The sequence below is a fragment of the Salmo salar genome, chromosome ssa20, assembly GCF_905237065.1.
Source record: "Salmo salar chromosome ssa20, Ssal_v3.1, whole genome shotgun sequence".
In the NCBI taxonomy this organism is placed as follows: domain Eukaryota; kingdom Metazoa; phylum Chordata; class Actinopteri; order Salmoniformes; family Salmonidae; genus Salmo; species Salmo salar.
Window position 1 is genome coordinate 25961491 of NC_059461.1, and position 72089 is coordinate 26033579.

Sequence of the window (72089 nt, forward strand, 5' to 3'; positions counted from 1 at the left end):
ACTCACAAACAGAGTGCATTTGGCAGGCTTTGAAGTTCTCGGAAATAATGCTCCTTAAAAGCATCCTCGGCATTACAGAGAACACGAACGGGTATTTCAATCAAAGGCTCGGGCACTTGTAGGCAGCTATGTAAACCGTAAACCCACAATGGAAGATGCACTGATACATGTTTCATATTTTTCCTCGACAGTGTTTTGCATATAAAGTACAACTGTATACAGTATGACAGGATTATTCAGTATGAAAAATGTAATTGTGCTCATATGAGCTTTAAAACTGTTTAAATTGGGATTATATCCAGTGTTAAGATTCACTGAATTTAGACAGAGATAATGTGAAATGTGTGTGTGAGAATTAACACCTGTGGATACTGTAACTTGAAAAATACAGCTTTTTGCAAATGAATACTTTAAGTGAAATACAACCCTAAAGAGAAACAGAAGGAGGAATAGTATGCTAAAACACTTTTTTTATTTTCTCTTCTCTGCATAGTTTAGTGTTTCAGTTACACCCTCTGGGCCGTAAAAACTGTCATCTAATATAGTGTCCTCATGCAGTCTTAAATAGCACGTACGCCCCACCAGCTTGAAAATAGGTCTTTCTTTTGAGAAAAACGGATATGGTGTAATTTAATAAAATGCATGATTGCATGAGGCACTCTCACTAAAAGTCCGAGTGATGTGTGTGGAGGAGAGATAGGAGGGGGAGAGAGACAACTATATAAACATGGGGACATGGCAGTAGGATTGTGGGTAGCCCTGTCAATCAACAAAACATCAGAAAACATTCTCAATGAAGTTGGAAAAAGTCTGTGGTTGCCTCTGAATAACAGAGAGAAGATTATACATTTTGTGCCTGAGTAACTTCCGGCAACAACTGTCCTAAACAAGTCCTTTGAATAACAATAAAGATATTATGGAAAAATCCCACTTAAGGAGAGAATTTATATGTTTTGAAGTAGATCAAATCAATGATCAGTGTGACAGAAAATATAAACGTATTCTTCTTCCACCTGTGAAACCAGTTATCAGTTAAATCTGCTTTATTTCCACAGTTAACTGGCTTTATTGTTAAATTTGTGACACTGAATGGGCCTGAGGGTAATAAAACAGGCACATGTGTCATGTGTGGATCAAGCTTTTAAGTTGTGGACAGTGGCGTAAGACTTGAACCTGTAAGGATTAACTGTGATAGAAGGGGACAGCCAGTGTGGAGTCTGACATGTCTCTATCCAGCAACACATACATGACACAGTGAGTAGATGGGCTCTGCATGCCATGTGTTCAACATAGCAATGCAGAGCAGAGCACAGAAAATAGCACCTCTAACACCTAGACAACAGTGAGGAAAATTCGTGACTAGGAGGCTGGAATTAGCTCTGAATTAAGCATTACTTTGATGGGAAACTGATTGAGCGAAGCTTGGCAAAACATGAAAGAATGACCTTGAGTATCCCTCTCTCTCCCGCTCTCTCTTTCTTTCTCCCTCTCTCTCTCAGCCAGAGTTGAGAGAGCCACTTCAAAGTAAGGCAGATGCAGGGACAGCACCCTCTGAATACATTTTCTGGCCCCTAGTCGATCTGCCCTCAGGCTAAGATTGTGGTGGTTCGCATCTCTCCTGACCCCTCATCAGCTCCCGGTTAAAATGAATCCCTATCAACAAGGGAGACATGGAGAAAATGATAGAATGATATGATAGGAGGAGAGTGGATATTTAGAAGAGATAGAGATCCTGTAATCAACTGTAGAAGTGCTATAATGGGTAAAACAGACTGCAATTGTCTTCAAGAAAAATACGTATTGACGAAACACTACTGTATCAGTAATTAATTTGCTGTATACTCCCTTGAGTTTTCAATTCATCATATAAGTGTCATGTTGCAGTGTGCTGCTGTTGGTTCTTAAGTGTACGGCAGCAGTAGTACACCATAGCACAGTGACATTGATGCATGCATGAGACGTGTGAGTGTGTTGGAGATTTTTGGTTCAGGAAGACCTAAGACCTAAAATATATGTAATTGTAATACATTCTCTAAGGTTGTCATCTAATATTTGATTGAGTAAATTATTTTTAAGTGTGTGGTGTGTGAATTAAGTTAATTATGTATATTTGGACACGCACAAACACACACCACTGGAAGGACTAATATGTAATGTGATGCAAGGTGCCCTTCAATGATTAGAAATTGAAATCCTTTAAAATAATTGTTTGAAACAAAGAAAATGATAATTTGTCCTGTAAGTATCTTCATGATAATGGACTTGTGTAAGGTAATTAACACATGAAAAGTTGTGTAAGCACCAACAATCGTGGGAGTATCTATTGCGGTTATGGTTAGGTTATCCATTTGGAAATACAATAGTGCAAGAGTTTTCTATGCATCATGAGGAAAAGGTTTTGTATTATGTGCTGGGCATGCAGCAGTAGGTTAAGACACTGAGATGTAGGCATTGGGGCAAAAATGCACCATTGTGAGGAACTCTAAGCTGGGTCTATTGTTCATGATCCACATACATGCACTTCATAGTGATATGGTATGCACTTGCAAAACACATACACAATCTCCCAAACTATATCTCTTGCTCGATCACACACACATGTGCATGGACACACACACACACACACACACACACACACATACACACACACACACACACACAAGGGGAGTGGGACTCTAATGAGGCCCTTGGAGACCCTGCTGGATTGTCAATCAAACCTCTGCTAGCCGACACACGGTCGACAAGTTCAATAAGATTTTTCTCAAACAGAGAGAAGCCTGTCAGATTGCATTAGAAGAGAAGGGAATCGGAAGTTTCAGTGAGAAAGATGAAGAGGGAAGTTTGAGAGGACATGAGGAAAGAAGAGTAAAAGCAAAGGGAAAGAGGGGTAGAGTAAAAATATATAGTATTTTCTGTTGTGCCACTCCTCTAGAATAATATTGTCGATCTGTTTACTATGAATCATTCATTATGTGCATCAGATCAGGGCAAATTACTTCTGACTTCAACTAAATGATCATGACAGTTGTTGTAATCGTTGTAACATTTATACCAATCCTCACTGACACTTCACAATTTATGTTTTCAGTACAGATCAATAGATAGACAGATTCCATGCAGGGAAAAAATGGCTTGAATATTTAAAGTTTTCCTTGGTAAGCTTTAGTTTCACAGTTGTACATTTGTTGTTATCGATATAACAGAATTGATCAGCTGTGCATTTTCATGCAGTAGGCCACACCAATATGGCATGCCCAGCCGAGAAAGATGCACAATTTCCAGGGCTGTATTTTTTGTCACAGAACAATGTGGGTTAGGTAAAGATTGCCTGTGGCAGGTAGATGCTATAACATTCATGCATAGTGACAGGTATCCCCCTAATAGCAATCATTTGACTATTTTTCTTCTTTGCCACATTCTCTGAACTGATCTCATGTACAAGTGACAGTGACAGCTATTCCTGATTCATAATAGATGATGATCGAAGGGGGGTGCATTTTTATCTCGAATTACAATTAAAAAACATATTTATCTTGGATCTTTGGGAATATAGCACAACTCGCTGGAAATATATAAGATTAGTAGAATCATTTCGGTAAAAATGTATTTGGTTCCAGAGTGGCGCAGCGGTCTAAGGCACTGCATCAGTGCAAGAGGCATCACTGCAGTCCCTGGTTCAAATTCAGGCTGCATCACATCCGGCTATGATTGGGAGTCCCATAGGGCGGTGCACAATTGGCCCAGCGCCGTCTGGGTTTGGCCGGGGTAGGCCGTCATTGTAAATAAGAATTTGTTCTTAACTGACTTGCCTAGTTAAATAAAAAAAAAAAAATGTATTGCTACTACTTATATTAGCTACAGTGGGCAAAATCCCTCTTTATTTTTTTATTTTATTTAACTAGGCAAGTCAGTTAAGAACAAATTCTTATTTACAATGACGGCCTACAAAAAGGCCTTGTGGGGATGGGGGCTAGGATTAAAAATATAAAATATAAATATAGGACAAAACACACATCATGACAAGAGAGACAACACAACACTGCATAATAAAGAGACCTAAGACAACAACATAGCAAGGCAGCAACACATGACAACACAGCATGGTAGCAACACAACATTGTAGCAACACAACATGGTAGCAGCACAAAACATGGTACAAACATTATTGGGCACAGACAACAGCACAAAGGGCAAGAAGGTAGAGACAACAATACATCACGCAAAGCAGCCACAACTGTCAGTAAGAGTGTCCATGATTGAGTCTTTGAATGAAGAGATTGAGATAAAACTGTCCAGTTTGAGTGTTTGTTACAGCTTGTTCCCGTCTTTAGCTGCGTCTTCATTAGTCAACATCACAAAACACATGTAGATTCCGCTCAATGGACATTCAAAAGCCCTAACTCAATGCAGAGGGCATCAAGCAGGCATGGTTAGTGATATGGCCAGGACAGTCCTGTCTGGGTGGGAGTGCTGGGGATCCAACCTCATATAGTGAGAGGATTTTATTACCAAGCCAAACCTAAAGCCCTGCAAACAGACCATGCTTATCCCCATGATGCTGGGCCTTGCCTTTCCAAGTGCATTGTTCCAGGAACACACACCAACACACATTTAGCATGGCAGCGTGTAATTAAGACTCTTTTACTGAGCCTGTCATTATCACATGGCTGTAGGCAGCATGGGTGCTGCTGCTGCTGGGTTCACAGCTTGGACAGGAGATAGGACTGCATGGGAACACACAAGGATGAAAGACAGTGCTGCTGCTTCTGGACACAGCAGCACAAAGAAAATAAATACACTGTTGTTGGAGGGTGAAGTATTTCTATACTGTATAGGCTATTATAATAGGAGTTATTATACCTTCCTAGAGAAATTCATAATATTTGGTTTGCTTGATAGAAAGTCCAACTTCACTCTCTCTGCCAAATTCTGTCAGTAAGTGCACCCTAGAACAAACGTTTATGAATATTACTTTATTTATTTCATAGAATAATTCGCCTAATAAATAAGATACAACTAAATGGATTGTAGGCACGTAGCTAGGACTACTAAGCTGTCATTTTAAAGGTCTACATTAAAGTGAAATACCTATGACATTGTCATAGATCTTGGAAGAATTGTTAGTCACATAACCATCGATATCTTACCGATGTTGAAACAACAGGATACTATTTCAATATGAATGGTAACTTTGTAATGTTCCTTTAAGCATACCCCGTTTACATGGTAAATGAAGTGTCGTTTTTCTCTGCTAACTCCTCCTCTGCATTCTGAACAGGCTGCGCTTTTACTTCCACTTGAACAACCAAGTAGTTTTTGAGCGCATTCCTCGTCAGCTAATGTGGAGGGAAAGACCTCGGTCGACCTACCCGAAAATATCGATTTTGCCTCGGATATAATTTCAGTTCATGTTTTGAACATACGAAGGACAGTTATAAAAAGGTAAACTTCCTCGAACTAAATATAGTTTTGGTCGAAACTATATTTACTAACGAGAGAGTGCTCTGAGAAAGAAAGCAATAGATGCGGTTCTATTTTCCATTCTTATAATAAGACATATTTGGTCTGTCGAATTGTAACTCACGTATGGATGGATTTTAGGAGGTGAAATTGGATGTCAGCCTTCAATTTCAATTGGTTCGTACCCAGTTTGTTTGCCTGTGTGCGTCTTAGGAAGAATATCGAAGTTGCATTCTTTAGCACCCATACAGAGGGAGAGCGGGCTACAGGTAACAGACTGGGAAGAGTGAAGAAGATACTTTGCGGATTTCTTTATCCGGATATTGACGCCGAAATTAAAACAGTTGTATTTGGTGGATTATTGGAGCTCATCATCATGGAAAAGTGGGAGATTCAGTATATCAAAATGGAGATGTGAAAACGTGGCATTTGTTTTGACACAGTCAGTGTTGTTTATACTACTAAGCAAACTGGACTTTTCTTCTTTGCAAATAAACTATTTATTTCGGATTGTTGGAGCGATCGCGCCTTCTTGACAACTTTATCAGGTAGAAACTTTTTTATCAACAAAATGCCACAACTTAACGGAGGCGGGGGCGATGATTTAGGGGCGAATGATGAAATGATATCATTCAAAGATGAAGGGGAGCAAGAGGAAAAAATATCCGAAAATGTATCAGCCGAGAGGGATTTGGATGATCTGAAGTCTTCTTTAGTAAACGAATCGGAAAACAACAGTAGCTCATCAGACTCCGAGGTAAGGACGTTGCACTGAAGGGTGATCTACTGAAAAGCTTGTCCTAAATAGGCCATATACATCCCATTTCAATATTTTTCTGGTATGAACCTATTGCTGAAATAGACTAGCCTACAATAACATGTTTTCCCTTCTTGTTCTGTGTGTGCCTCTGTCCTTGTCAGCAAGCAGAGAGGCGCCCTCAACCAAGACCAGTCTTGGACAGTTACGAGAAAACCAGGGATTACTTTAGTGAAGGTAAAAAGTACCTCTTGCAATGCTGTTGCTTAATATATTTTTCATGCATTTCATATTACAGTGATGTTCCATTTATTTACTGACTTCCATGCTCTGTCCCTACAGCATTCAGAAGACAGCAAGATGGTGGCTTTTTCAAGAGTCCCCATTATCCTGGGTACCCGTTTTTCATGATCCCAGATCTTACCAACCCCTACCTATCCAATGGGGCCCTGTCCCCTAGCGCAAGAACGGTGAGTGGCCATAACAAAGTTCAGCAAAAGTTACTCTTCAGTGTTGCCACTAATCTGCATCTGCTGTCCACTGAAGGCATGCGTAAAAGTTAATTCTGCATAACCAGACCGCCATATTCTCTTAGTGTGGCCTCTCAAGGAGTAACTAGTTCTTTGTTCTTTGGGGATTTTCCCCGTCAGCCTTCTGTAGGATACTAACTGCCAATTTAGACTCAATCTCCAATTCTCATCAAGTCCATGATTAATCAAGACGCTGATCTATTTATTTCGAGGCAGAAGTGTGTATATATGGTATGATAAATATGAGCAGTATCGTCATTTTGTAAATGTGATTCTTCAACTGAAGCTGTGGCACTGGCCTGGTTAGCAACAACTTGTTACATTTTAGTCATTGAGCAGACGTTCTTATCCAGAGTGACTTACAGATTGTGCGTTCATCTGAAGATAGGTGGGACAACCACATATCGCAGGCATAGTAATTACACTTTTCCTCAATAAAGTAGTTATCAGCAAAAACTCATCAGACTCCAGTACTAAGTACATACTACATTGAGATCCATAAGTTTCAAGCCCATTCAATCTTCCCTAGAGCCCAAATTCAACAATTTGCATAAAGCAAACCTTGGCAATAATTTCTGGGTGCATGATACCTGTACTCTTAGACACTTGATGCACATGGCATCAGATGTTGTAGTTTAAAGACCTGATCAAAACAAGATGCAGTAGGTTACAGTAGTGTCCCACAACCTATCTTGCTTAATGCCCTTGTTTTCTTGAATTAACTGTCATGTCAGCATTAGTTTTAGACCAGTTATTTACCCAAAGTCATATGCCCATGATTTAGAAAGTGTCATCCCCCCCCCCCCCCAAAAAGAATTAGGCCTACTGTAATGACATTATTTCCTACAAAATCTATTTTCCATATACCACAATGTATAGCAAGTTGTGTGGCATATTATGGAAAAACAGTGTGCACTAATCTAATACACTATTACGAGGCCTGCTTGTAGAGAAAAAACATGTACACACTTCAGATTTCTGTATGCATTTCATGTAGATGTTGTATATAATTAACAGTTAAAGAAAATATCCTTTCTGTGTATCAAATCAACTAAAAACAATGTGGCTAGCATAAACTTCCTTGAAAAACCACCTAATGAAATACTGTTGTTGTTAAGAACATTTCCATCCCACAATCCTTCTCTCAGCCTCAAAAGTGAGTGATTTGGATGGGACCAGTGAAGCATTTCACTGAAAAGCAATAACCCCCTTCCTTTATCTGCTTTTTTCTGTCTCCTTTTCACTGTTTCAAACCAACTCTCCCTGCCTCCCTGTACCTTCCATTCAATTAGTGAGGCGTTAGTTGACCATTGTTATTCTGAGTAGGCGCTTGATGGCTTCATTGGAGGTCTCCATTGGGGCTCATTAACTAAATGGCTTCTCTCTACACACAAGGTTCATACCACTGTGGAGATGTTTGTTCCTCAAGTCATTACATTTTTGTTGTTGTTGGAATAGTCAAAAGAAAATACTAGTTTAAGTAGAAGGCCTGTGTTTTCTGTTTATACTTTTCACTCTCATATGGCCCTTTGACATTTTTCTGGATGCATTCGGATTTTTGCCTTAATTTCGGTTCCTTCGATCTAAGATTAGAATTGTTATTATTTTTGTGGATTCATATCCAGAATTTGGCAATGAGATGAAAAGTTGTTTAAATTAAGACCATTTTGTATGATCCATCTTTTTGCAAGCAATCCATGCACCTCACATCACAATAATATTAATTGTATGGACAAATATACAATATTTCCCCTCTTGTTGCTTCCTTCTGGATATTTTTCCTTCCTTTCTCCTCCCTTTGTCTTTTGTGTGCAAGTTTACCAAAATGTTAAACATATCCAAGGCCAGTGAAATAGTTTTTTCTGGGTGTTTTTTTTGCTAATGTGCCAGACCCCATATACTAATAATGTTATTTACAATGAAAATGTACTTAGTATTTTAGCAGAAATATCCTATTTATTATGTTGAGTGAGGGAAATGATAACATTTTGGTAAACCCTGTCTTGACCTCATGTTGTTCCTCCATGACCCCTCACAAAGCATGCTGGGACCCAGAGCTCTACCTCCCACCATGGTTTTGATTTTGTTCAGAAAAAGAAAGAAAAACTCCTAAACAAAAAGTGAGTCAGGAGGGCTGTCGGTTTTCTTTCTCCATTTCAGTTGCTTTAGGGAGGGATCCACATTCCCTCTAAGTGTACCAATGCTGGAGCTACAGTGAGCTCCAAAAGGATTTGGCCAGTCACACTTGTTGTTGTTTTGGCTCTGTACACCAGCACTTTGGATTTGAAGTTATGCTATGACTATGGGGTCATGAGGTGCACTTTTTGCACATAGTCTACCCATTTTAGGGGACCAAAAGTATTGGGAAAAAATTCACTAATGTCTATTCAAGTAGTCAAAAGTTTAGTATTTGGTCCCATATTTCTAGCTTGCAATGATTACATCAAGCTTGTGACTCTACACACTTGTTGGATGCATTTGTTGCTTGTTTTGGTTGTGTTTCAGATTATTTTGTGCCCAGTAGAAATGAATGCTAAATAACGTATTGTGTCATTTTGGAGTCAATTCTATTGTAAATAAGAATAGAGAGTGTTTCTGAACACTTCTACATAAATGTGGATGCTACTATGATTATGGATAGTCCTGAATGAATCATAAATAATGATGAGTAAGAAAGATACAGACAAATATTATATGCCCAAGACATGCTAACCTCTCACCGTTACAATAACGGGTGAGGTTAGCATTTTGATATGTGTGCATCTGTAGCATCCACATGAATGTAGAAGTGTTTAAAAACATATTCAGTTCTTATTTACAATGAAAGTGACTCCAAAAAGACACAATATATTATTTACCATTCATTTCCATTGGGCACAAAATAATCTGAAACCAAAACAAACAGCAAATGTATCCAAGAAGTTTTTTAGTCACAAGCCTGATGTAATCATTGCTTGGTAGGAGTATGGGACCACATACTAAACTTTTGAATACTTTAATACACATACTGTATAAGTAAATGAGGTCCCAATACGTTTGATCCCCTAAAATGGGGGGACTATGTACAACAAGTGGTGTAATTTCTCAACCTGATTTGGATGAAAATACCTTCAAATTAAAGCTGACAGTCTGCACTGTGTCATTTCAAAATCCAAAGTGTTGGAGTACAGGGCCAAAACAGCAACAAATGTGTCACTGTCCCAATACTTTTGGAGCTCCCCCAAACTATAGGGGGAGGAAAGAATCAGGTTAATGGGCCATGTTGAGCCCGCTCTGTCAAAGAGCACCACCATGGTAGAGAAGCCACAGTGAGACAATGGCTGGCTGGAATACTCTGGATATTTACTGAACAAGTAGTCCTAAACTGTGACTGCACATTTACTGGTATTGCCATATGGAGCTGAATAAAACTCACTGCCTGGGACTTAGTAGAAAATGCTCTGACTTTGAATAATCTGATGTTGAATTTCTAATCTTTTTAGCCTACAATGATAGTTTTTTAAATTGGTATCGCCGAGTTGGATACAGCTGCATTTAATCGAGAATACTTAGTTATTGGTCTCTGCTCAAACGTTGGGTACACAAGTTTGTTAAACTAATGAGTTCCACAGTAACATTTGCTCTGTGTACATACCTGCAAGGTCTCCTAATTGGTTGAAAATATGTTGTTCTCCAGCTGTGAACAGTTACTACATAAAACATAAACAACAACAACAATGGATTTGGCCTGCAGTGTCTGTTTTTAAAGATGTACATATCAGGAATAAGAATAAAACAGAGTTCAGAATACCTGTGGATCAGAAAAAGGAACGTAAACACAGACATAGGAGCAGTAGAGGTGCTTCAACAACTCTGCCTTGCCAATTTTTCATACCTCTCACTTTTAGGTGAGACTGTTAGGGAAGTCTTACTTTTTCTCCCCCAAGGTACATTCTCTCTCTCGAACAATACAACTCCCCCTTCTGGCCTCCCAGTAACTGGATTAAATAATTGCAAGCTATGTGATAGAATTAATTTAGAAATAAATATTTGAGTAATTTAAAGACTATAACAATAGATGGGTATTTTCAATCAATTGATATTCCATGTTTTTAGAAGTAATGTAATATCCAGACGAAGAGAACAGTAACAGCTGAATAAGCATTATTCTTAGGCTTTTCTCAAGAGACCAGCATGCTTTTTGTAGAATACGCCTAGTTTTTACACCCGAGTCCAGTGTTTCTGGTTTAATCTAGTATGGTATGTCTATTGTTTTGAGGCACAATTTGAGAATGTGCATATGACAACCCTATCATGAGCAATGTAAGACACTTTGGCTCAGCATAACACAAATCTCTAGAGGGTGAAGCGTAACTGATTTAGTGGCTGTTCTGAGCTGAAATTCCGCTGTAATCCGCTGAGAGTTCAGGAGGAACTTTGCTTTTGGAAAGATGTTTCACCAGACTTTTGTCATGGGTAAGGGCCAAGGAGGCTTTCCCCTGTGAGGTAGACTGTCAGATAGTGTTGTTTTTTAGGCCTATTGTAGATGGATGTGATTAGGAACTCTCAGTGAAGAGTGCTGGAGGAATTGTTCAAAACGCTAATGTTTATTGGCCCTATTATATTTCAGTCAAGATTTCTTTCTTTTTTTAAAGGGACTCCCTTTTTACAATGTTGTATCAGTAAACAGTGAATTATCTCTTGTGTGTGTCAGGTAGGCTAAAGTCACCTCGATACAACTGAATCAAATGCATGTGTGCTAGTCAATCAGGGCGTGAATGTGCTGCTACATTGTCTGAACATGTCAGTACTACAATTGCATGCCTCTCTGACGTCTTCCTTTTTCCAGTCTTTTTGGTGCTTAAAAATATGTAGACAAAGAAAAGTAAACAGTGACATTGTCTTGTTGAATAAAAGGGCCTCACCTTGTATAAGCAAACAGTGTTCTGGCGCATTTCCACTGAAGATTTACGTCAGTGTTTTACCCAAAAGGCTCAGACTTTTCTGTTTCCATCTACGGGGGCTGGCACCCGTGTTTCACTGGGCCATGGTCCGGCGGACCAGTTTTTCACCTGGGGCCAAAGCCAGACAGGCCACTGGTACTTTTCAGCCACCATTTACATAACAATGTTGAACTATGAACTTTAACACCTTCTCACAAAGCAACTGATTTGATTATGCAGAGGATGTTGATTCTGCTCTTCACAAGTTTCACTGTCAGGCCTAGCTATGGAAACACAATTACACTAGAGTCAACATAAACATAAAACACTGGCAACAAACTGGTGTGGGGATAAGTCGGAAGTGAGTTATTTGTGTGGAGCTATCTTTTAATCAGGTAGAACACTGCCTTTTCCACTCACCTTGCAGTCCCAATGGTGGAGGTGGAGGGGTGTGGTGAGGAGATCAGCAGGGTAGGTTCTGTCTGTGCTCTGCTACAGAGGGAACAGTGTCCAGAGCTCTCATTCTGACAAGCCTCGATGCTGTGTGCGACTGCTGAAAGTAATCTCGATGTAAGCTTGCAAATATTTTTTTAACCAAGGACTGTGTAAACAGAGCAACATTTTGGACTAGGTTTATGTTTTGGAAAGGATTTTTTTCTTCAAAGGCAAACAAATCTACATCAATTTAGTGGCAGCATTTCGATTTAAAAAAGATTGCATGCGCCCTCAGGAACGTCAAGGCCTGCAAACATCTCACCTCTAAAATGGTTTACAGTATTTGTCATAAGTGGGCTTATTGTTTGCAATTGGCTAAACTAAAGAAAAATAAGGTTCTGTTTAACCGTGTTCTACTAACACTTTTTAATATCCAGCTGTAACCCAGATTAAAGTTCTGATACAGGTCCTTCAGAAAGTATTCATACCCCTTGACTTATTCCACATTTACAGTCTGAATTCAAAATGGATGAAATATATTTATTTTTCACCCATCTACCCCATAATGACGAAGTCAACAAGTTTTAGACATTTTTTTTCAAATGTATTGAAAATGAAATACAGAAATATCAAATTTACATAAGTATTCACACCCCTGAGTCAATACTTTGTTGAAACACCTTTGGCAGCGATTACAGCTGTGAGTCTTTCTGGGTAAGACTCTAAGGGCTTTTCACACCTGGATTGTGTGGAAAGCTCAATTAGGTTAGTGTTGTGGAGTAACTTCACAGCCATTCAACTCTATCTGTTTTAAAGTCACCGTCACCATTGGCCTCGTGGTGAAATCCCTGAGCAGTTTCCTATTTTTTTCTATATATTTTTTTTAAATATAATCAGTTAAGAACACATTCTTATTTACAATGACAGCCTACCGGGGAACAGTGGATTAACCGCCTTGTTCAGAGACGGAACAACATATTTTTATCTTGTCAGCTCGGGGATTCGATCCAGCAACCTTTCGGTTACTGGCCCAACACTAACCACTAGGCTACCTGCAGCCCTCTCCTTCCTCTCCGGCAACAGAGTAAGGAAGGACACCTGTATCTTTGTAGTGACTGGGTGTATTGAAACACCATCCAAAGTGTTATTAATAACTTCATCATGCTCAAAGGGATATTGAATGTCTGTGCTTTTATTTGTACCTATATACCAATATGTGCCCTTGGCGAGATGTTGGATAGCCTCTCTTGTCTTTGGTTGAATCTGTGCTTGAATTTCACTTACAGATAATTGTATGTGTGGGGTACAGAGATGAGGTAGTCATTAAAAAATCATGTTAAACACTATTGCACACAGTGAGTCCATGCAACTTATTATGTGACTTGTTAAGCAAAGTTTTACTCCTGAACTTACTTAGGCTTGCCATAACGAAAGAGTTGAGTACTTATTGACTCAAGACATTTCAGCCTTTCATTTGTAATTAATTTGTAAAAATGTCTAAAAACATAATTCCACTTTGACATGTAGGCCAGTGACACCAAATCTCAATGTAATCCATTTTCAAATCAGGCTGAAACACAACAAAATGTAAAAAGTCAAGGGATGCGAATACTTTCTGAAGTCACTGCATGTCCTAAAGTCTGTATGAAAACCCTTCTCTGGTAGACGTACCCACCCCTTCTATAGTAATTGAATGAAAAGAGTACAAACCACTTAACACTATAGGAACTTGGTTTTACACTTATAGAGATGAGGCATTTGTTTTGGCATTAACATTTCTACTGATTACTTCATGAAGTGGTGAAGATGCTACTTAGGTCATTGCTCTAGAATCTCAGCCTACCTCTTTTCCGGTGTCTCTGGGAGGAGGGATATTTCTCTGTATTTCATCTTTCAGACTCAGGGTTGTTCATGTACAGTTCATAACAGCACTTGTATTGAAGTGTGTGTGAAATGGTGCCAGTCCTGGTTTCTATTCCTCCCTCTTTGGTCTCTGTGGAAAAGCATGAGCTGGCGTCAATTCCACCCGCCACCCCTCTCCTGCTAGCTCACCACCTACCCACCAACCCTCCCGCCTGCCATTAGAAATTCTGTTTATAGCACTCGCTGGCTTCTCAAGAGCAGGGCCCATCAGGAGCATCTCGGCACCCTTTGAGGAAAGGATAACCACCCCCTCCCCCCTCAGCCACAGACTCCCTACGTTCTGTGACATCAATGAATCCCTTTGAAGTGCCAAGATGAATATGTGTGCAAATGTGTTTTTATCAATTTATTTATCCCAGATATGTGTTTTTCACATCCATTAGGTCTGGCCAGAACTACTTCAGAGTTTCAGATGTGGTACAGTACTTTTCTTCATGAAAAAAATCGGCATTACTTTTTGTTGAACTTGATAGATCATCTGCCAGCCAAAGCATGAATACCTTTCAAATCCACATTGATAGCGTCTGTTTTACTTGATACAGTATGTAGAAATAACACGTTTGTAAAAATAAATAAAAATAATTATATATATATATAACAACAAAAATCACTGTGCCTACTTTTACAGGTGTAAGTAAGGAGCTGGTTCACAGGCACCTTAGATCATAGCACATTACGTGCATGTCGTTTTTCATCACAAAATGGGCGGCCTCTTGTAGTACGTACACCTGCATACGGCGCTTGTTACGCAGATTTTCTCCACTCAAATTTGGAAAAGCATTGCATTATTCCTTCCTTCGGGTAGGGGCAGTGTTGTGTAGATAATGAGGCTGAACCAACTTGCTTGGTTCATTGATCTGATCTATATACATCAAATTGGCAGTCTATTTTGCATTGATAACCAAATTATAATCTCAGCGACTGTTTTAAACAATAAACCAAGCAACATTATAGCCTTAATAGAATCCCCCCCAAATGCATTTTGTTTACAAGTAATAACTACATGATTGTAGGCTATTTTGAAAGGGTAACAGCTGTAACCATGTGCTGTATTTTTATCTGATGCATTCAAGCAGCATATCAGGGCCGGCAGGTAGCCTAGTGGTTAGAGCGTTGGGCCAGTAATCGAAGGTTGCTAGATTGAATCCCTGAGCTGACAAGGTAAAAATCGGTCATTATTCTACTGAACAAGGCAGTTAACCCACTGTTCCCAGGTAGGCCGTCATTGTAAATAAGAATTTGTTCTTAACTGACATGCCTAGTTAAATAAAAAAAATATCAAACTGGGATAATGTAGGTTATTGTCGTAGGTTACACTGGCAAGTATAATAATATTTTCCAGGGCATATTATTTATAAATCTGATTATTTCACATGGGGGAGATGTGCTAAGATAAAAGGCTAGCTTGCTTGCTGTTTTTAGCCAGCTAGCTAGCAAGCTGCTAGCAGAGTAGCAAGGTAATGTTAAAAAAAGCTACACTTTCATTACATGTAGCTATTATTTAAATATGCAGTAGGTTTTCTTTCAAATAAGCGTACAGTGCTGGTAATCTTTCCAACGTGAGAAGACAACAACAAGAATCTCTGCTATCGCCCCTTTTGTGAATTTTGCTATTTGGGAGTCTAGAAATGCATGGACCGTTGAAGTAACGTGTTAACCAAAAGATGTGCATTGCTCCAAACAGACCACCCAAGCGCACACATGGTAAATGACGGTGTGGTCTGTGGATCGACTGAATAAGTGTAGCGAGTAAGTGTTTATCACATTTAAAAAGTGAGATGAGTCAATGGCTTGAGTCAATGTAATGTTGCGAAACATTAAAGGGATAGTTTGGGATTTTGACTCTGAAGCCCTTTATCTACTGCCCCAGAGTCAGCTGAACTCCTCTGTCCAGTATGAACCAAGTTTGAGGTAGTTTTGCGAGCAAATGTTAACTAGCGTTAGTGCAATGACTGGAAGTCTACAGGAACAGCTTCCCATAAACTTCCATTTTATTGCGCTAACGCAAGTTGGGAACTTTCTTCACACTGAATGCAGAGACAAATGGTATCCACAAGTTTATCTAAGTTTGGGGAAGTAGATAAAGTAGATACAAATCCCGAACTATCAATTTAAACCCCAGCAGCAGGTTTCAGGACACCAGAGTGTGGATCATGTATACCTGTTTGCCACTCATTCCACATAATATAACTTCAACACTGTCACTGTGAAGGCAGTTTCCTGACCTCCCCCATGCCTAAAGGGAAAAGAGCTCTCAGCGTACTGTGTGGTGTACATGGACAGCCCTCTGTTAGCAGATGCTCTTATTTTTCTAGCGTATTCGGGATGGGCCGTCATGGGGCTCAGAGAGCCAGATGAGCTAAGGTAGAAGCAATGCAATTTGAGTCTCAGAGACAAACTCGTCAACTTCGGCATGGAGGTAAGGGCTAAGCCATGACACCACCATCGTGATATGTGGAATCCTCCCCTAAACAATGGAGCTCCTAGCAAGGCCATACAGCTGTTAATTGTATTGAAAATAAAACGGTTGTCATGACATGAGCAGGAGGTTGTGGAGGCTGGATAATATATCATGTTAATGCCAGCATGTCTCATGCTCACTAATGTCTATGTTCTACGGTATTAGGAGTAAGCCTCCATTTAGGAGGGAGTTTGGCTCCCTGGTTTTATCAAGGGGTCTGGGTAATCAATCTGCTTCCCAGGTGATTGGGCCCTGGCTGATGGATGGGACACAGTGACGGCACCACTACTCAGGGCTTTGGGATTCCTTCTGTATGTGGTCCTCATATCGTGGAGCCCCGTTTTATAGCACATTAAGTAACGTTAGCTCTCTTAAAGTGTACACTAAAGTCCTCACTCCACGCTATAAAACCTGATTGTACAGCAGGAAGAAAAAAATCTAAATAGGTTTTCATCAGTCTGGTATTCCAAACAGCTGGTTTTAATTTAAGCTCTGCAGGCAGCAGGAGACAGAGGGAGCTGAGAAGGGAAGAAGAGAGATTGTTGATGAGATGTGGTGGGAGCATAAACTGGGGTAGATATGGGCCTTGCTATTCTTTTGGTTGTTATCCTGAGGTCGGCCAGCTTCCAGACCTTGAGGCTCTCTTATCTGAGGGATTCTCTCCTCCACAGAGCGATACTCTGCTGTGGACCAGAATGCATTGCCCTTCCCTTGCAGGCCAATCAGACAGCTGCATGATACTATCAGATCATACAGTTCTAGATTCCTTGGTACTTAGATATTAATCTGGTTTCACCTAAGTTCATATGAAGGCCATGGAAATGCTTTCTCTAGGTCTACTCTGCAATCTTTACTTCCAAGAACGCAGGATACAGTAAGTATAGTAACTACAGGTAGGTTACCGTAGGTAAAAAATAATAATTCTTAAGTATATACTAGTATGGCCAGAGTAGACTCTCCAACCTGTACTATACTAAAGATATAATGCCCAAAGGGGAGTGGTATATGGCCAATATACCACAGCTATGGGCTGCTCTTAGGCACAACCCAACGCGTGCCTTATTGCTATTATAAACTGATTACCAATGTAATGAGAGCAGTAAAAATATATATTTTATCATACCTGTGGCATATGATCTGATATCCCACGACTTTCAGCCAATCAGCATCCAGGACTTGAACCACCCAGTTTATAAAAAGACATGAATGGGTATCTTTCCATGATGAGTTTAGTGAGCGGAGCAGCTGCTCTTCTTGTTGAAGTTGTAAATCAGTTTGTCTCCTTCCAGAAAAGCAAATCCCCATAACGGTGCTGTGGCTTTGCACTGCTCGTCCCGGCTCAAGTCTCCTGGTAAGGGATGTCGAGACCGCACATAGCACCTGCATTCATTCTACAGAAAGGTCCTAGATGCCACATTAACACAGGTGGATGAAAATGTGTTTTCTTGGACATACATAAGTGTTCCTCGGTTATAAGTCGTACATACCTTGGTGATTACATGACACTTCAAAACATTTGTCAGAAATATGAGTGTTCATGAGTCAATACAATGTGTAACAAGTTCACTGAAGTGTGAACTGGCGTGCTACTTCCATTTCAACTCCTATTACAATTTCATACATATTTACAGTGTAATAACGCTTGTGTTTATAGTATATGCACTGTAAGCTTGAATACATTTAAAAGCAGCAGATGAATGTATCTTGGAAGAGTGTATCTGCTTTATTTACCCAATTTACAAACTTTCACTCAAATTATACATTTTTTGAGGAAGATGTCTGGGGAAGATGCAACACTTTCAAACAAGGGTCTTAGGATAAGGCAGGGGTAGGTAACCCTGTTCCTGGAGTGTCGCAGGTACTGCAGGATTTTGGTCCAACTAGGCACCACACCTGACCAGCTGCGCTAATTGATCAGTTCAGTGATTGCCTGAATTCAACACACCTGGTCTTCCAGGTGGGTCAAATCAAAAACCAAGGTTGCTCTGGGATAAGGCATATAGGTGGAACAGCAGTTTTGGACCGCCAGCTCTGCATATTGTGACAGTCAGTCCTAGGAGCACAGCTGATGGACGCTGACAGAGCTTTCAGTGTAATGCCATAACGGAAATGGTTATTTAGTTATCATTCAGCTTGTTGATGTGGATGATGTCCTAACATATACAATTCTATATTGCCCCTGGGTGCCCTTAGCTACCTCCACATAACCCCTGTAAACCAATTGTACTTGTTAAGGAGTCACAATGTTCTACAGAGCGTCAAATTTGATTAAAGCCAAAGCGAAGACTCGAGTAATCTGAAATGTGTAGCTTCGTTGTCTCCACCTAGACTTGTGGATCCAGTTAGACAGATGAGATGTGTGTGTATATTGTATGTATGTATATATTCTTTTAATTTATAATTATTTATTTTTTTACAGCTTTTCATAGTTTGATTTGTAGTTTTATGGCCTTTCATGGCATATTTAAAACCATGATGCAATGTTCTACACACTGATGAATTCCAGCTGAGATCATAAAACATCGGTTTCAAGTGATATTGGGATTCTTCCTTCTGCCTTGGATTGTCCTTGTGATTCCTTCATTTGACACTTCCACATTTGTCTTCAAATATGTTTTCAGAATTTTGAAATGGTTGTCCACTAGCATGATTGATCAATGGTATACTAAAGAATAAGACTTGAAATTTATTCTGAAAAAATGTCCACACAAAAAATAGTGTGGGGTCTCTATGTGCAGTTGCAATATGGCGACTCTTTGGGATGCACACTCCTCTACACCTTCCACTGGCATAATCCCTCATCCATTTACATGGTTTGATACAAAATCCTTACAAATGTGAATGATTTATTTGCTGCATAGTCAGACCAGCTAGCTACATTAAAAACAGCTCTAATCAAGCCTATATGACATGGAATAGTCCAAGGAGTCCTTTTGTTTGATTTGTACATGGGCTGGAAAGGCCTGCTATTGGAAATCCCTGAAGCAGGCTTTGGGGGCAAGTCTGATTCTCGTGTGAAATGGAAAGGCTCTATAGCTGTGGGCTGAGTTGACTGGGGCTGTATGGGTGTTGGCAGGGGGAGCGCTGTTCATGAATAGGGTCTTTGACTACCTCAGACCTGCCCTGAAAGGCAGGACAAAGACCCTAGGGCAACGGCTTAGAGCCTCACAGCTGAGCTACAGAATGCTGCCTTCACCCAGTCTTCCTCCCTCCTTGCCTGATTTAAATACTACAGTGGCTTTAAGCATTCTGGAGACCAAGGCTCACATCACTTCTATATGCCACATTTTCCATCAACTTTCTCCAGTGTTTTTGTTTACAACATGCTAATGCTAGAAGGCTATTTACATGAGCTATTGTGTTGAAACGTTTTGGAAGAGTGGTGAATCATTTTCAGTGAGCTCCTAATAAACAGACTGGGAATTGTTTGTTTCATCTTTATTGTATTTTTCAGTAATGTGTTTTGCCATGTTATTCTGTTCTCCCTCCTCCTTTGCTATAATTCATATTAGTCTGGGCTTAGCAAAGCCCCTCGTTAAACATGTATTAACACTAGCTCCATGGAACCCCCCTCCTGCTTGTTGTTGGTAATCACAGCTAAGCTTGGCGTCAGGCGGGTGAAGTCGTTCATTAGGGAACAGTTTTTGTTTGTTTTCGTATAATATGGAGGCGTTGGCAAATAAATGAGATGAAGACTTTAACCTCAAATGAGTTGCTTGCTTCGTTATTTTGATTGAGCTGTGTGCTACCCCATGGTTTAAGACACGAAACAACAAAAAAAGGCACTAAATCTTATCAGCAGAGTTAATGGGTCAGTTCAGCCCTGTTCCAGACACTCTCTCCCCATAGGGTCTCCTGTTTCAGATGTCACTCAGAGCTTTGTTTGCCCCCCAGGGTGAAGGGTGAGAGGTCAAGGTTCAGGGCCAGTTGGCTGAGTGGTCACCAAAGCCCCGGGTTCACTGAGCACATCCGTTCCCTTTTTCACACCAGCCCTAAGATACGAAAAGAGAGGGAAAAAGCCACACTATTCTTGTTTTTTCCCCCCCATCACAATCTAAAATTCATTTTCGGTCTAATTCATTGATTTGATTATGGTGGCTAAATACTTTCACATGGGTGTAATGACATTGGCTTAGAACTTGTGCCTGAGACATGGATATAGCGTCTTATTGCAAGCTAGGCTAGTGCCATTGTATAAATATGATTTGTTCAAAGACAAGATTAGTATTTTTACTAGAGGCCTGCTTTGCTGCTCTCCTTCAATTACCTTTCACCGCAATACAAAATGGCATTTTGATTTACTGAGCTTTTTATAAACGTCTGACTTATTATTTGCATGTGAAAAGTCATATTGTGAGGTTTACGCAAGAACACTTCGTCTCGAGCATCTGTCAAGATCAACAATCCTGTTTTGCACCTCAGCAAAACTTCCCACCCAACATATAAGACTCCCAGCATTTTTGTCCAAAACACCTCCAGAGTTTGCGAGCCAAAGACCTCACCCTCGTTAGCCCCCACCCACAACTCCAGTCTCTCTCCGCCCCACCACCACCCAACAAATGACCTCCAGTCAGGTTTATTATGCAGTTTCACACAGACCAAAATTGCAGCTGCATGGCGAGCAATCTGGATCACATTAGCTCAGGCGCTGTGATTTATAAATTGTTTCTCAGGCCATAAATCCCTGCTGTAATTGTGCACAAGCTCCCCTCTCCCTTCTCTCCCCCTTCGTTCCTCCATCAGCTCCTTCTCCCCCTCTCTATCTGACACACAGCTTACAGTGCTCAGGTCATCTCTAATTGTTTGCAGGAGTGAGCACTTTGGATTTGGAAGAAGTTTGTTGCATTGTGAAGTGGGAGAGAATTGTTTTTTTTTAGGAAAGAATATATCAAGATATTTTTCTCCAATCTCAACAAAACTACTTTGCGAGCTGAACAGTATACGCAGTATTTCTAGTGGTGATTTGTGGAGAGTGGTTGGTGTTCAGGTAGGTCTGTGGCAGCATGGTCTTGGCTCTACTTTCCTGAACACTCAGTGTAATTGGTAGGGGCCTCCCCTTAGCTCTGCCCCTGCCTGGGAATCTGATATTTGCTGCAGCCCCTGGTCATAATCACCTTTCCCCTCTCATAAGAATGTATTCAGATTGAATGATAGTAATATGCAAAGACTGGAATATTTTTTGAAATTGGCAAGGTTAGCCATGAGTTGGTGTAGTTACATTTTTATGGATTTCTATCAGGGTTGCGGTCAATTATTATCTTGGCCAGGTCACAGTTGCAAATGAGTACTTGTTCTCAACTAGCCTACCTGGTTAAATAAAGGTGAAATGAATTTTTTTAAATTCATTTAACTTCAGTCAATTCCGGAAGTACACTGAAATGTATTTTTTTTTTAAATTAAAAAGCATTGAAGAGAATTGGAATTTTAGTTGGAGTTTGGTTCACTTTCTGAATTGACTGCAATGTAAATGGAATTGACCCCAAACCTGATTCAATATCATTCCATTGACATTTAGTGGCCCTCATTTCTCCCTGATATCATGAAAATCTCCACGATATCATTGGCATTCATCAGGACTGTTGGCTAGCATTGTGCCTTTTGGTACTTCCTATAATCCCTTTCAGATACAGATCATTTGATTTAATTTGACATGGCATTTATTATCCGTAAAGATTTTTTTCTTTCTTTAAGCTCACTGAATTTCATCCTCCTCCCTTTTCCTCCAAACACTCCGGAAAGTATTTGTTCCAGAGGTTTTTCCTGAGTGTTGACAGGGACTGAGCGGTTCTTGTGTGCTCAGGAAGGGGAAGGTACCTTGCATATGCTTACTACTCCGTTGTTTTGCTCTGACGACTTGGTGAACCTTGAAGAGGTAGAGGACCTTATGACCCAGGCTCGTTTTGCTCCGTGTCCCTCCTAAAGATTGATATTTCTGGAATTAGGGGACTGGCAGGCAGGGGACTGGCAGGCAGGGCACTGGCAGGCAGTGGGATGGGCTGACCACTTACTCTGACTTTCCATTGGCCTAAATTCTTCAGAAACTTTCTTTGGAAAGTGTCATTTTATATATGTTTGTACTAGTGAACATTTGAATATTTGTACTTTTTATTGTTTCCTTTGTTTGGTGCATTTTACATTTTTTTTTCTCTAAAAAGGTGAATCAGCAATAAGGGCTGACTTTGTTTGATTACTAATTTTTATGTGAATACGCTTTTTTAAGTCTGATGTATGGGCTGCAAGTTCAGGCATGCATACCCACAGTGTGTGTGTGTCAGAGAGAGACTAGGTTAGCAGTGGGGTGAGAGGGGTGTCAGGCAGTAAAACTGAGATGAGGCAGGGCTGAGACTTCAGGCCCTGAGATTTGTGCCTACTCTCAGTGCAAACACAGGAGGCATCTGCAGGCAGCTGTGTGTGGGGGGAGGGGCTGGTGCTCGGGGCAGGGAAGCAGGGGGTGGAGTTGGAGTGGGGGGGTGGGGGGCTGCAGAGTGAACACAATCAGCCCTCTGTTTTCATAAGACTTGTGGTATGTGAGAGCAGAAACAAATGTGTTTAATTTAGGCCTCTTTTCTCTCTCCTTCTCCCCAGCACCCCACCTAACCACTCCTCTTTCATACTGACTTTTACTCAAAGATGCTTCATGGCCTCCTGCCTGTGTCAGCTGGTCTGAGGAGTTATAGAACATTTGGCAGACTTATCCTCGTTTAAGATAAAATTTACCCAGAGGTGTAAATATTTATCTACATTTTCTGGAAAAAGTTTATTTTTTGTTTCTACCTCAGTTTAGAAGTGATTACTGTGTAGAGGTATTTACCCTGTTGTGTGGGGGTGTATGGTGGACTTATTATCACATCTTAACCTGCTTGGCTGGCACCACACACTCCATTATGTTGGTAACCCATGCTGTCTCTGTCAGTACGTTTTGTGTTTGGGTATAAATTAAAAATGCAGGTTTCATTGATGTCATTTGTGTAGATATTGCACTTTTAGCTCACACACAGAGATGGTTAATTTGATTTCTCTCTTGAGCTTTACATTAAACATCCAGCCAACCACTGTTAGTCACAACTAGTTCTGGAGTTAATTACAGAGGTTTACGGCTGTGCATTTCAATGAAAGTAGGCTGCTCCCCAAACAATAAAATGTTGTGTTACTGGACAAACAGTGCCAGGGGAAATTACGTGAAAGACGGACAATGTCTCCTCCGTTATAAGTGTAGCACGGCTTGACATTGGACCGCATTAATACTGAGTTTACCAGTGTAGTCTATCACAATTGAAACCAGATACCACATAATTGACTTCAAATAATTGAGTGTAACAGCGTGACTGCCTACTCTCTTTGAATGAGAAAGTGAGCCTCCTGCCAGACACATTATTATTTTCTTGTGGCTCTAATTATACATTGTTTTATTTGACCAGCATGCTGTTGTTATCTGTAATACAATTGCTAACTTATTCCAAACTTTCACCCCAACAAGTGCTTCTTTTCCTAACCACATCTGATTTGAAATTGCCTTAAAGTAAAACAATACTGTACTTTGTTTAAAGAGACATTCACTGTTTTGCTGTAGCAACGCTCTTTAAACTCTGGCAATAATTCTTGATCATGTCACCCCCCCCCAAATAAAAATGAACCCTGATACAAATAACTGCTTGAGCTACAAAAAATGCAGTCTCATTAATGCCACAGTCTTTTTCTCTCTAGTAAAACCCTCAAGGCACCATTCAGAAAGGCCAAAATAAGAGGTATATCTTGGGCTTGCACTGTTTGTTTGTGTAAAAAGAGATTCTGTATACATTTGTTTTTGCAGCTAGCCTAGTGGAATGTGACGCAAGTCAAAATTCATTAGTGGGGACTTTACAAACAGAACCTGATTTTTAGCAGCCTAAATAACAGCCTAAATAAATCCGGACTTGCAGACCAATATGGCATTTTTCAGAATATACATGAACTAGTCATATGACACTAAAGCTCACTGAGTTCAATACAATTTTTATCTATTTCATGTTTGTGTAATTTAGAATTCCTTACAAATTGATCTAATGCATGTGTAGAAGAACGCAAGCTGCCTTCTGTTGAGCATCAAACCAATTAGGCTCCTGAGTGGTGCAGTGGTCTAAGGCACTGCATCGCAGTGCTAGAGGCGTCACTACAGACCCTGGTTTGATTCTAGGCTGTATCGTGATTGGGAGTCCCATAGGGCGGCGCACAATTGGCCCAGCGTCGTTCGGGTTTGGCTGGGATAAGCCGTCATTGTAAATAAGAATTTGTTTTTCACTGACTTACCTAGTTAAATAAAGGTTGAATTTAAAAAAAAGTGTTGATGATTCTGCAAGTTTTTCTGTGTCAACTTTGTAGTTTGTAGACGAGCATGGACCAGTGATGTCACCTCTTTATTTGACCAAGACTGATGGTTGTAAGAAAGCATGGATGGTTGTTATGTTGGATTTATCTGGGACTGTTTGGCACAGTGTGTAACTGATTTAGAATCTTGGCAAAGCCCCTCCACTGTGTTTTTAAGACCTCCCTCAGCCTGCCTCCCCTCTTCACTCTCCTCTCTCCCTCTTTGCGCTAATAGTTCTTTTGTATACAAGAGCATGTTAAGAGGCCAATGAGCCTGGCCTTAATAGGCCATGTTGCCATAGAAACCAGTGCACTCTGGATGGCTGACCTTTGACCCAGTTTTTCCCTGGCTGTGAATAAGAGAGCAGGGCGACCAACCTGGTCACAATAGAGGCTCAGAGAGCTGAGGGAGTGCCCCTGTCACAGTCACTTAACTTCACTCCTCCACGTACTAATGGACACTTTGAATGTGCTAGCCATGAGAAGGATGCTAGTGACACTGCTTGAGACAGCAGCCTTCTCAGGGTTAACCCCATGCATAACCTGGGTGTCTGCTCTGGGGCGTTGAGAAATATCACCCTGCTTTTCACATATCCTACCAAACACATCTATCATTTTTATGTTCTCAGATTCAAAATGGCATAGTTTGCAATGTATCCATTTAAAGGCTTGTGCATTTGGCACACAGTTTATCCTTAAAGGACTGTTTTGGGGGCATTGAAAGTGAATTGATAAAGTGTTCTAGTTGTTATTACATTGGATTAGCTCATCAACTTTTATTAGACACAAAGATCAATGTAAACACTGGTTCAAGGTAATATTTTTCTTTAATGTGAAAACATTTTTGTTAATTGCTGACAACTCTATAAAAGTGGGCAGTGTATGTCTATGTTTACATAAGAAATGATAAATACAGGGTGTGGCTATATTCACGGTAACGAATTATTATTTCCATCAATTATGTAGGCACCATAATATTTTCTCTGTAAATTCCTTCGTTTTCCTCAGTATTGTTTTCATGGACAACTTCCTCTTAAGGTAATCCACTTTACAGCAGACTGGATAATGGGCTGTTTTTCCACTAACAGCTATTTCTGTGGCCAGTAGCAGCCAAGCTGACCAGCATAGCTGACCAGCATAACTGCCCATCGTTTCCCCGTCAATTAACCACTAATTAGCACAATGAGGGCTGGAGTTTGCTTAATAATTGTCTATGTAATTGCCTGTAATGTCCGCAAACAATGGATCTTTATTCAAATTTTGAGACCATTTTTTCATTTTATGTCATGCATAGATCAAGTAGAGGTGGCAATGGCTCGCATAAGCAGGTGATTTGAGTGGAAATAAACAGGGAGGGACTATGGCGTAAGGATTGGCAAGGCCATTGTGTGGTGCTGCTGTTCATATGGGTAGAGGATCATTAACAGCTCACTCTTAACAGCAAGCTGTGTGGCCCATTTATTTTCTGTTGGGGGGGCAAAAGAAAACATTGAGGAGGGGCTCTCCACAAAGTAGGTGATTGACATATATGCTGGAGCAATCCCTGGAAGCATTCCTCTTTCCCTGCTGTTTGGAGAAGAGAGTGTTGAGAGTGGGGTTGATGGCCCCAGCCCAGAGCAGACAACCTGCCCGTCAGGCAGGTTTTCTGCCCTGGAGTGTCCCTGTCAATTCACCTGCTGGTATTGGAAGGGCAACTCCACCACTTTTCAACCTCATTTTTATTATCTCCAGCACAATACCAGTGTCAACATACTGTACGTGAAAAATGCGCATTTCAAAAAAGATGTCATCAGCTACAACTTTTAACTTTATATACATCATCAAAAGTTAGAACATTAAACTGTGATTTCCAAACACTGAGATTCACTGTGATGTGGGGAGCAAGAAATAGGATTTTTAGCCAAGGTTGCTCGGCACAGACACACCGGTAGTGTTTGCTGGCCGAGAGTACTTAGCACCTATGAACCGAGTGCCGGCCATAATTTAGAAACCTAGTGCAAACCGGTTCTACATGTAGAATTGTGCGAAAATGACATCCACCAGCGGGTGAACCCTAAAATACACCGCGCCGAACGAATGGCAGATCAACATTCGGTGCAGTGGTGTGTGTGTGTGTGTGTGTGTGTGTGGTCCCTAAAATAGACATTGTAGACATTTTCAAAGACACATTTTTGTAGTTAATTGACTATAGAACAAAAGACCCTGAGAACGTGTCAAAATACAGATTGATTAAACCTTTTCAATGAGTTGTAACGACACGGCAGATAGTGGAAAAGTTTGGGCTGTTTTTTCTGTCTCTGGCAGAGTGTCTGACTTACTTTGACAACAAATGTCCAGACATCTGCCTCTCCTCTCCTCCATGCTCTGATGTTGTTGCCTGGCCAGCAGTATGACAGCACACACTTCAGAGATGACAAAGACACTTGGCCATGTTTCCCCCTGCTCTGTGAGAGAAATGTAACAATTAGAACCCAACTCTGGCAGTCCGCATGCCCCAGAGCATATGTTGTATTCTCTCTGTTCGAAAAACCAAAGGGCTTCATCTTGGCTTTTGGGAAATGTTTTGTGGTGACTTTGCCACCTTTGTTGCATCTGGGTCCCTGATAAGTAGCACAGTATTCTACTGATGTCTATTCTGAGTTCTGGAGGCAGAGGGAGGCTGGAAGACAATTAGAGCCATGGAAATGGATCAGATAGTTGCAGAAGTTGACTTTATTTGCACAGCTCTCACAGCTTCTGAAACTCTTCACCAGAGCAGTCTCTACAGTGAAACCAGTGTCTCTATGGAGGCCAACCTAGGCCTGCTCAAATTGTGTTTGTTTGTAATGAAATTAAGGGCATCTTCAAAACATTACATGACTGCCTGAAGTTTACTGTAAAGTGTAATTGCTGATTTTATTTTCAATGGTTTCAATCTTTTACAGATTATTCAACAAGACGTCAGCCATGGGAACCCCCTTTTTAATAGTATCTTCCTATTTACCATGCGTTCCGTTCTGGGTTTTATGTACGTGCATTTATTTTAGGGGGATTTATTCAAATCTGTTAGTCAAACACAATTTTTTATTGATTTTGATTGAATAGGGGTCCCTTGATTGTTAGCCTAAATGTTCTGTTATTTTGAAGAGAGAACATGGCATTCACACTTTAATTTGGGGCTCCCGCCCCATACTTGGAGAGAAGGAAAGTACTATATAAAACTCTCAGATTTTCCTGCATGAGGAACACTGACCTGTGTGTGTGTGTGGGGGGGGGGGGGATTTCTAGAAAGCAGTTTAACTCTGAGGCCCCCCTGAGTTGATCCCCTACCACCTCTGTCTCTCTCTCCCTCTCTCGTAGTGTGCCGCTGGTGTGTAGTTGACTACAGTGATATAGGAACTGCTGATACTGGGTGTGTGAGGTAGACATTTTACAGGGAGGGTTGGGGAAGATGGTCGTTTTGAAGGGGTCTTTCTCTAACCAGCCACTCCATCGAGTACAGTGGCAATTGTATGAAGTAGGCTGGCTCATTTCACATTTAAAAGTGCCTCAGGGTATGTTCCCCAGTCCCCTTAGAAGCTGTCCAATAAGGGAAGGAGGGGGCGGGAGAGCTGGGGGCTGGCATGGTCAGGCCAGGGTAGACCAAACGCTCACAATAGGGCTTGTTTCATTTGTGGAGAGACTTGTGATTGACATAGATTAGACAGTGAAAAATGTATTGTTTTGGTTTTCCCTCCAGAAAGCAGCATTCATTAAGCAGTATGCACAGAACAAAATAAAGTTTCAATAGGGAGCTAGCAGCATCTAAAAGCAAGGGCCTCCTGACAGTTGTATGGACTTGGGCCCATTAGTTGGGACCTGCGATTCAGCCTTGAGCAGTGTGGTGAAAATGAAGAGGACTGATGTCAACTCCAAGAATCCCCCCCCTCAGTACTCTATTGGACCCCAGCTGTCAGGAAACAATACCCTCTGCTCCGACAAACTCATTCCTGAAAATGTTTTTCTCCCTCTCTCCCTTTCCCCCTGCTGTTATGTCTTTTCCATGTTTAACCCTCAGTCATCCAAGCTTCCTTTCTCCCTATGAACTCAGAGTGATGAATGAAGCTTTAAAAATCTAATCCTGCACAGATGATTGTCATCTCCTTTTAAGCCTTGAAAAGGTTTTTGTCATCTTTCACATGCATGCAGCGAGTTTTCCCCCTTATAGACTTTGTGCAACAGTATAATGTATTAAGTGCACAGCCTTGGTTTATGTAAGATGAGGAAACGTGTCATTTCTTATTGTACAATATGGCTTTTTTCCATGCAAAGTAGACATTTTATTTATTTTAATCTGGGATATGGATTTTGAGAGAGAGATGAGTAAACTAGCTGAAACAGCTAAACTGTTAAAATGGTCTTAAACCATTCAAATCAGTACAGCGAAATAGTCAAAGGTTGCCTGATAAGACCCAAGCCCCAGTGGCAGAGGTTGATGATGGGGACTCTGAGATGCACGTCATTCATCCTTCTCTCTATATAGCCTGCTGCTGACCCAGCCATTTTGGGGAGTTTCATAGTGAACATAAATTCAACTACGGCGTAATGTTCAAAACAACTCGCAATTACTAAACCGCCATGTTGTTCCATTACCACTGACATGCTGAGGCTTTGGAATCGTGTTGTATTCTAGGCCCAAAAGGCAATGTAAAATATCTATGATACCACAAATGCAGCGGAAACTGAAATGAAAACCCTTTTAATTAATTTGAAATCGTTGGATACCATGGAGAAAATGCACATGTATGACAGTCTGCTGTATGGTGTATTTAAACTGATTCACAAACCAGATGGCCGAGCTCTGCATCGGTCTGAGCACCAGCTCCACACACCAAGACTGATCTAGAAAATCTATTTTAAACGTGTTGCTTTCAGGAGGAGATAAAACAACTCCTCCATACATGACCCTGTTCCATGGGGAGTTACACATGGGCTGGGCGGCCATAAATGAACAATTGTGTTAAACTCTGTGCCAAATAAAATGGAAAAGAAAACAGTAATGTTTAAGCCAATGATAACAACTATGATAGCAAGTTGAAAAATGCTAACAATAAAAGTGGATTAGATTGGCTTGGGTCAAAAGGCCAAAACAATTCACCAGGATGCCATAGGCTTAGTGCGGAGACCCCACCCCTGCCTTTCCCCTCTCCTGATGGAGCTTCCTTCCAGCTGTCCTTTCCCACCCGCTAGTCGATGGGCGCCCACAGCTGGAATCGTGTTTTTTCCCTGACAAACTGCGATTTCACAGTCCCCCTCCAGTCCGCTGTGTTCACATCCCTCTCCCCCTGCTGCCAAAAGCCGGTGTCTGACTCCAACAGCATATGAGTCTCATACAGGTGTCTGTCAGAGTTCTGGCTCTCTGCTGGCTCCCACACCATTAATTACACTGTGGTCTGTTCTGGAATAGCTAAACCATATTTCATGCTATTCATTCTCAACAAGCATTAGCGAGTTAGTCTCGACACATTATAGCAAGTTAGATAATAGCATATGATGTAAAATTGTGTGATTGTGAACTGTGAGTATATATGAAGCAGATTATGTATTATTGTATAGAAATACATTCCTTTTCTCTGTGATTGCTTTCATTTGAATCTACCTAAATAATCCTGATTTCATGTTACTCCTTCTTCACCCCACAGTACCTGCAGATGAAATGGCCTCTACTGGATGTCCCTGGAGCTGCTGGACTCAAAGACTCCCGCTCCCCCACCCCAGGACACCTAGTGAGTACACCATACCATCTATCCATCCACTGAGTCTAGTAACCGCTCACAGCACCCTTCACTACACTACATCATTACACCACAGTCATCTAGTCATTCCATACCATGCCAGTCCAATACATCATTTATCATTAATTCTCATATAATTTAAGTTCACGTCCGGCCAGTTCATATGCCTTTCCGTAGATAAGTCGTCCGTGATTATGTTTTGGCACAGTCTCTTTTGTGCACCTCTGGACGTGCAGGACCTGCTGGGCCTGTTACACCTCATATGGAACCGTGTTTTAGTGATAACACTAGATAAATGCCACTAGGGATCAACATACCATGAAGTGTGGAGAGAAAGTAGAACAGCATATCTTGCTGATCTGGGGTTAGGGAAGTGATCTGTAGATGTGCTCAGAAAGAGCCAGCCTCAGTCACCAAGCTGTGGGAAAAATAACCACAGTGACTCAGCCTGTGACCTCAGTAATCCCGGCTAGACGGGTCTGTTTAGTTTGGTGTGTTTGTCGGATCTCATAAACGCAATGATGCACTTGACAAAGTCCTCATTGAGTGGTGTCAATGGGAAGCTGTTGTCAGTGGGAGCAGTGCAGGCCTAGCCCTGGGGAATCCAGAGCTGCTCTGTGGCTGACTTCACTCTCAATTGGAAGCCAATTTAAATACATTTTATTACAATAAGTGCTGACCTGTCGGTGACTGTCTGTGAGCATGGCTCGTTTGTCTGCTGTGCCCTGTTTTGTTCCTGCCAATGGATTTTATTTTATTTACTTAATATATAACATTATGAAATGCATGGTCTTGCATTATGGGACCGCAAAAAATCTCAATAAGGAGCAGAGTAATGAAGTGAATCAGGAGGAATTGAAAGGGGCTATTGAAGACTTGACGTGAACACTGAGGACTTTGGCTTGGTTCCATGCTGCCCTGCCTTGGCTGAACTCCGGATTTCTCTGTTGCGGCGAGCCTTCTATATCTGCGACGTCTATTGAACCAGGAAGGTCAATAGAGAGAGTCTTATTGTGTACTTTGCCATTCAGACGTGAGGGATTTACTGTATCTAATTTTGAAGGAGAATATTTGACTTATTTTAATTGCCTAACTTTAGATTTGGTAGTGGACAGTTTGCTGGTTCCCATCTCAAGTCACTGTCTTCTTTCACTTTTTATATTTTCTTCCCCTTAAATCTTTTCTGGCAATAGAGTATCGGGTCATGTGAACTAGAAGAGGAAGTAGCCATTCTAGATCAGGTGATCTGAGACAAAGGGTCATCAGATGTGTGAGCAGAAGCATCCTCTGATACAGAGGGAGTGTAGCAAAGGAAGGCTGGGCCACTGGGGATTCAGATTGAAACACCCCACTGTGCACACACACCACACACACACCACACACACACACACACACACACACACACACACACACACCACGGCCATAAAACCCACATGCCCTTCTGGTGAGCTGCTGCCAGGGAGCCAGGCTGATTATGTGCTCATTACCCAGGCAGCAGAGAGGGGGAGCAGGAGGCAGGCTCCCCAGGCCTGCAGGGCCCCAGCACTGCACTAATGAGAGCATTGGGAGCGGATGGGAACATGCAGAGGTACACAGGGGTCCAGGGATTACTGCCCAGGGGCCAGGGCCAACACCAGCCAGAGGGACCTGAGGAGAGGGAGCCAGGGGACAGCAGCAGGGCTTCCATCAACCACAATATTGATGTATTCCTGCTCTCTTCTGCAAGCACTCATTACATGTCATAATTGTATATTCATGATGGCTGGTGTGGAGACAGCGTTTTTCTCTGATATTGATTGTGGGACTCCTGGGGGTGACCCTCAAGTATGCACATATGCATGTACCTTCAGAATCTTCAATTGTTCATACACATATGGCCCTTTTACTGATGACTTATCTGCCCTAGAATGTGTTTGTATAAAGGCATTCTCCCCCTTAGTGTATTTGCTGATGAATTAGTCATTTAGCAGCAGTTCTACAGCAGTAATGAGATGATGATGCCATCACTGATGATCAGATTCCTGGTGACTCAGATCATCAAGTGTCCCTCACGGTGCCTGGCCTGCAGCAGACAACAATGTGAATTGTAATGAATGATGGAGCTGGTCTCACTAGGACTCCTCTTGTTGTCTTAGTGGACCAGGAGCGAGAGGAAGCTTTGAAAAATAAATGAAACCCTTGTTTGGCTATAAGAAGCCTGTGGAATGGGGAAGTCTGTCCTGTAGCTGCTGTGCAGTTTGGGTCCATAAGGCCCGTATGCTAATCAGAGCCTTCTCCGGCCGAGATCCTCAATTATTTACGAGACAGGTTTGTTTAGCATTCAGTTGGTATTGCTTTTGGTAGTATGGGTGGGCAGACTAGGGAGAAGGGAACAATAGAAGGGAACAAGCTTGCCTGTGAATACCCACCCCCGCCCCCATATCATACTCAGAGGGCTACCTCTTCATTCATTATACATCAATGGCGATACAGGGCCAGTTGATGTATTGTGGGAGTCAGCCCTTGCCTTGTCTCTCCACCAGTAGTGTCCGGCCTTGCTGGAGCAGACTGGACAGGGAGAGAGCTGTCTGCCATCTGGCACCACAGATCATGTGCATTTCCACAGCAGCAATAACGCACTCCTCAAACTAGAGTAATGCAGCCCGATCATAACCACGGAGGTCATGCTGCCAATACCGCTGCTTCAGGTCATTCTACCATTCCTACTGATTGGTCCATGTTAGACTGTTTGACATGTCATTAGTTATAAGTGACTCAACATTAAAGTGGCACTCCAGTCTCCTTCTCACCTCATTTAACACCTGATTTAGTTAACAAAAGGCACATCTCAACAGGTGGTCCAGGTAAGTCATGACATCACAAGTAGGAGGGTGGGCCTTTCCTCTTTTGTTCTCTATTGCTCCTCAACGGAGGGGGAGGTCGATGACATCACAACTTCCCATCAGACCAACTCATGGAATGCCCTTGTCTAAAAAACACAACTTTCCTAAAAACATATTTTTTTACCTTTTAGGGCAGAAAAGTTGATTTTAAATCAAATTGGCGCTGGCCAATTGTCGGGGAAAAGAAGAAAATCCCATTGCGAAGTAATGCTTTTTAGCCTATTCATCGATGGAAATACCAGTCTATGGAAATTCCTTTGACTGGTCATGCTTATCGGTCTATAGGCTAATTTGCATAATTTTGTGGAATTAAATTGGCGAGTGTGTAGTCTGCAGTATATTCATTATGTACCTTATTTATCACACACGTACAGCATACAGCGCCTTTGAGCGGAAAATCTGTCAGACAGCGCGAGAGCTGCTGCTGCAGCATCTCAAATGGCAAAGGAAGGCAGGCTTCATCACCGTGTCAGACACCACTTGGCAATGAGCTGGAGGCAGTAGGCTATGCATTTTGAAAACAACATACTTAATTGTTTGAAACCTGAATGGTTGAATACATTATGAGGCATGTATTTCCTTGCTTCAAAGTAGGCTACTAGATCTCTTAGTGGATATTTTCATCTGTCACATGAAACCTCTCACATGAAGTGCCCTTTTGACAATGGTGTTTTCCTGCTAATTGCATTATGGAACGAACATTCACGTGTAGCCTGCTGCCTTGTGTGGATTGCTGCGCTTATAACGTGAAGAACATTTTAAGCTAAACGTTCTGATCTGTTTCATCAGACGCATTGCTTTAAAAAAATGTTTGATGTAGCAAAGGCCTACTGGTTGTATGAATATGGGATCAATCTTCCCACAACTGTCCCAGAGTCTGTTTGGAATAGGCTATTTCCTTCTCAACAAGCTGACCAAATAGAACAGGTCAAATTTCCTTCTATAGGGGATAGTAGATTGACAAAGGCTAGTGATTTTGCTGTGCGTTACTCGTCTTGTAGGCTGAGGAAAAGTAAATGTGGACAGTTATTCTAAACATCTTCAAAGTGCCCATCAGAATTTGGTAAGAAGGACCGCATATCATTGCATCTTCGACTTGCATGTTCTGTTAATATGAATTACCATAATCTAAATGTGATTTCTGTCATTCTGAGCACTGTGAATGGACGCCCTAATCAGGTTATGCACCCAATGCATATGGGTCTGGCAAATTTCTCAAATGTCCTGTAAATTAAAATGTTACCGGTCAAATGTCAAGCGGCACATTTTCGTAATGGAAACCCTGATGTGTACTTCACTGTATTTATACACTACAAAAGTATGTGGATACCTGCTCGTTGAACATCTCATTGCAAAATTGTAGACATTAATATGGAGTTGGTCCCCCCTTTGCTGCTATAATAGCCTCCACTCTTCTGGGAAGGTTTTCCACTAGATATTGGAACATTGCTGCAGGGACTTGCTTCCATTCAGCCACGAGCATTAGTGAGGTCTGGCACTGATGTTGGGCGATTTAGGCCTGGCTTGCAGTCGGTGTTCCAATTTATCCCAAAGGTGTTCAATGGGGTTGAGGTCAGGGCTCTGTGCAGGCCAGTCAAGTTCTTCCACACCAATCTTGAAAAAACATTTCTCTATGGACCTTGCTTTGTGCACGGGGGCATTGTCATGTTGAAACAGGAAAGGTCCTTCTACAAACTTTTGCCACAAAGTTGGATGCGCAGAATTGTCTAGAATGTCATTGTATGCTTTAGCGTTATGATTTCCCTTCACTGGAACTAAGGTGTTGAGCCCAAAGCATGAAAACGGGCCCCAGACCATTATTCCTCCTCCACCAAACTTTACAGTTGGCACTATGCGTTGGGGCAGGTAGCGTTCTCCTAGTATTCGCCAAACCCAGATTTGTCTGTCGGACTGCCAGATGGTGAAGCGTGATTCATCACTTGAGAGAACGCTTTTCCACTGCTCCAGAGTCTAATGGCGGCAAGCTTTACACCACTCCAGCTGACACTTGGCATTGCGCATTGTGACCTTAGGTTTCTGTGTGGCTGCTTGGTGATGGAAACCCATGTAGTTCCCAATGAACAATTCTTGTGCTGACGGTGCTTCCAGAGGCAGTTTAGAACTTGGTAGTGAGTGTTGCAACCAAGGACTCGATTTTTACACGATACGTGTTCTGTGAGCTTGTGTGGCCTACCACTTCACGGCTGAGCCGTTGTTGCTCCTTGACGTTTCCACTTCACAATAACAGCACTTACAGTTGACGGGCAGCTCTAGCAGGGCAGAAATTTGACATCCTATGACTGCAACGTTGAAAGTCACTGAGCTCTTCAGTAAGGCCATTCTACTGCCAATGTTTGTCTATGGAGATTGCATGGTTGTGTGGTCCATTTTATACACGTGTGTGACTAAAATAGCCGAATCCACTAATTTGAAGGGCTGTCCACATAATTTTCACTAGCAAAAGTTAAAACATCAATGGAGGATGTTTACAAAGAATGTGACTTCCTAATGAGATCTGATAGCTAACTTCAGTGTTTGCCTGCCCAGTCCAGTCATCAGATCATCAGTACTCACAGCTCAAAATGGTCTCCTGCTCTGAATTTGACAAAGACAGAGGAATTCTTCTATCTTGTGTTTCAGTACCCCATTACAGAACAATCATGTTGAAAACAGGAGCGTTGGTCTTGGTCACTGTGTCAGCAGCTTGTCATAACTCACTTGGAGCAGGATGGAGGTCACCAGATTGCTTGTTAAGTGAATCGAAGTGGTAAGAGCTCAGCACTGACATGGGTGTGCATCCAAAAATGGCTTGTCCATGGAGTTTCCGTTGATATTTTCGGCACATTAGACTGAATAGCAGTTTTTGTAAAGACATCGATTGAGAATGGTACAGGTTGGTTTTGGCAAAGCTACTTTCTGCTAGCTTGCAGTCAAAATTTGTTTTACTGGGTGTGCTCTGAGATGTTGCATTACGCATTAAATAACCAGAGTCCGTCATAAAATCAAAGGTTTTGGATAAGCCTTAACTGAATACTGATGGGAAGGCTGTAGTCCTTCCATGGCTCTGCAGAAACCTTGCTTTTATAGACACACACTGGACTCAGTACCTCAGTGAAAGTCAAATATAGGAACCAGATCCCGACATCCAAGTACATAGCCATCTGAAAACCAAAACTTTCAAAATCGGCTATTTGATTAATCAGTGGTAAATAATTATTTTCTACATCCTTTTTTAGTAATTTCACCTTGTTTTGTAGGTTTCCAGTAGTTACCACAGCCACAAATTCATGAAAACAAAATTGAGCTTTTTGTTTTTATTTTAAAGGTATGGTTAGACATAAGGTTAGCAGTGTGGTTAAGGTTAGGTTTGAAATCACATTTAAAGAAGATAAGTTGAACGAATAGGCCGGAATTTATGGCTTTGTGGCTGTGGTAAGTAGTGGTGACTGTTTGTGTCAATGCTTGCCTTTTCGCTTGCCCTCTCAGTTCCTCGTGAACTAGGTGAAACACTAAATTATTTATTGGTGTCTAGCAACTGTAACGTGACACGGCCATTTTGTTAACTTTAAATGTAATTGCCATTGACCCTTTCAGTGTGGATGACTTGTCAGACGTAAAGCGACGCAGCTTGTCTGTGCCATAGTTTTTGGTGGGCTTGTTCTAAAAGCATACGACAGTCAGTCCACTCTTATGTCCTTTTCCTGTTGGCATTGAAAAACAATTCTTGGATTTCTCAGCATGCCATGCATTCTTTTCACTCTTTCTTTCCTGGAGTTTTGAAAAGCCTCTGAGCCTCCCACCCAGAAGGGGTCACGTAGCAGAAAGGCGCACACAAAGCCCTGGGGTTATTCAGTTTGTTCTGAGCGCTCTTCCCCATCGGCTGTTTGCCTAGTAATTCAATTCAGATGTGCAGGATCCAAAAACATGTTTATTTGAATGAAATCTACCCCTCCACCCACATTGACCAAGGACTAAGCTTTTCTTAGCAGTGTTCCAAGTTTAACGGCCCAGTGAGGTACTGCCACCTTGGCCTCTTTCGCCTCAAACTGCTTAACAGACAGCCACCTTGTCTCTGCACTGGCTCAGCAACTTTTTGCTATTTTTCATCTTCCTGTTACCGTGTCAATTTGAATCCAATATCATTCAACAGTGTTGCCACACGTCAGTTGTGAAGGCATTGTGCTTTGTTACAGTGGACTGGGTAGTTTAACGAGCAGGCAGGTCTATTTAGAGAGGACGATGTCTGTGTGTCAATGCAGGTCCCGTCTGCCTCCAGATTGCTCCTTCTATGTCCCGGCCGTCACGTAGATGTTGTTTATATTTAAAACACAGCTCATGCTCCATGTGGTTTCCATATTACACCTTGACCATGGATCATGAAACCAAGCATGTGAGGCTGTGATGGGTAAAGGGGTAATTAGAGGCTGAATGGAGGTATGGATGGGCTGGGTAGTTCCTTCTTTTATTTAGAACCATGATTTAAGTTGGCGTTCTTCACTTTTACACGTTAAGATGACTTGTTTTTGTGCGTTTCATTTTTTTTTCTTTCATTTTGACTAACTGGTAACTACTGTTGAACTGCTATCCAACTGAAAGTTCAATGTGACAGAATGAAGAAGTGTAATACCAATGCTTTTATTTAATTGTAACTACTCACAATATTCTGATCTAGAGGGAGGGACTTGCTTATTGCTTTTCTGTCAGCACCTAATAACCCAGTAGAAGTTGATGAGGTAACCATCTATGTACTTAAAGGTAGACCACAGAGGGACCTCTCCTCTGAAGATGGTTTAAGCAGGTAGGCCGCTGGCCAAAATGCTTTTGCATGTGGACAGCCCACGTCTACATATTTTTGTTCCGTTTTTTTGCTTGCTTTACTCGTATGCAGACTGGTCTTCATGTTGAAACTGGCGCTGTTAAACTTTAAACTCTCTTCTGAGTGAACACATGATTGGTGTATTCCAAAGTATGAATTATTAATGGCGATCATTTCCAATTCTCACTGAAGTGCTTCCCAAAAATGTGTTGGCTCTCAGGTCTAGAGGTCTCAAACAGCATCCACAATATAGGGAAAATTCACTCACATTGTACATGAAGTGGGACAACAAAGAATGCCTAAAGTATACATGACATTTGGGCTTTGGGTTTTCTACATTATGCATAAATGCTTTATGCAACCATCCAGGCTTTTTCTCTAGTTTTTTTTTTTAGCAGCGGTGGTAACAGTCGCAGAAAGGAGGGGATACCCATTTGACTTCCAGTCATTGCGCTAATGCTAGTTAGCAACCTCCTTCAAACTGCAAGCAGAGACATAAAAATGGTATCCAATAGTTCATCTGACTCAGAAAGTAGATAAAGGGCCTCATTTCCAAAATCCCCAACTATCCCTTTAAGTTTACACTGTTGGCATTTTTCCATCCCGGAAAAGGGTTTTTCTTTATTTGTACTATTTTCTACATTGTAGAATAATAGTGGGGACATCAAAACTATGAAAGAACACACATGGAATCAAGTAGTAATGAAAAAAGTGTTAAACAAATCAAAATATATTTTTGGTTCTTCAAAGTAGCCACCCTTTGCCTTGATGACAGCTTTGCACATTCTCTCAACCAGCTTCATCTGGAATGCTTTTCCAACAGTCTTGTAGGAGTTCTCACACATGCTGAGCACTTGTTGGCTGCTTTTCCTTCACTCTGCAGTCCGACTCATCCCAAACCATCTCGATTTGGTTGAGGCCAGGGGATTGTGGAGGCCAGGTCATCTGATGCAGCACTCATCACTCTCCTTCTTGGTAAAATAGCCCTTACACAGCCTGGAGGTGTGTTGCGTCATTGTCCTGTTGAAAAACAAATGATAGTCCCACTAAGCCTTAACCAGATGGGATGGCGTATCACTGCAGAATGCTGTGGTAGCGATGCTGGTTAATTGTGCCTTGAATTCAAAATAAATCACAGACCGTGTCACCAGCAAAGCACCCTCACACCACGGTGGGAACCACACATGCAGAGATCATCCATTCACCTACACGGCGGTTGGAACCAAAAATCTCCAATTTGAATTCGTCAGACCAAAGGACAGATCTCCACCGGTCTAATGTCCATTGCTCGTGTTTCTTGGCCCAAGCAAGTCTCTTCTTATTATTGGTGTTCTTTAGTAGTGGTTTCTTTGCAGCAATTCAACCATGAAGGCCTGATTCACGCAGTCTCCTATGAACAGTTGATGTTGAGATGTGTCTGTTACTACAACTCCGTGAAGCATTTATTTGGGCTGCAATCTGAGGTGCAGTTAACTCTAATGAACTTATCCTCTGCAACAGAGGTAACTTTGGGTCTTCCTTTCCTGTGGTGTTCTTCATGAGAGAGAGTTTTATCATAGCGCTTAATGGTTTTTGCGACTGCACTTGAAGAAACTTTCAAAGTTCTTAAAAGTTTCCGAATTGACTGACCTTCATGTCGTAAAGTAATGATGGACTGTCGTTTTCTCTTTGCTTATTTGAGCTGTTCTTGCCATTGTATGGACTTAGTCCTATTTGGTAAAATACCATCTTCTGTATACTACCCCTACCGTGTCACAACACAACTGATTGGCGCAAATGCATTAAGAAGGGAAAAAAATCCACAAATTAACTTTTAACAAGGCACGCCTATTAATTGAAATGCATTCCAGGTGACTACCTCATGAAGCTGTTTGAGAGAATGCCAAGAGTATGCAAAGCTGTCATCAAGGCAAAAGGTGGCTACTTTGAAGAATCTGAAATTTAAAATATTTTGATTTATTTAACACTTTTTTGCTTACAACATAGTGTTGATGTCTTCACTATTATTCTACAATGTAGAACACAGTACAAATAAAGAAAAACCCTGGTATGAGTAATTGTGCCAGTTTTTGCCTGGTTATATGTATGTACAGTGAGGGGGGAAAAAAGTATTTGATCCCTTGCTGATTTTGTACGTTTGCCCACTGACAAAGAAATGATCAGTCTATAATTTTAATGGTAGGTTTATTTGAACAGTGAGAGACAGAATAACAACAACAAAAAATCCAGAAAAACGCATGTCAAAAATGTTATAAATTGATTTGCATTTTAATGATGGAAATAGTGTCCGGATTTGACCATATTAATGACCTATCATTTAAAAAACAAAACGTTTATTCTTTCAGTGAAATACACAACCGTTCCGTATTTTATCTAACGGGTGGCATCCCTAAGTCTAAATATTGCTGTTACATTGCACAACCTTCAATGTTATGTCATAATTATGTACAATTCTGGCAAATTAATTATGGTCTTTGTTAGGAAGAAATGGTCTTCACACAGTTCGCAACGAGCCAGGCAGCCCAAACTGCTGCATATACCCTGACTCTGCCCGCACAGAACGCAAGAGAAGTTACACTATTTCCCTTGTTAAAAGAAATTCATGTTAGCGGGCAATATTAACTAAATATGCAGGTTTTAAAATATATACTTGTGTATTGATTTTAAGAAAGGCATTGATGTTTATGGTTAGGGACACATTGGTGCAATGACAGTGCTTTTTTTCACGAATGAGCTTGTTAAATCATCACCCGTTTGGCGAAGTAGGCTGTGATTCGATGATAAATTCACAGGCACCGCATCGATTATATGCAACGCAGGACAAGCTAGATAAACTAGTAATATCATCAACCATGTGTAGTTAACTAGTGATTATGTTAAGAAAAATTGTTTTTTTTTATAAGATCAGTTTAATGCTAGCTAGAAACTTACCTTGGCTCCTTGCTGCACTCGCGTAACAGGTAGTCAGCCTGCCACGCAGTCTCCTCGTGGAGTGCAATGTAATCGTCCATAATCGGTGTCCAAAAATGCTGATTACCGATTGTTATGAAAACTTGAAATCGGCCATTCCGATTAATCGGTCAACCTCTAATGTACATTGAAGTCGGAAGTTTGCATACACCTTAGCCAAATACATTTAAACTCAGTTTTTCACAATTTCTGACATTTAATCCTAGTAAAAATTCCCTGTCTTAGGTCAGTTAGGATCACCACTTTATTTTAAGAATGTGAAATGTTAGAATAAAAGTAGAGAGAATGATTTATTTCAGCTTTTATTTCTTTCATCACATTCCCAGTGGGTCAGAAGTTTAGATACACTAAATTAGTATTTGGTAGCATTGCCTTTAAATTGTTTAACTTGGGTCAAATGTTTCCGGTAGCCTTCCACAAGCTTCCCACAATAAGTTGGGTGAATTTTAGCCCATTCCTCCTGACAGAGCTGGTGTAACTGAGTCAGGTTTGTAGGCCTACTTGCTCACACACGATTTTTCAGTTCTACCCACAAATTTTCTATAGGATTGAGGTCAGGGCTTTGTGATGGCCACTCCAATACCTTGACTTTGTTGTCCTTAAGCCATTTTGCCACAACTTTGGAAGTATACTTGGGGTCATTGTCCATTTGGAAGACCCATTTGCGACCAAGCTTTAACTTCATGACTGATGTCTTGAGATGTTGCTTCAATATATCCAGATCATTTTCCTTGCTCATGACGCCATCTATTTTGTGAAGTGCACCAGTCCCTCCTGCAGCAAAGCACCCCCACAACATGATGCTGCCACACCTGTGCTTCATGGTTGGGATGGTGTTCTTCGGCTTGCAAGCCTCCCCCTTTTTCCTCCAAACACAACAATGGTCGTTATAGCCAAACAGTTCTATTTTTGTTTCATCAGATCAGAGGACATTTCTCTAAAAAGTACGATCTTGGTCCCCATGTGCAGTTGCTAACCGTAGCCTGGCTTTTTTTATGGCGGATTTGGAGCAGTGGCTTCTTCCTTGATGAGCGGTCTTTCAGGTTATGTCGACTCTTTTTACTGTGGATATAGATACTTTTGTACCTGTTTCCTCCAGCATCTTCACAAGGTCCTTTGCTGCTGTTCTGGGATTGATTTGCACTTTTCACGCCAAAGTACGTTGATTCTCCTTCCTGAGCGGTATGACGGCTGCGTGGTCCCATGGTGTTTATACTTGCCTACTATTGTTTGTACAGATGAACGTGGTACCTTCAGGCGTTTGGAAATTGCTCCCAAGGATGAATCAGACTTGTGGAGGTCTACAATTGTTTTTCTGAGGTCTTGGCTGATTTCTTTTGATTTTCCCATGATGTCAAGCAAAGAGGCACTGAGTTTGAAGGTAGGCCTTGAAGTACATCCACAGGTAGACCTCCAATTGACTCAAATGATGTCAATTAGCCTATCAGAAGCTTCTAAAGCCATGACATAATTTTCTGGAATTTTCTAAGCTGTTTAAAGGCACAGTCAACTTAGTGTATGTAAACTTCTGACCCACTGGAATTGTGAAACAGTGAATTATAAGTGAAATAATACGTCTGTAAACAATTGTTGGAAAATTTACTTGTGTCATGCACAAAGTAGATGTCCTAACTGACGTGCCAAAACTATAGTTTGTTAACAAGAAATGTGTGGAGTGGTTGAAAAACGAGTTTTAATGACTCCAACCTAAGTGTATGTAAACTCCAACTGTGTGTGTGTGTGTGTGTATGTATGTATGTATGTATGTATGTATGTATTATCATCGTATGTACGCAATCCTATAATATGAAAGCTTTATCCATGTATCATGGGCTTATTGTTTATTTACACCTAATATGTACTTTACCTTTTACAAGGCTTTGCATCTGCAATTTCCTCATCACAACATGCATTAGTGAAATCAAAGCAGGCTTTGGAAGCAGGAGAAACACTTTTGCTAAGACTTAAAAAGGGGGAGAGGTTGGAACTGCTTTAAAAAAAGGGCAGAAAAAGCATGCCTGATATTTGGAACAATTCTAAGCAGCATGAAGGAACACAGCGTACAGTCGTTTCAATGCAAACCTTGTTCCATCCCGGACCTCGTTGGTTAGACGAGAGGTTGAGAAGGGGGTTGGGAGGGATACTGAAGAAAGGTTAGGTTGGAGGAACAAGACTCCTTTCTCCCCCCCACCCCTGGCCCTCCCATGTGACGAGTTGGGCCAACAAGCGTTTCATTGAGCAGGGCAGCCAGAGGAAATAACTGTGAGGCCGAACGCTGCCTAATGAAAGTAGAGACGCTGGTTATTATTATTATTATCATCGTCCTCCTGGCTGTCCTGGCCAGGTCCGCTAGCTAGCTGCACTAGAGTTAGGGGATATGGAGTTTCTCTGCCACCACACAGCTCTATTAAAATAGCTGAAATAACAATGAGTCTGCTCCAACAAAATCAAAGTTCTTTAACTCCTTGAAGTGTATGTATACCCCACCTCCCGTTGTGATTGATGCTGTATTGTGAGTGCTTTGAGTGTATAGGATTTGATTCCCTTAGACTAGATCGATAGATCTAGTACCAGTGTGCTCAAACCATATCAATGAGGAACTGAAAACACTGTTCAGGGTTAATGTCATCCTACATGGATCAATGAAGAACTGAATAGTGTGCGGGTGAGTTAGCGGCTTGAGATTAGGGATTAGCCATATGTATGGGCACTGAGCTACCTACAGTACTGGGGGCTTGTGTTGGTGCGACTTTTGGATCTTGGGCCCTGTTGTTTTGCCTGTTGGGCTGAACAAACAGTTCTCTCCTCCACTTAATGGCCGTAATGGTGTTGGTATGCATCTGCAGGCTTTCACTGTGTCTTGGTGGGGATCCAGATTGCATCATAGTGCCTGTCACACACATAGCCACAGCCTGCATTGTTTACCAGGGAGGGTGACAGACAGACAGACAGACAGACAGACAGACAGACAGACAGACAGACAGACAGACAGACAGACAGACAGACAGACAGACAGACAGACAGACAGACAGCATTCTCAGGCATAGGGACTCACCTTTACACACATTACACATTGACTACCAACAACATACCTTTGGATTTGGAACAGTTTGCATTAGGATGCAGAGGGCTGTGCATGTTGGTCAGTGTCATACATGTCAAGCATCAGGCACAACAAATGTCAGACTGTTATGAATGAGCCTGTTTCTGTGTGAGTCTTTGGAGACCCAGGGAGACTATTAAACCCCTGGTCTATCTAGTCCTCTCTCTCTGGTGTCTAAAGCCCCTCTGTGTGTTCCTCTCATCTCTCCTACAGTCCAACAAGGTCCCAGTGGTGCAGCATGCTCACCACGTCCACCCGCTGACCCCCCTCATCACCTACAGCAATGAACACTTCTCCCCCGGAACCCCTCCCTCACACCTCTCCCCGGAGATCCTTGACCCAAAGACCGGTACACACACACACACACACACACACAACCTCAATGCAAGCATTACATGGTTTGCATTAAACTTAAACTGCAGTATATCTATTAATTTCTTAGAGAAAATGACCTTGACTGTGACTTTAAATTATCAATTGCTTCAACTGTCCCCTCTGTGTTCTCTTCAGGCATTCCTCGGACTCCCCATCCATCAGAGCTCTCTCCGTACTACCCCCTGTCTCCAGGTGCAGTGGGACAGATCCCTCACCCTCTGGGATGGCTGGTGCCACAGTGAGTAACACACAGCATTAAATAGAACAGTATTATACACATATTTATGCACTGGTGTACCATACACCCTTGCAGCCCCCACAAGGGGTAGGGGGGGTTACGGGCTCTGGGGGCCCCAACCACAAAAACACCCTTCTCCCCAGATAGCATATGAACATGTCATAAGCCATGGCATTTTTTTTTTTTTTTTTTTAATAACAGGGAAAAAAAGATATAATAATCTCAGCCTCATGGCAAAATGTGTAGAATAGTAGGAAATTAGCCATAAAAATGCTAAATGCTCTCAGCCTCATTGCAAAATATGTAGAATAACATGAGGTTTGCTATAAAACTGCACATTTTCCTCTCTGCCCCATATGCTATGTATCTGTGGAGTAACCCACATCCTCCTAACTCATAGACATGGAGAACAGTTGTTTTGTTGAAGTGCATTTATCTCAAAGTACAGTCCTAACCTGGTATAGTATAGGAGAAACCTTGAATACGGTATAATATGTACAGTATTTATCAAACTTTGCAGTATAGGCACATTCTGATGCAATTTTGATAATAAAACACTGCTATATTTGAGATATTTAGGATAAATTCTTCACATTCTATGGGTTTTGCTATGGGTCTTGTAACCAATTTGAATGGTGCTTTTCCGCCAGGAGGGGAATTGCAGTTGAGTGCTGGATTAGTGCTGGTGCGTTATCTGTCATCTGTGTCTGATCCTCTTCTCACTGGTGCCTTCCTCTACTCCTCTGATTCTCAGGCAGGGCCAGCACATGTACTCTATCCCCCCGGGGGGGTTCCGGCACCCCTATCCCACCCTCGCAATGAATGCATCCATGTCCAGGTGAGTGGATCACTTTACTCTTTGTCACCCAGTCTCACCAACCCCTAGCCATCCCCAAAAAGAGAGCAATATCTTGTGGTTGTATTACATTCTGTAGTCATGTTTATGATGTTCTCATTGCTGAGTTTATAACAGTCTTAGGACAGGGGTATCCAACCATGGACAGCCAGTGGGTAGGGACTACAACGAAATAGGGGTGCTAAGTCTTTTAAAAATGAGCTCAGCCTTCCTTCCAAAGAGAAAGTGAACAGATTATTGGCATTCAGAACCCTACGCTGTAGACAGCACTGTCTTTTCTCTGTGAGCTATACCCTGGCCAGGCCAATGTTCTCAGTTGATCTGCTACACACACACAAAGATGAAAGGGCTGAGAATCGATTAAGACAAATCAAAGCTCATCTGAACCGACAACTCCCATCTGATTGAACTTTCTGCCCGACTGTCAAAATTTGAAAGATTTGTAGCGAGCCTTCCGGTGTTAGTATGGGATGAAATATTCATCAGGGTCTCTGTATGATCAATAGTACACTCAGCTCCTGCCACAGTGTTACAAAGTTTGTCTTGCTGTCTGTCCCACCTGAACAAGGCTTGTTCATGTAATATTTGACAGTTTGGTCATAAATATATGATAATAATGTATGTACAGTGCCTTGCATAAGTATTCATCCCCCTTGGCATTTTTCCTATTTTGTTGCATTACAACCTGTAATTTAAATAGATTTTTATTTGGATTTCATGCAATGGACATACACAAAATAGTCCTAACTGGTGAAGTGAAATGAAAAAAATAACATGTTTCAAAAAAGTATTAAAAGAAAATGGAAAAGTGGTGCGTGCTTATGTATTCACCCCCTTTGCTATAAAGCCCCTAAGATCTGGTGCAAACAATTACCTTCAGAAGTCACATAATTAGTTAGATTGCACACAGGTGGACTTTAAGTGTCACATGATCAGTCACATGATCTCAGTGTATATATACACACCTGTTTTGAAAAGCCCCAGAGTCTGCAACACCACTAAGCAAGGGGCACCGCCAAGCAAGCAGCACCATGAAGACCAAGGAGCTCTCCAAACAGGTCAGGGACAAAGTTGTGGAGAAGTACAGATCAGGGTTGGGTTATAAAAAATATCTGAAACTTTGAACATCCCATGGAGCACCATTAAATCCATTATTAACAAATGGAAAGAATATGGCACCATAACAAACCTGCCACCCACCAAAACTCAGACCAGGCAAGGAGGGCATTAATCAGAGAGGCAAGGAAGAGACCAAAGATAACCCTGAAGGAGCTGCAAAGCTCCACAGCGAAGATTGGCGTATCTATCCATAGGACCACTTTAAGCCGTACACTCCACAGAGGTGGGCTTTACGTAAGAGTGGCCAGAAAAAAATAAGCAAACATGTTTGGTGTTTGCCAAAAGGCATGTGGGAGACTCCCCAAACATATGGACAAAGGTACTCTGGTCAGATGAGACTAAAATGTAGCTTTTTGGCCATCAAGGAAAATGCTATGTCTGGCGCAAACCAAACACCTCATCACCCCGAGAACACCATCCCCACAGTGAAGCATGGTGGTGGCAGCATCATGCTGTGGGGATGTTTTTCATCGGCAGGGACTAGGAAACTGGTCAGAATGGAAGGAATGATGGATGGCGCTAAATACAGGGAAATTCTTAAGGGAAACCTGTTTCAGTCTTCCAGAGATTTGAGACTGGGATGGAGGTTCACCTTCCAGCAGGACAATGACCCTAAGCATACTGCTAAAGCAACCCTTGAGTGTTTTAAGGGGAAACATTTAAATGTCTTGGAATGGCCTAGTCAAAGCCCAGACCTCAATCCAATTGAGAATCTGTGGTATGACTTAAAGATTGCTGTACACCAGCGGAACCCATTCAACTCGAAGAAGCTGGAGCAGTTTTGCCTTGAAGAATGGGCAAAAATCCCAGTGGCTAGATGTGCCAAGCTTATAGAGACACACCCCAAGAGACTTGCAGCTGTAATTGCTGCAAAAGGTGGCTCTACAAAGTATTGACTTTGGGGGGGTGAATAGTTATGCACACAAGTTTTTTTCTGTTTCTGTTTTGTCTTATTTCTTGTTTGTTTCACAATAACAAATATTTTGCATCTTCAAAGTGGTAGGCATGTTGTGTAAATCAAATGATACAACCCCCCCCAAATCCATTTTAATTCCAGGTTGTAAGGCAACAAAATAGGAAAAATGCCAAGGGGGGTGAATACTTTCGCAAGCCACTGTATTTGATGTTCTACTGTTTTATGTTTTCATTTTCTTCAGCTAGTTTTTTAGGGGCTGCTGGGATGGTAATGGTGGAAGAGCCCCCTCTTTTATGTATGATATGATAGTTTAAGTAGAAAGATATTGGAGAGATTAAAGTGTACACCCAATTACGAATGGGTTGTCCTCAATTTGATGTGCTACTGTTAAGTAACCTTTTTTTATAGCAAGAAAAGCATCTGTACACACTCACATGAAGTACAAGGTTATAGTGTATTTTGGACTTTCATAGACCATATCTGTTGGTTAAATTTTGAGATTTTTATGAAGCATTAAAGGATTTTCCTTTCATGTATTTAGCAAGAATGTGTGGCAGAGGAGCATGGAACTTAATTTCCCCCTTTGTCCATGTACAATGTACCATTGTGTTAGCTGTTGGAAAATGAGTGGTGCTATCTGAAGGTGTTCTGTTCTGGTAGCTGTGGAAGAAAGACCCTGCATGGTTTTGAACACGGGAAGCAGTGGTTTCCGGTGTCAGGTCCCCTCTGTCACCATGGTTACCATACACTTCACTTTTCTCCGGGCATGGTTGGATAAAGGGGCTTTTGAAAAAGCCTTTATTTGAACAAAAAAGAAAGAAATATGTAGCTCTTTGTGGACATTACTTTAGTCTAGACTCCAGACAGACAGTTGACTTGACAGGTCAGACCAAAAGAGTGTGTAAAAAGTTTGTTAACCGTTAGGGTTGTATTGTCTTTGTTGTTTCCAGCTTGGTGTCCAGCCGTTTCTCCCCCCACATGATGCCCCACCACCCCCACGGCATGCACCAGACTGGCATCCCTCATCCTGCTATCGTATCACCAGCCATCAAGCAGGAGCCAAACACTCATGACCACATGAGCCCCTCTATGCATTCGTAAGGACCAATAACTGAGATTCTTCACATTTACTTTTATCCAAACATATAAACACTTTATTTACTCTTATTAAAATTGGTTGTTGACTGAGTATCCCGTCTCTATTCATAATTCCATTTAGAGGGCCAGGATTCTAGAGCATCCTGTTTCTTTGTAAGAGGTCAGCCAGGTCTTCTGGAAGGGAATCGGACCTCATACACAAGGAGGACTATTTTAAGTGACATTTGCAATGTGTATTTTGTGTCTCAGCAGAAAGTCTCCTGGCCCGGCGAAGAAGGAGGAGGACAAAAAGCCCCACATCAAGAAGCCTCTGAATGCCTTCATGCTGTACATGAAGGAGATGAGGGCCAAGGTGGTGGCTGAGTGCACCCTGAAGGAGAGCGCTGCCATCAACCAGATACTGGGCCGAAGGGTGAGCACAGCACAACACACTGCCTGACCACACAAAGACACACCACAGTTGTAGGTGTGTTTGTGTGTGTGTAAATTCTGTACATGCTCTGGCCAGTTCTGACTTTTGTCATGTTTGTGTTTACAGTGGCACTCACTATCGAGAGAAGAGCAAGCCAAATACTATGAGCTGGCAAGGAAAGAGCGGCAACTGCACTCCCAACTCTACCCAGGCTGGTCAGCACGAGATAACTATGTGAGTAGGACTTTTTCCCATGGATCTTTCAACAAGGGAGGGAAATGTGGGTTACGTAAGTAAGCGCCTCATTTCCAGTTTGTTAAAATATAATTCCATATATACTGTATTTCTAATGATCTACAAGACTTTTGTTCTCATACACTGAAGTTGTTTGATGTAGTGTTGAAGCATGTTGCTTTCATTTTGATAGTAAACTGTTTTTTTTCCTGACTTCATTGTTTCGTTTATCTGTGCAGGGAAAGCGGAAAAAGAGGAAGAGAGATAATAAGCCAGACTCAACACCAGAGGGTAAGGGGTCCTTTTCTCTCTGTTCTTCTCTTGGACCTATCCTCTCTATTTAGGGCAGAAAGAACTCCATCTATAGGCCTGTGTGAAATAGTGCTGCTAGCTACACTTGGCTTGCCACTAACTCCTTCTAACTAACTCCTTTCTTCCCTCTATACTTTCACAAGCAGCATATGAGGTTCAGTGCTAATTGTGACATTGAGGCAGGTATGTCTGCTGTTATGAACCAGTAAGGCTGAACTGCAGGACACTGCTCTCCATTCCACCCGCAGTGGTCTGGTCTGTTGCAGCACAGCACTCAAACCTCATTTACATGCAGGCATTTAATGTGTTATCGACGTACACATACACTTTTTTTCACCCAATCTTTTTAGTTTCTAAAAACCTATGCCATTTAGTTGTGCATTTCACCCCTTGCGGTAGTGTTCTTTTTTTAAGTACTTTTAAAACATTTTTTTTAAACATTAATTCAAAGTTAATTTGTTTGTCCCAGACCTTTTGGTTTTCCATGTTCTGTACATTGTCTGTGAATGTTTTGTATTTTTGGCCAACTATCATGTATGCAAGGGAACTGGCACTGTTGAAGGACTTGTAACAGATTATAGGCTTATTTAACAGCAATATTTATAAAGCCCCCTCCTTTTGTTTCTCCAGACTTCTCAATCAGTAACAAGAAGCAGTGTGTACAATACATGCCCTCAGAGAAAATGTGTGACAGCCCTGCCTCGTCTCACGGCAGCATGCTGGATTCTCCAGCCACACCCTCTGCAGCTCTGGCCTCCCCGGCCGCTCCCGCCGCCACACACTCAGAGCAGGCCCAGCCCTTGTCCCTCACCACCAAACCAGAAGGACGCCTGCACCACCATTTCCTAACTGGCAAACCCTCTGGATCTGCTTCATCTTCGTCATCTTCATCCTCTTCCTCCTCCTCTTCCCACCCAAGCATCTCCATCCCTATTGGTACTTCAGGCAGCCACTCCACACCCATTCTCTCTCGGCCAATCCCCTTCAGCTCCCTGCACCACTCAATGCTCTCACCGCCCTCTCCTTTCCATCAAGCAGCCCTACATTCCCATCATGCCCTCTTCCAGTCGCAGCCCCTCTCCTTGGTAACCAAATCGTCTGACTAAATCTACAAAAGCAATTCTTTTTTTCTCTCTTTTATTGTGCTGTATATTGCTTTTACTTTTCAAAAAATAGATATTAGAACTTTTTTTAAATGATGAAAAGGAATACATATTATTGGTCAATATTTGATCCCATCCTTTTCTACTCCTCTCCAATGAAACAAAATGTATTTTTTGTAAAGTTTACTGCAGAACTGGTTTCTTTTTTTGATGCATTTATCCAATAAACTACTTGTATAAAAGAAAATAAAGAAAAGGAACAAAAAACACCCTCTCCTTTTAGCCAAAACATTATTAATGTTAGTATTGAGTTTGATTTATAGTTCTGGACAATAATTTCAGTCCTTGCAAATACCCCTTTTAAATTCCCAAGAGTGTGACTTTCTTTTGACATGTTAAATAAACCTTTGAGATTGTTTTTTAGAAATGCCTGGTTCTCTTTTCTTTCATCACTGCCTGATCACGCACATTCATTTGAATATAAATGAATCAATAACATAATTTTGACGACATATACGTATGGAACATATTTCCTACAGGTTCAAACCTGTAAATACAGGTACAGATGCTAACTTGGAAGGAGACTATTGCTGGGAGTTTTAATACTCCATCAGCTGTTGATAAGTTCTGACATTCTTCAAGATAAATATTGGAAGTGGTCATTCATCGGTTAGTGACTGATATTTTGTATTTTTGTCAATTTAGTTGTTTATAATGAATATCATGACGATAGTGGGGGAAGAATCACTAGTTAATCTTTAATTGGGTGAATTTAGGCTAACCACACCGGAAAATGAAAAGCTGTGCCAAGGTAACAAAATTTGAAGCCAACAAAAATAAAAAAATAAATAGGCATCTGTTCCTTCCTGGAATGTAGAGTCCCATAACAACGACAAAAAAGCAGGTCAGACTCGTCCCCAGCACACCAAACCCCTTTCGCTCTCTCCCTGTTTTACTGCATCTTTATTCACCATTTGGCACAGTGCTGAGGCTTTAATTAACTCTGAGGTATTGGGATGTAGCCCCTGGGACCTCATTAGGCAATTCAATTAGTGAAAAATACACAAGGTAGGTTACAGTTTTTGGTTGCTTTGGACATGGGGAGCAGTGCCAGGGATGGACCAATTAGCCTCTAGCTGGGCGACTGGCACATTGAAGTTCCTTCACCCTGTGACTATGTTTTAGACCTTACCTTACCCACGCTTCTTATAAAGAAGGGCGAGAGCAGAGCTACTGTGACTGTAGATTGTCATTGAAATGCCCATCCATATAATTGTCAGTTCGGTAATTCAAAAAAACAAATAGAAGTAAGTAATTAGTTGATGCATTGTATTCCTGCAACATCCGGATGGTAGGAGACTGACCAGCCTTCCAAACCCAAACCCACCGCTCTGTGGGTTCCCCAGGTGTAGCCCGGTGTAGCCCCTCCTGAGTCTGACAGTAACAATGGTTAACCACATGCATACTCTCTCATCTGCTTACCATGCTCAGTATCCTTATCAGCTCTTATAGAGAGGCTGTGAACATACACATTAGCCTAATTAGGATGGAGCAGAGTCAAAATTCAGAGTTTTATTCAAATGTTTTATGTATGCAGCCAATAACAATAGCTGTCATTCGTTAGTATTTTCCATAAGCCATAACTTGAACCATTTCCTCAACACGCTGTACAATGCCCTCAGACAAGGGCGTCTCTCTCTCAGACTGGGTTCTTTATGGTCTGAACCACAAGCGACAGACTGTGCCTTTTTTGCCCTGCGGTGAGATACTGAGCTGTCAGTCTCCCAGCAATGTTTTAACCAATCATTAGCTATAATAAGTCTCTGCTTGTTTGCCTCTCTTTCTTACCTCATCCCAGGCAGAGGCCGTGGTCTCTGGTGCCATGTCTGCCTGCCCTCAAGCTGCTTCTCCAATCCGTCACTGAAATTACAGGTAATGAGTTGTTAAACACAGCCAGTGAAACTGCCTCCTCAAGGCTACAGATCTATTGTAATGTTGCATTCTCCTTAGACAGTAACAAATTATGAAACTGAGAGACTCCAGGTGAATAACTTAAAATGTAGCACGCTGGCTATTCCAGGCTGGCTTCAAGCCATCTAATAACTGTCAATGAATTTCAGTCAATATCCACCATTGCATAATTGTTCCAAAATTATCACAGGAATACAGCTGCATAATTTGTGATGAGGCAATAGTGTTAGTTGTTTTGGTGTTTCATATGTAGCTGCAATGTGTACAATTCATATTTGAACAAATCCTCTCCTATTTGTTTCCTCATACTGCACATATAGGATACAACATTTCCTTTTCTTGATATTTGTATTTTAAGTTTTATTTGCACAACATTGTGGAATCTGAATTGTTTATCCAATAAGAAGTGTAGTATTTGGTTGCTCTACTAGACATCTGCCATGTAAGCACAATGTCAGCTTTAGTACATGTTAATTTTGCTCATTAAATTCTTGCAGTATCTTGCCAAGCTTATTTTTTGGGCCCTCCTTTGATCACAAATTAATTCCAGGTTAACCCTTTGATATTTCAAATGCATGATGTGGAGACATTGCATAGACACATCTCCACCGTAGAGACACAAATAAGTCCCCAATTAGACAGAGGAGTTAATATGATTCCTCTCAGGTTAGAATATCAGTGGTTCATTCTTAGAGATAAATCATACTATGGGATTATAGAGAAAAATCTATTTGGTTTGGCATGCAGGAGACAATGTAACATCCTGTTGTTATATGCTGGTAGCATGCTGTCAAAAGGACATCAAATCCTAGGAGTGGCCTATAGGCTACAAGGAGTCAGGTCTAGCTAGCATGTATGAGCCATAATAACAGAAGTCAGGTTGAGTAAGTAATCAGTGCCATTCTACATGGACATTCTGGGAGTCTGAGACAGAGCTGCAAAACACACAATTAGTGAAGTCTCAAATTTCAATTGTGTTATTGTCTACAGCCAGAACAAACAGAGGCTACCATATCATCAACTAAAGTAATACATTATACAAAGGGTTTACATACACAGTAAAACTTACTTTAGAACAGCCTGTATTGTAAACTCTCTGTATTTATCCCCCATCCACATCGACAGGGCTGCAGTGGAGCGGGTCGACAGCTTTAAGTTCCTCAGTGTCCAAATCACTAAGGACTTAAAATGGTCCACACACATGCTCACAGTCGTGAAGAAGACGCAACAGCATCTCTTCGCCCTTAGGAGGTTGAAAAGGTTTGGCACTGGCCTTCAAATCCTCAAAAAGTTCTACAGCTGCACCATTGAGAGCATCTTTACTGGCTGTGTCACTGCTTGGTATGGCAACAGCACCGCCCTCAATCGTATGGCACTACAGAGGGTGATGCGGACAGCCCAGTAGATCACTGGGGCCGGGCTCCCTGCCACCCAGGACTCTATATAAGGCGGTGTGAAAAGAAGGCCCGGAAATCATTAGACTCCAGCCACCCAAGCAATACACTGTTCTCTCTGCTTCCGCACGCCAAGAGGTACCGGTGCATCAAGTCTGACACCAACAGGCTCCTGAACAGCTTCTATCCCCAAGCAATAAGACTGCTAAATAGCTAACAAAATGGCTACATGGACTAACTGAGTTGACCATTGTATTTTATTTTTGCACTGTCTCTATGCACTCTCTCTCTCTCTCTCTCTCTCACAAACACACACACACACACACTCTGTATCATATATTCTAATGCCTAGTCACATTATCCCTATACATATCTACCTCTATCACTCTAGTATCCCTGCAAGTACTTTTTTATTTTATTTCTTGTGCGTTTTTGTTCTACCTTATATTATTTTTAGTAGTACATTTATATCGATTAATGCATTTTTGGGTTTAGAGCTTGCAAGAAAGGCATTTCACTGTACTTGAAATTAAAACTTGAACCTTATCCAATCACGCCTCCTTTTTACTTTGTCATCATTATCTTGGTGCTCCTATCGATAGATACAGGATGTTGGAAGTGTCTGGAAGGTTCCAGTGTATGTGCTTTTACTCTGCTTTCCCAACGTGATATTAATTGATTGTATCCCCAACGTTCAATGAGTTTGACAAGACTCAGCTGGCACTTCTATGAAGACAGGTATCGCTGGCTGTGAGCTGAATAACCCCCTGCTTAATGTATTATTCATACCCATTTGACCTTAAAGAAGGCAATGCAAATAGAACTCAAGAATGAGAGCGATCGTCTGAATTTCTAAATGTCAAACACCGTAATTAAGACACATTCATTTCAAGAATCCACAGGTCTCTCATTTCCAGCTGAGATGTCAAATACCTCTCATTAACATTTGGATGATTATTATGTCTCCCAAAATCTCAGGTTATGTGCTCCAACAAATTGCAATTTATTTGATTTTGCACTTATTGAAATACATTTATTTGGTTGTATCTGGGAGGATCTAGAGCTTTCTATCACACAAATTGACAAAACACATTGCAAACAGCTTCATGGTAGTAGTCAGACTCCAGTGAATCCCTCAGCATTTGCATAGGAATGTGTTCACAGTAAGATCGTTCACAACACTGTAGCCAGGCATGGATAGCAATGTCATTCAATATAAGAATAAAGGCCTTTACTTATTAAAAACTATGGATTTCTTAAACCAAACCACCTTGAAGGATAACAAAATGTTCCTTATGGGATTTGAACTAACAAAAGTTTGGTCTGTAAACAGCTTTAGTTAGACATTAGCTCCAAACTGGCCTTTCTCGTATACAGATTGTGACTGGTTCTTGCAACTAACAGGCCTATTCTGATGGGAAATGTATCACAAAGGTAATATTAATCCAGTTGATGTTGAATTAAAAGTGCAACAGTGATACAGTGTGTTTTTCACAGCTGTGGAGAATGACTCAAATGAAGCATTCTGTTAATCCAATTGTATTAATGTTCCTATTTTTTAAATTAAATGCCCCCCCAAAATGTAGGTGTCTACATGTGGAAATATAAACCACTTATAAGACATACATATAATTCATCGGATTTGGTATGCAAATCTATTCCTGGCATTTAGTAGCCTATGATATATAACGTTACATTAGGCTACATTATGAATGGAATAGCGGTCATACAATATCAAATGAAATATAGGACGTATAGTTTCCTACGTTTTACCCTGTCGTACAAAAGCATACAAATTGGATGAGTTACTTTGCATACCTCTTGGAGGACATATAGTATTATACATCTTTCTCTCAGACCAGGTTGTTTGTTGGTTCATAACAAGCTAGGAAAATTCCAGGGAAAATTTACATTGGTGGTTAGGAGAAATAAAAACCTTGTCTAAGAGCATTTCATTTTATTTTGTATAATCCATTTAGTATATGTTATGTGTATGGTATGTATTAATTTGGATGTCCATCACCCATTTCATATGATATATTATGGATTACAATTTGTATTATATGTTACAAATTTGAAAAACGTACAATATGTTACAAATTTGCAAATGTACTACATTACAATTGAGCAAAATGTATGATATGTTATGAATTCTAGCTAGGTGGCTAACTAACTAGCTGGCTAACATTAGCTAGGCTAGGGGTTAGGGGTTAGGGTTAAGTTTAGGAGTTAGGTTAAAGGGTTAAGGTTTGGGGAAGGGTTGAGGTTAGCTAAAAAGGTTAAGATTAGGGCTAGGGGAAGGGTTTGCTAACAGGCAATGTAGCTAAAAAGTAGTAAGTAGCTGAAAAGTTGCTAATTAGCTAAAATGCTGAAGATTTCCGTGAAGAGATTTGAACTCACACCTTTAGGCTGCTAGATGTTCCCGTTATACATCTACCCACCCACCCTACTTTTGTTTTTGCCTTAAGTAACCACCTGTACTATGTAACTATACCAAACATAATGTATCATACTATTTTGAGTATCCCGGATTGACGTTTACTATGTTACGTCTAGTCTGTGAGACCAGGCTAGAACTAACGACAATAGTTAGGACAGAAAAGGTTAGGAGAACTAAAACGACAAAGGTTAGGAGAATGTGCGTAGCAGGTAAGGTGGGTTAAGGTTAGAATTAGGTTAGAGGAATGGTTAGCTAAAACACTATAGTTGTCCCCATTGCGACTCAAACACGCAATCTTTGGATTGCTAGAAGGTCACGGTATACTATTTTTGTTTCTGTCGAATGTATACTGAACAAAAATATAAAAACAACATGCAACAATTTCCACTATTTTACAGAGTTACAGTTCATATGAGGAAATCAGTCAATTGAGATAAATTCATTAGGCCCCAATTTATGGATTTCACATGAAAGGGCATAGGCCCACCCACTTGAGAGCCAGCCTCACCCACTGGGGAGCCAGGCCATTCAGAATGAGTCTTTCCCCACAAAATGCTTTATTACAGACAGAATTACTCCTCAGTTTCATCAGCTGTCCGGATGGCTGGTCTCAGATGATCCCGCAGGTGAAGAAGCCGGATCTGGAGGTCCTGGGCTGGCATGGTTACACTTGTTCTGCGGTTGTGAGGCCGGTTGGACATACTGCCAAATTCACTAAAATGATGTTGGTAGAGAAATTAACATTCAATTATCTGGCAACAGCTCTGGTGGACATTCCTGCAGTCAGCATGCCAATTACACGCTCCCTCAAAACTTGACGAATCTGTGGCATAGTGTTTTGTGACAAAAATGCACAAGGTGCAATTGTCCCCAGCACAAGGTGCAACTTTTTATTTACATTTAACCTTTATTTAACTAGGCAAGTCAGTTAAGAACAAATTCTTATTTACAATGACCGCCTACACCGGCAAAACCCGGACAACTCTGGGCCAATTGTGGTACTCCCAATCACAGCTGGTTGTGATACAGCCTGGAATCGAAACAGGGTGTCTAGTGACGTCTCTAGCACTGAGATGCAGTGCCTTAGACTGGTGTGCCACTCTGGAGCTGATCATGCTGATTAATCAGCTGTTTAATCAGCTTCTTGATTTGCCACACCTGTCAGGTGGATGGATTACCTTGGCAAAGGAGAAATGCTGACTAACAGGTATGTAAACTAATTTGTTCACAACATTTAAGAGAAATAAGCTTTTTGTGCATATGGAACATTTCTTTAGATTGTTTATTTCAGCTCATGAAATATGGGACCAACACTTTACATGCGTTTATATTTTTGTTCAGTATAACTAGACCTTTAGTACATCATACTTGTAGGTGCTCAGAAATACGTATAGTATGTTTCGTATGGCTCTGAGGCCAGGCTGAATGGTCAACATCAAGGTTCATCACACCATCAGAAGGCCTGTACTGACCTCTGCTGGATTCCTTCAAATATTGTAATTGGCCAAGAAAAGATTGAGTGATTATATTTATTTAACCAGGTAAATTGACTGAGAAAACATTCTCATTTACAGCAACGACCTGGGGAATAGTTACAGGGGATGAATGAGCCAATTGTAAACTGGGGATGATTAGGTGACCGTGATGGTATGAGGGCCAGATTGGGAATTTAGCCACGACACTGGGGTTAACACCCCTACTCTTACTATAAGTGCCATGGGATCTTTAGTGACCACAGAGAGTCAGGACATCCATTTAACATCCCATCTGAAAGACAGCAACCTACACAGGGCAATGTCCCCAATTAGTGCCCTGAGGAATTGGGATTTTCTTTTAGACCAAAGGAATGGGTGCCTCCTACTGGCCCTCCAACACCACTTCCAACAGCATCTGGTCTCCAATCCAAGACCAACCCTGCTTAGCTACAGAAGCAAGCCAGCAGTGGGATGCAGGGTGGTATGCTGTTGGTGATTGGAGCACACCATCACATCCAGTTTGCATAGCCTACTATTAATGTAAAACAAATCTGATTTTGAAACTCGTGAGTTCATAATCTATGTTTTGTTGAAACTGATTAAACGTTATGCGTGGTAGCAGCAGCAGCAGCGCACCACAGACTGTTAGACCTGGTGTGTATTCATTCCTCCGATTCCGATGCAAAATGTTTTGCAACAGGCCAAACGTTTTGCAATGGAGAGTTTCTAGTGGACAAATAAAAGATAGTTTGCTCAGCTTCCGTTTGGTTCCTAGAGTAAACGTTTCCGTTGCTAAATGTTTTGCAACAGACCAAACGTTTTTCAACGGAATCCTACTAATGAATAAACCCCTGGTTTTGTCATCTATGAACAGTGAAGGAAGTAGTGATGGGCATTCCGTCTCTTGGCTCTCTAAAAAAAATATGTTTTGTATTTTTTCAAGTCAAACAGTATGCGATAGTTTGACTATGATTGGTGTTAAAACAATTCTAATTAAATTATTAAATGAAATCATACTCTACCTTAACCACAATGTATTTAAAAATGCATTGGTTTGTTATGAAAAAGAATGCTATTAAACATTTGCATTTAAAGTATAACTTTAATGTATGTAAACAAAGTGCATATAAATCTAACCATTCAAAATGAATACAATCTGAACAGCACAATAGAATATGGCACAATATAAAATAAACATTTATAATTTGCAAAACTGCAGCATCCCACAAATTGAAATAAATGTAAAAAAGGATGCTATTACACCTGTGCATTTAAAGTATAACTTTTTTAATGTATATAAACAAAGTGCATATACAGTTGAAGTCGGAAGTTTACATACACCTTAGCCAAATACATTTAAACTCAGTTTTTCACAGTTCCTGACATTTAATCCTAGTAACAATTCCGCCTTAGGTCAGTTAGGATCACCACTTTATTTTAAGAATCTGAAAATGTCAGAATAATAGTAGAAAGAATGATTTATTTCAGCTTTTATTTCTTTCATCACATTCCCAGTGGGTCAGAAGTTTAAATTCACTCAATTAGTATTTGGTAGCATTGCCTTTAAATTGTTGAACTTGGGTCAAACGTTTAGCCTTCCACAAGCTTCCCACAATAAGTTGGTTGAATTTTGGCCCATTCCTCCTGACAGAGCTGGTGTAACTGAGTCAGGTTTGTAGGCCTCCTTGCTCACACACACTTTTTCAGTTCTGCCCACAAATTGTCTATGGGATTGAGGTCAGGGCTTTGTGAGGGCCACTCCAATACCTTGACTTTGTTGTCCTTAAGCCATTTTGCCACAACTTTGGAAGTATGCTTGGGGTCATTGTCCATTTGGAAGACCCATTTGCGACCAAGCTTTATCTTCCTGACTGATGTTATGAGATATTGCTTCAATATATCCACATCATTTTCCTACCTCATGATGCCCTCTATTTTGTGAAGTGCACCAGTCCCTCCTGCAGCAAAGCACCTGTGGCTCAGTTGGTAGAGTGTGGTGTTTGCAACGCCAGGGTTGTGGGTTTGGTTCCCACGGCGGACCAGTACGGGGGGAAAAAATGAATGAAATGTATGCATTCACTACTGTAAGTTGCTCTGGATAAGAGCGTCTGCTAAATGTATAAATGTAATGATGCTGCCACCCCCGTGCTTCATGGTTGGGATGGTGTTCTTCGGCTTGCAAGCCTCCCCCTTTTTCCTCCAAACATAACCATGGTCATTATGGCCAAACAGTTCTATTTTTGTGTCATCAGACCAGAGGACATTTCTCCAAAAAGTACGATCTTTGTCCCCATGTGCAATTGCAAACTGTAGTCTGGCTTTTTCATGGCGGTTTTGGAGCAGTGGCTTCTTCCTTGCTGAGCAGCCTTTCAGGTTATGTCGATATAGGACTCGTTTTTACTGTGGATATGGATACTTTGTACCTGTTTCCTCCAGCATCTTCACAAGGACCTTTGCGGTTGTTCTGGGATTGATTTGCACTTTTCACACCAAAGTACGTTCATCTCTAGGAGACAGAACGCGTCTCCTTCCTGAGCGGTATGACGGCTGCGTGGTCCCATGGTGTTTATACTTGCTTACTATTGTTTGTCCCGTGTGGCTCAGTTGGTAGAGCATGGTGTTTGCAACGCCAGGGTTGTGGGGGTCCAATACGGGGGGGGGAAAAATTTATGAAATGAAATGTATGCATTCACTACTGTAAGACGCTCTGGATAAGAGCGTCTGCTAAATGACTAAAATGTAAATGTAACGTGGTACCTTCAGGCGTTTGGAAATTGCTCCCAAGGATGAAATAGACTTGTGAAGGTCTACAATTGTTTTTCTGAGGTCTTGGCTGATTTCTTTTGATTTTCCCATGATGTCAAGCAAAGAGGCACTGTTTGAAGGTAGGCCTTGAAGTACATCCACAGGTAGACCTCCAATTGACTCAAATTACGTCAATTAGCCTATCAGAATGACATCATTTTCTGGAATTTTCTAAGCTGTTTAAAGGCACAGTCAACTTAGTGTATGTAAACTTCTGACCCACTGGAATTGTGATACAGTGAATAATTATAAGTGAAATAATATGTCTGTAAACAATTGTTGGAAAATTTACTTGTGTCATGCACAAAGTAGATGTCCTAACCAACTTGCCAAAACTATAGTTTGTTAACAAGAAATGTGTGGAGTGGTTGAAAAACGAGTTTTAATGACTCCAACCTAAGTGTATGTAAACTTTACTGTAACTGTAACAATTCAAAAAGAATACAATCTGAACAGCATAATGATATAATATTGCACCATATCAAAGATAAATAACAATGTGCAAAACTGCAGCATCGCACTTAAAACATTAAACTGGTCCCTCTTTTCTCTCTCTTCTTTATTGCCATGTTTTAACCAGTAGCACACAGCAATGCTGAGCATATTTAGCTTTTTATGAGGGATTTGCATTCAGAAATGCAAGCTGCCTCACTTTCGAGGGGCTGATGCGGTTTCTTCTCTCAGTAATTATTTATCCTGTTTTCAAGAAGACCATCCCAGAGGGAATGGATGTGGCCACTATGCAGTCTTCCTGTCATGACTTTAGTAAGCCATGGGTAGACAGAGGCCTTGTTCTTCCACCAGCTCAGAGGATCTGCAGATCTTTGGAGGGGCTCCTCCAAATAGGATCGGACCTCCATTATGGCATCTGCTGAGGGATTCCTTCGTGCTGCATCCCCAGTTGTTCTCTCGTCAAACAGCATCCAAACAGCAGACGTTTGTGACACTACTGCTGATGCTTCTGCTCCATCTGATCCCTCTTCTTCGTGTTGCCCTGGTGCCTGAGCCAGCTGACTGCTGGGGCTGTCCCTCCCTGCTGCTTTGGTTATTCTTTGAAGAGCCTCAATCGCTCTGGCATCACTGAAGGCTAACTTCTTAAACCTGGGGTCAAGTGCATCGGTTTCTGATAGCACGTGATTATATTCCATTCTGTGGAACTTTGATGAAAATAGGGTGTCCATCAACTCTGTCACATGTCCTGTGGTTACATTTGCGTCTCTGGTGGCTGTCTGTGAGTCGCTACAGACCCTTACATAGGAGTATCATTTTTGAGGCTGTCACATAGCTTAAAAGAGAGAACAGTAACTTATTAGTTCAGGTTCATGTTTTGTCTACTGATACTACATTCTCATCTACTGCTCATATACATGTATATAATACTGGATTGAATAATGATGTAGTAATAACTGCTTACTGTACATCTCTCCACTGATCTCCACAGTGACCTGCTCAAAGGGTTCCAGGACTCTGCACACCTCCTCCACCACCTCCCATTCCTCTTGGGTCAGAGCATCAACAGGTGCATTGACAATGGCCAGGGTAGAGATGATGGCATCCTTTGATGCAAGAAACCGCTTCAACATATAAAATGTTGAATTCCACCTTGTAGTGCAGTCTTGTTTAGGCCTCAGCTCAGGCATCCCCATCTGGTGTTGTGTAGACTTCAGTTTTTCAGCACCTACTGTGCTCCTGTGGAAGTATTCCACAGCTGCTTTCACTTTGTCCACAGTGGGCTTCATCACCTTCAGAGCATCTCTTACAATCAGGTTGATTGTGTGGGCAAGACATGTATGATGGGTCCATTTAAAAATGTTCATGGCTTTGGTTATGTTAGCTGCATTGTCACTGACACAACAGACCACTTTTCCATCTACTTGCAATTCTCTGGCCACTCTCAACAGTTCCTCTGCCAAGTTCTCTGAGGTTTGTCTGTCGCTGAAATCAAAGCAGTCCAGAAGACAGCTAGACATCGGAAAATCTTCAATGAAGTGACATGTAACCGACATGTAAGAAGTGGTTACCCTTGACGTCCAGCAGTCAGTGGTAAGGCAAACTGTAGTAGCTTTTTGGACTCTTTTCCACACTGAAGCCTGTGTGCTCTCGTACAGTTGTGGAATAAGTGATTTTGAAAGAGTTTTCCTGCTTGGAATTGTGTACATTGGATTTAGACTATTGCTATAATTTCTAAAACCTCTGTCCTCCACGATCGAAAATGGCTGGAAATCGGTGGCAATCATTTTAGCCAATGCCATATCAATTTGGCCTTGTTTTGCCACAGACAGACTTTGGCATAAACTGGTCCATAGAAGACTGCGTTGCTGTGGGTCACGGAGTAGACCTACTTGACTGAGTGGATACATCTCCACGTGTGGAGGTGCTGGCTCCACCACCATCACTAGCAGGCCCACTAGTTTCTCAAAGCTCCGCTACAGCTAGCTTCACAGTTGGGTGCACTGTTCGAATAAGCCGGTGTAGGTTGTGTATAGAACCGGCTTTATATGAGATTTTGTTTTGGCAAATTCTACACTGTGCTCTAACATGGTCTACATTATTAAAATGCATCCAAATTCTACTGTGCTTCCGACTCCTTTTCCAGCTGTTGTTTTCACAGCTGTCCTTCCTCTCTCTCCTCGGCTGCTAAGTGTGTGACTGTGAGTGAGTTGGCTCGGCCCTCCCTCACGCATCTTTGGTTCATTGGTTGACACTGCGTGTCTGATTCACAGGAACAACAGGTGAGGCTGTTAGTCTGAGCAGACAGTCAGAATGAATGTGTGCGCTTGAGCATTTAGGCCTAGGTTATTATTTTATTTTCGTTCTTTGAATTAGTTAATTCTATTCATTTAAATCTTTTGATTATTCATATCTTATTTTTTTTTATATCTTTAGAAATATATTCAGCTCTGCTGATAGGCTCTTATAGCCGACTCGTTCGCGAACGACCCATCACTAGAAGGAAGGAAGGAAGTGATTTATCATAACCTATGTGTCACGTCCTGACCAGTATAGAGTATATTTGGTTATTGTAGTTTGGTCAGGACGTGGCAGAGGGGAGTTGATGAATGTTTATGGGGTTTGTCACTGGTCTATGTCTGTGTTTCTATGTCTAGTTAATTGGGGTTGGACTCTCAATTGAAGGCAGGTGTGTTGAGTTGCCTTTGATTGGGAGTCCTATATAGTAGGGTGTGTTTGTCTTTGTGTTTCGTGGGTAGTTGTTTTTTGCACTGCTAGTTATAGCCTGCGAAACTGTCTCCTGTCGTGTTGTCTGCATTTGTTGTTTTTTCGTGATCAACGTGTTTAATAAACATGATGTTGAGCACACAACCTGCTGCGTATTGGTCCACGTTCTCCGACAGTGATTTCGCGATATCGTCAGAAGACGAGGAACGTGACAGAACTACCCACCACAACAGGACCAAGCAGCGGAGAAACGAGCGGGACGCGGAATATATGGATTATTGTGAGAAGTGGACTTGGGAAGAGATACTGGCCGGAGAGGGCCCGTGGAAGAAGGCTGGGGTGGAACAAGAATGCTACCGGGGGACACGTCTGGCTAGGAAGCCGGAGAGGCACCCCCAATAACATTTTTTGGGGGGGCACAAGGGTAGTTTGGCTGGGCGTAGGAAGAGCCATAAGCCAGCTACCCGTGAGTGCAGGAAGGAGCGAAGAAGGTGGAGAGCGCCGTGTTTCGCACTATCTCGCCCATACACACGCACAGCCCAGTCCGCCCTGTACCAGCACCCCGCTCGGGCAGGGCTACTAGTTCCATCCAGCCAGGACGGGTTGTGCAGGCGGTGCGATCACGGCCACCTGTGCGCCTCCATGGCCCAGTCTTTCCGGTTCCTGCCTCTCAGAGTATCCCGGAAGTGAGTAACCCCAGTCTAGCACGACCAGTACCAGCAACCCGGACCAAGCTTCCCAATAGTCAGCCTAGTCCTGTTCAGCCTGTTCCCGCTCCCCGCACTAGCCTTGAGGTGCGTGTGCCCAGGCTGGCACATCCTGTACCAGCCCCATGCATTAGGCTTCTAGTGCGTCAGCCCAGCCTCGCCAGTCAGGAGCCGCCCGCCAGTCAGGAGCCGCCAGAGCCGCCCGCCAGTCAGGAGCCGCCAGAGCCGCCCGTCTGCCCGAAGCCGCCAGAGCGGCCCGTCTACCCGGAGCCGCCAGAGCGGCCCGTCTGCCCGGAGCCGCCAGAGCGGCCCGCCGTGCCGGATCCGCCAGAGCGGCCCGCCGTGCCGGATATGCCAAAGCGGCCCGCCGTGCCGGATCTGCCAGAGTGGCCGTCCGCCAGCCGGGCGCAGCAATTGTCGTCCGCCAGCCGGGTGCAGCCATCGCCGCTCGGCAGCCGGGCGCAGGAAGGGTCGTCCGCCAGCCGGGCGCAGCATTCGCCGCTCGCCAGCCGGGCGCAGCCAGAGACACCCGCCAGCCGGGCGCGGCAAGAATCGCCCGCCAGCCGGGCGAAGTTAGGGGCGCCACTTAAGTGGACTGCGTCATGGATGGAGCGGAGTCCACGTCCCGCACCTGAGCCGCCTCCCATATAGGTGGGTTGGGGGGGGGGTGTAGCACTGTGCCTTCGTTGACGGCAGCCACCCTCCCTTCCCTCCCTTTAGTTTAGGGGGATTTTTATTTTTTGTTGTTGTTGTTTTGTTTTTGTTTTCTGTGTTTTGTGTAGGTGCATTCCGGGGTCTGCACCTTTGAGGGGGGGTACTGTCACGTCCTGACCAGTATAGAGTATATTTGGTTATTGTAGTTTGGTCAGGATGTGGCAGAGGGGAGTTGATGTATGTTTATGGGGTTTGTCACTGGTCTATGTCTGTGTTTCTATGTCTAGTTAATTGGGGTTGGACTCTCAATTGAAGGCAGGTGTGTTGAGTTGCCTTTGATTGGGAGTCCTATATAGTAGGGTGTGTTTGTCTTTGTGTTTCGTGGGTAGTTGTTTTTTGCACTGCTAGTTATAGCCTGCGAAACTGTCTCCTGTCGTGTTGTCTGCATTTGTTGTTTTTTCGTGATCAACGTGTTTAATAAACATGATGTTGAGCACACAACCTGCTGCGTATTGTTCCACGTTCTCCGACAGTGATTTTGCGATATCGTAGAAGACGAGGAACGTGACACTATGAGTCAAGCATTTACGGGAAAGCTTTCTGTGCGGAGTTGTAATTTCTTATTGCTAGATAAGTTTGTTGTCTCAGTCACAATGCGGACAATATTCCTGTTTGTTGTGCTGGTTTATTTGTCTGGTGGTGTCAGAGGTGAGTTCACTTTTTGTCAAATTGCGCTAATTTAGGTCTATCAATCTGCTAATCTGAATTAGCCTAGACCGGGTGCAAGCCTATCCAGGCTATATCACAACCGGCCGTAATTGGGAGTCCCATAAGGTGGCGCACAATTGGCCCAGTGTCTTCCGGGTTTGGCCGTCATTGTAAATAAGAATTTGTTCTTAAACTGACTTGCCTAGTTAAATGGTTAAATAAAACAAATATACACTACCATTCAAAAGTTTGGGGTCACTTAGAAATGTCCCTGTTTTTTAAAGAAAAGCACATTTCTTGTCCATTAAAATAACATCAAATTGGTCAGAAACACAGTGTAGACATTGTTAATGTTGTAAATGACTATTGTAGCTGGAAACAGCTGATTTTTTTATGGAATATCTACATAGGCATACAGAGACCCATTATCAGCAACCATCACTCCTGTGTTCCAATGACACATTGTGTTAGCTAATCCAAGTTGATCATTTTAAAACGGCTAATTGATCATTAGAAAACCCTTTGCAATTATGTTATCACAGCTGAAAACTATTGTTCTGATTAAACACGCAATAAAACTGGCCTTCTTTAGACTAGTTGAGTATCTGGATCATCAGCATTTGTGGATTCGATTACAGGCTCAAAATGGCCAGAAACAAAGACCTTTCTTCTGAAACTCGTCAGTCTATTCTTGTTCTGAGAAATGAAGGCTATTACAACGCTGTGTACTACTCCCGCGCAAACTGGCTCTAACCAAGTTTAGAAAGAGGAGTGGGAAGCCCCAGTGCACAGCTGAGCAATTTCATTAGAGTGTCTAGTTTGAGAAACAGACGCCTCACAAGTCCTCAACTGGCAGCTTCATTAAATATTACCTGGAAAACACCAGTCAAATAGTCAACAGTGAAGAGGCGACTCCGGGATGCTGGCCTTCTAGGCAGAGTTCCTCTGTCCAGTGTCTGTGTTCTTTGCCCATCTTAATATTTTATTTTTATTGGCCAGTCTGAGATATGGCTTTTTCTTTGCAACTCTGCCTAGAAGGCCAGCAGCCTGGAGTCGCCTCTTCACTGTTGACTTTCCACTAATCTCATTGCAACTCCCCTCCAAGTCTCCGACCACTACCTTGTATCCTTTTCCCTCTCGCTCTCATCCAACACTTCTCACTCTGCCCCTACTCGGATGGTATTGCGCCGTCCCAACCTTCGCTCTCTCTCCCCCGCTACTCTCTCCTCTTCCATCCTATCATCTCTTCCCTCTGCCCAAACCTTCTCCAACCTATCTCCTGATTCTGCCTCCTCAACCCTCCTCTCCTCCCTTTCTGCATCCTTTGACTCTCTATGTCCCCTATCCTCCAGGCCGGCTCGATCCTCCACTCCTGCTCCGTGGCTCGACGACTCATTGCGAGCTCACAGAACAGTGCTCCGGGCAGCCGAGCGGAAATGGAGGAAAACTCGCCTCCCTGCGGACCTGGCATCCTTTCACTCCCTCCTCTCTACATTTTCCTCTTCTGTCTCTGCTGCTAAAGCCACTTTCTACCACTCTAAATTCCAAGCATCTACCTCTAACCCTAGGAAGCTCTTTGCCACCTTCTCCTCCCTCCTGAATCCTCCTCCCCCTCCCCCCCCTCCTTCCTCTCTGCGGATGACTTCGTCAACCATTTTGAAAAGAAGGTCGACGACATCCGATCCTCGTTTGCTAAGTCAAACGGCACCGTTGGTCCTGCTCACACTGCCCTACCCTGTGCTTTGACCTCTTTCTCCCCTCTCTCTCCAGATGAAATCTCGCGTCTTGTGACGGCCGGCCGCCCAACAACATGCCCGCTTGACCCTATCCCCTCCTCTCTTCTCCAGACCATTTCCGGAGACCTTCTCCCTTACCTCACCTCGCTCATCAACTCATCCTTGACCGCTGGCTACGTCCCTTCCTTCTTCAAGAGAGCGAGTGCTGCACCCCTTCTGAAAAAACCTACACTCGATCCCTCTGATGTCAACAACTACAGACCAGTATCCCTTCTTTCTTTTCTCTCCAAAACTCTTGAACGTGCCGTCCTTGGCCAGCTCTCCTGCTATCTCTCTCAGAATTACCTTCTTGATCCAAATCAGTCAGGTTTCAAGACTGGTCATTCAACTGAGACTGCTTTTCTCTGTATCACGGTGGCGCTCCGCACTGCTAAAGCTAACTCTCTCTCCTCTGCTCTCATCCTTCTAGACCTATCGGCTGCCTTTGATACTGTGAACCATCAGATCCTCCTCCCCACCCTCTCTGAGTTGGGCATCTCCGGTGCGGCCCACGCTTGGATTGCATCCTACCTGACAGGTCGCTCCTACCAGGTGGCGTGGCGAGAATCTGTCTCCGCACCACGTGCTCTCACCACTGGTGTCCCCCAGGGCTCTGTTCTAGGCCCTCTCCTATTCTCGCTATACACCAAGTCACTTGGCTCTGTCATATCCTCACATGGTCTCTCCTATCATTGCTATGCAGATGACACACAATTAATCTTCTCCTTTCCCCCTTCTGATAACCAGGTGGCGAATCGCATCTCTGCATGTCTGGCAGACATATCAGTGTGGATGACGGATCACCACCTCAAGCTGAACCTCGGCAAGACGGAGCTGCTCTTCCTCCCGGGGAAGGACTGCCCGTTCCATGATCTCGCCATCACGGTTGACAACTCCATTATGTCCTCCTCCCCGAGTGCTAAGAACCTTGGCGTGACCCTGGACAACACCCTGTCGTTCTCCATTAACATCAAGGCGGTGACCCGATCCTGTAGGTTCATGCTCTACAACATTCGCAGAGTACGACCCTGCCTCACACAGGAAGCGGTGCAGGTCCTAATCCAGGCACTTGTCATCTCCCGTCTGGATTACTGCAACTCGCTGTTGGCTGGGCTCCCTGCCTGTGCCATTAAACCCCTACAACTCATCCAGAACGCCGCAGCCCGTCTGGTGTTCAACCTTCCCAAGTTCTCTCACGTCACCCCGCTCCTCCGCTCTCTCCACTGGCTTCCAGTTGAAGCTCGCATCCGCTACAAGACCATGGTGCTTGCCTACAGAGCTGTGAGGGGAACGGCACCTCCGTACCGTCAGGCTCTGATCAGGCCCTACACCCAAACAAGGGCACTGCGTTCATCCACCTCTGGCCTGCTCGCCTCCCTACCTCTGAGGAAGCACAGTTCCCGCTCAGCCCAGTCAAAACTGTTCGCTGCTCTGGCACCCCAATGGTGGAACAAGCTCCCTCACAACGCCAGGACAGCGGAGTCAATCTCCACCTTCCGGAGACACCTGAAACCCCACCTCTTTAACCTCTTGGGGCTAGGTGGGACGCTAGCGTGCCACCCGTGGTGCACTCCATCAACAGCAGGTGCATTTCAAGAGCGGCAAATTTGAATCCAAATAAATGTCAAAATTCAAATTTTTCAAAAATACAACTATTTTACACCATTTGAAAGATAAACATCTCCTTAATCTAACCACGTTTTACGATTTCAAAAAGGTTTTACGGCGAAAGCATAAATTTAGAGTATGTTAGGACAGTACATTTACAAGAGTTGTGTGTAATGTTTTGTCAAGTCAAAGACAGGGTCACCAAAACCATAAAACCAGCTAAAATGATGCACTAACCTTTTACAATCTCCATCAGATGACACTCCTAGGACATTATGTTAGACAATGCATGCATTTTTAGTTCTATCAAGTTCATATTTATATCCAAAAACAGCGTTTTACTATGGCATTGATGTTGAGGAAATCGTTTCCCTCCAATAACCGGCAGTCAAGTCAGCGTCACAAATTAAATAATTAAAATTAGAAAACATTGGTAAAATATTATATTGTCATTTAAAGAATTATAGATTTACATCTCTTGAACTCAATCAACTTGCCAGATTTAAAAATAACCTTACTGGGAAATCACACTTTGCAATAATCTGAGCACTGCGCCCAGAAAAATACGCGTTGCGATACAGACTAGACGTCATGTTGGGGAGATCTAAAATCGAAAATACTATGTAAATAATCCATTACCTTTGATTCTCTTCATCAGATGTCACTTCCAGGTATCACAGGTCCATAACGAATGTAGTTTTGTTCAAAAAAGCTCATCATTTATGTCCAAAAATCTCCGTCTCGTTAGCACATGATGTAAGCCAGCCGGACTTCTCGTCATGAACGAGGGGAAAAAATATATTTCCGTTCGTTCAAACATGTCAAACGTTGTATAGCATAAATCATTAGGGCCTTTTTAACCAGAACATGAATAATATTCAAGGTGGATGAATGCATACTCTTTTATAACGTATTGGAACGAGGGTACCCAACATGAACTCGCGCGCCAGGTGTCTAATGGGACATCATCGTTCCATGGCTCTTGTTCGGTCAGATCTCCCTCCAGAAGACTCAAAACACTTTGTAAAGGCTGGTGACATCTAGTGGAAGCAATAGGAAGTGCCAAAATATTCCTAAGCCCCTGTGTTTTTCAATGGGATAGGTTTAAAGTCAATACAACACATCAGGTATCCACTTCCTGTCAGAAAATGTCTCAGGGTTTTGCCTGCCAAATGAGTTCTGTTATACTCACAGACACCATTCAAACAGTTTTAGAAACTTTAGAGTGTTTTCTATCCATATATAATAAGTATATGCATATTCTAGTTACTGGGTAGGATTAGTAACCAGATTAAATCGGGTACATTTTTTTTATCCAGACGTGCAAATGCTGCCCCCTAGACCCAACAGGTTAAGGAATACCTAGGATAGGATAAAGTAATCCTTCTAACCCCCCTTAAAAGATTTAGATGCACTATTGTAAAGTGGTTGTTCCACTGGATATCATAAGGTGAATGCACCAATTTGTAAGTCGTTCTGGATAAGAGCGTCTGCTAAATGACTTAAATGTAATGTAAATGTAAAATTCACCCAACTTATTGTGGGAAGCTTGTGGAAGGCTACCCGAAATGTTTGACCCAAATTAAACAATTTAAAGGCAATGCTACCAAATACTAATTGAGTGTATGTAAACTTCTGACCCACTGGGAATGTGATGAAAGAAATAAAAGCTGAAATAAATAATTTTCTCTACAATTATTCTGACATTTCACATTCTTAAAATAAAGTGGTGATCCTAACTGACCTAAGACAGGGAATTTTTACTAGGATTAAATGTCAGGAATTGTGAAACACTGAGTTTAAATGTATTTGGCTAAGGTGTATGTAAACTTCCGACTTCAACTGTATTACAAACACTTTAAGCCTTTACAGTCCTACCCATATGGGTTGAACATGGCAGATTTGGACACTGATAAGCGTCTAAATGGGAATGCAGTGGTTGTAATCAGTGGCGGTTCTAAACCATTTCAACTAGGGGGCCAAGCTGGGGCCAGTTGTACTGTTAGAGGGGCCAGTTACATTAGATGTTATTGTTGTCATATCGTTTTCTTCATTGCATTGCAGGCATTAGCAGGCAAAAGACTATGTTCATAATCATCATCGTTGCCACGGTCTAATACGTGATGTAAAAAAAAGAATAATAGCAAAAATTAGTTATGTAAAAAGGGGGTCCAAAATTGTTGTCACAGGGGCACTGCCCCCCCCGAACCGCTAGTGCCTGTACTGTTACATCCTATACATGACGTCAGAGCTCAGGGTCTCTACTTCACAGCTCTGTATGGGGTTTGATTGAGAGCCGTTCTGAACTTGAACACAGCGCTTGACAAGTTGCCCAATCCTTGCAGCTAATTGGCCAA

At 42.1% G+C, this 72089-nt stretch overlaps 1 protein-coding gene across 3 annotated transcripts; it reads left to right on the forward strand.

Moving 5' to 3' along the window:
* The first annotated feature begins 5295 nt into the window (after positions 1 to 5295).
* On the forward strand, positions 5296 to 51441 carry LOC106580381 (transcription factor 7-like 1-A). Of its 3 annotated transcripts, XM_045703116.1 has the most exons (13): positions 5296 to 6217; positions 6382 to 6454; positions 6560 to 6687; positions 30492 to 30575; positions 44569 to 44704; positions 44866 to 44968; positions 45723 to 45806; positions 48810 to 48956; positions 49207 to 49369; positions 49496 to 49603; positions 49843 to 49894; positions 50062 to 50098; positions 50546 to 50699. In XM_045703116.1, exons 1-12 carry the CDS (start codon positions 6032 to 6034, stop codon positions 50079 to 50081), a joined length of 1284 nt encoding a protein of 427 aa, XP_045559072.1. In that variant the 5' UTR covers positions 5296 to 6031; the 3' UTR covers positions 50082 to 50098; positions 50546 to 50699. The 3 variants fall into 3 exon arrangements, with proteins under 3 accessions (XP_045559072.1, XP_014016861.1, XP_014016862.1); XM_014161386.2 differs by lacking the exon at positions 50062 to 50098 and having other exon boundaries at positions 5298 to 6217; positions 50546 to 51441; XM_014161387.2 differs by lacking the exon at positions 50062 to 50098 and having other exon boundaries at positions 5298 to 6217; positions 49210 to 49369; positions 50546 to 51441.
* The last annotated feature ends 20648 nt before the right edge of the window (positions 51442 to 72089 follow it).

What these genes read in the sequence shown, in the direction of transcription:
- LOC106580381 (XM_014161386.2), top strand. Translation starts at nt 6,032, where the DNA reads ATGCCACAACTTAACGGAGGCGGGGGCGATGATTTAGGGGCGAATGAT. An exon ending in CTGGGATGGCTGGTGCCACA is followed by an intron (nt 44,969 to 45,722) that starts GTGAGTAACACA and finishes TCTGATTCTCAG; the next exon opens with GCAGGGCCAGCACATGTACT. An exon ending in ATGAGCCCCTCTATGCATTC is followed by an intron (nt 48,957 to 49,206) that starts GTAAGGACCAAT and finishes TTTGTGTCTCAG; the next exon opens with CAGAAAGTCTCCTGGCCCGG.